Source organism: Gobius niger (genome assembly GCF_951799975.1).
Source record: "Gobius niger genome assembly, chromosome: 6".
NCBI lineage: Eukaryota > Metazoa > Chordata > Actinopteri > Gobiiformes > Gobiidae > Gobius > Gobius niger.
The window spans coordinates 21198392-21270480 of record NC_136857.1 but is presented as its reverse complement, the minus strand read 5'-3'; the positions used below and the strand labels follow the sequence as shown (position 1 = coordinate 21270480).

The 72089-nt window shown below is 42.3% G+C and overlaps 3 protein-coding genes across 4 annotated transcripts in view; 2 read left to right on the top strand and 1 right to left on the bottom strand.

Annotated features, from left to right (window-relative positions):
• Positions 1 to 15237, top strand: part of epha2b (eph receptor A2 b) — a 34266-nt gene extending 19029 nt beyond the window's left edge. The window contains exons 4-17 of one of the 2 annotated variants that reach the window (XM_079557558.1): positions 2814 to 2969; positions 3194 to 3532; positions 3867 to 3997; positions 4081 to 4249; positions 4363 to 4462; positions 5077 to 5132; positions 5390 to 5515; positions 6431 to 6616; positions 6696 to 6757; positions 6849 to 7058; positions 7199 to 7348; positions 7519 to 7712; positions 9503 to 9658; positions 13597 to 15237. In XM_079557558.1, the coding sequence (XP_079413684.1) occupies positions 2814 to 2969; positions 3194 to 3532; positions 3867 to 3997; positions 4081 to 4249; positions 4363 to 4462; positions 5077 to 5132; positions 5390 to 5515; positions 6431 to 6616; positions 6696 to 6757; positions 6849 to 7058; positions 7199 to 7348; positions 7519 to 7712; positions 9503 to 9658; positions 13597 to 13705 (2144 nt within the window). In that variant the 3' untranslated portion in view covers positions 13706 to 15237. Of the gene's footprint in view, positions 1 to 2813; positions 2970 to 3193; positions 3533 to 3866; positions 3998 to 4080; positions 4250 to 4359; positions 4463 to 5076; positions 5133 to 5389; positions 5516 to 6430; positions 6617 to 6695; positions 6758 to 6848; positions 7059 to 7198; positions 7349 to 7518; positions 7713 to 9502; positions 9659 to 13596 lie in introns of both variants that reach the window. The other variant, XM_079557557.1, reaches the window with a different exon arrangement.
• Positions 15238 to 33580: 18343 nt separating this feature from the next.
• fam131c (family with sequence similarity 131 member C) lies at positions 33581 to 49882 on the top strand. The gene is made up of 7 exons (XM_079557647.1): positions 33581 to 33632; positions 33697 to 33916; positions 39095 to 39161; positions 43446 to 43528; positions 46294 to 46521; positions 47440 to 47529; positions 48847 to 49882. The coding sequence occupies exons 2-7, from the start codon at positions 33886 to 33888 to the stop codon at positions 49098 to 49100; spliced, it is 753 nt and encodes a 250-aa protein (XP_079413773.1). The 5' UTR covers positions 33581 to 33632; positions 33697 to 33885; the 3' UTR covers positions 49101 to 49882.
• Positions 49883 to 51851: 1969 nt separating this feature from the next.
• clcnk (chloride channel K) lies at positions 51852 to 70935 on the bottom strand (the record flags this gene model as incomplete). The annotated part of the gene is made up of 19 exons (XM_079558420.1): positions 51852 to 52779; positions 53201 to 53287; positions 53376 to 53456; positions 53837 to 53901; positions 54454 to 54587; positions 60313 to 60529; positions 60767 to 60862; positions 60951 to 61020; positions 61834 to 61989; positions 63338 to 63422; positions 63841 to 63942; positions 64072 to 64156; positions 65236 to 65361; positions 66482 to 66557; positions 67566 to 67628; positions 67719 to 67858; positions 69927 to 70055; positions 70366 to 70497; positions 70776 to 70935. The coding sequence occupies 19 exons, from the start codon at positions 70933 to 70935 to the stop codon at positions 52741 to 52743; spliced, it is 2043 nt and encodes a 680-aa protein (XP_079414546.1). The 3' UTR covers positions 51852 to 52740.
• Positions 70936 to 72089: the final 1154 nt, after the last annotated feature.

The window sequence follows — 72089 nt, the reverse complement described above, 5'->3', positions numbered from 1 at the left end:
GGACCAAGTTTACTTTGCTTGTTTGAGGACATTTCAGACCAGTTCTAGGATAAATCTCGCTTGAAATAAGAAAGTAAAATTGCCAATGAGATAAGACCAATTTTCTTACCCCATTGGCAAACAAAATTACCTGAAATAAGGACGAAATGTATTGAAACGAGTCAGAAACATCTCAGAACAAGTGAAATAATCTAGGACAAATGCCCAAGAACTTCTTAACTAGCCAAAACAACTAAAATTTGGATTATTATGCTCAAATTGAGATGTTTATACTGATTTCAAGCACTCCTACCACAGGCTTTCTTGGTTTCTTGTTGTGGTCTATTTACTTACTGTTTATTGACAAATTCAACGTCCACATAGCTAAGCCCTGACCTAGAAATACACCTTGCATAACGTATTCTTGTTGCCGTTTGTCTTGCCACTGCTTTGCGTTACTTTCCCTGCGCCTGTGCCGAGATCGTCGCCTCTCATTTACACATCTCTCGCCTTGCGCTGGTGTTTGGCTGTTTAGTGCCGAGGGCGATGCCAGTTGTAAGTAGCAGGAAGGAAGCGTGTGTGCTGCTTGTGCGCAGATTGCCTTGGCAGAGAGACACGAACAGGTGACAGGCCGGGCCCTATAATCCCCGCTCTGAAGTGGTCCCGGGACATGTCTGAGTGTGCACACTGAACACAGAGGAGCGCATGTGAGAGTGCGAAGGGCCCCATTTGAGACGAGCCCGGCTCATTTTCACTCTGCGGGCAGGCTCTCACACAGATTTCACACTGCATTAAGTTCATATTTCAGCAAAGCTCTGCGCACAGCTGGACGCGCTACCTGCACCTCTTTATTCTGCGCTGGGGCCCGAGAAGCCGCTTCATCTCAGTGAAGTGATAGAGTTTCAAAAGTCTCCATGTGGGTCCTGAATGGAAAGAATGACCTCAACTTTATTTTAGTCTTGTAGTGCCCTCGCTCTCCATCAAACACTGTGTGTGTGACCCTAGAGATTTGGAAGATTTCAAGCTACATTCACCTTGGGCAATTAACGAAACAAAACTACTTATTGTAAACAACAAGGGTCGGCTATTGCCTGGCCTGCCAAACTACATGCTTTTTCATAGATATTTCAAAGACATATAGTCTGGGAGCAAGCATGATCTCAATGATTTCCCATGGGCGTGATTGACAGACGGCATCAACCAATCAGAGAAACGCTAGATACGTCGCAGCAACAAGCGTCAGGAAGCCTTTCCAAAAACGTCCTTATTTACAAGGAACGCTTCGAACGCTGCTTCTTGCTCCGGTTTTAGGGATTACATTTTTTTTTAATGATTTATAACAGATGAAAGAGCAGAAGAAAACATCGTATCACTCGCCACGTTTTGGTAGAGTGTGGTGACGGCTTCCGCCTCTTCGGGGAATGAAGTCCCGCCTCTCGGTGCGTGATTGGACCGATGTGGGTAAAATCGTGAAATGATAGGCTGCGAGGAGCTGTCCAGACGGTTCTTCTTTTGAACAGAAAGGAGGAGTGTCTGGCAGGCCAGGCAAGGTCGGCTAATGGCAGCTCTAACGTCTCCCCTCCAGAGCAGGGCTTGAATCTAGTTTCCAGATCAGGGATCTTCAGAAATGGGGAAGCCAATCCAGAATTTACATTACTTTTTGAAAATGTTTGCTACAATGGATCATGTCTGGATCACTGAGAGCTTACATTACCAGCTAGTCAAATACTGGAAGACATTTATTTGGCAACCCTTTTACACTCTTAAGCTACTTGGCCCAGTAGCCAATGAGCAATGATGTCAAGCCCTGAACATAACCTGCCCTCTGATTATTAGTCATCATGTTTTTGAAGGGTTTAGTAAAAATACACAATGGATAAATAGATAAAAATGATCACAGTCCTTTGATCATTTATCGTTTTTATTCTTTAAAAAGTAAAACATTAACATGCATTGCCTGTTTAAGACTTTTGATTTCCAGCATGCAAATATAAATCTTTTTTTTCTTCTCTTTTTTTTAAGAGGCTGCGTTGACAAGTGGATTCCATGTATTCATTACTGGTCATAAATCATTTGTTAACTTTAATTCTCTTTTAATTCCCCTTTAGTAATAAGTCTGATCTCTCCCATTCATGTTGTATTGGTTGGGTGTGGAGCTTATAGTAGTTCATTAAACTACTTTTGAATGAACTGTACAAACAACCAAACAGACTACAGGATGCATTATTGATACAGTACGCTGGGAAAAAATGTCTTTTTACATATTCGTTTTGAAAAGCACTGTTGTGATTGTTGTGATTGCTCAATCTGGTGGATACAGGTATGAATGGGAGGGGATCAGACCGTGGCTAAGGTTGAAGGTAAAGGGCAGAGCTTCGGTTAAACATTAGCCTGTGTGTACTATGTAAAGCATTTGTTTTATTGCCACACAACTGTTCAAGGGAAACTGTAGAGTGATTTTGTCTTGTGCCAAACTGTAGAGGAGGAGGTGGGAAGGAGTATATTTTCTTGCCGTGCACCAAGGCCTGACTCTGAGCTGTGGAATGCAGGACGACTAGTTGTGTTTGTTGAGACAGACGGAGAGGAGCAGCACTCAGGGGTTGATAAGTTCTTGAAGGAGTGGCAGCCAGAACTTCTAGGTCTGATGAGAAGAGTCAACAGAGCCATGTTTTCCCCACGTGTGTCAACCCTCCAGAGCCTGTCCCTAAGTTCAGCCTGGTGTCCTCTGCTCAGCCAGGTTCATCAACAGAGCCAGGACAGACCAGGAGTATGTGGGGTGGGGCCTGTTATTGTCAGCGCTCACCTGCTCATGTGAGTGCCCTGTCTGTTTACAGAGTGTCCGCAAGGCTTCTTCAAACCTACTGCATCTGGGGACAAGTGTCAGCCGTGTCCTGCCTATACCCAGATGCAGGGGACAGGCGCGGAGTCCTGCCCCTGCCTAGAGGGCTTCTACAGGGCCCAAACCGACTCAGAGATGGACCCCTGCTCAGGTGAGTGTCTAAAAAGTTACAGTACCATTTACGACACAACTGCTCACTGTCTCATACAGTTTTGTAGATCTTCATAAAAGCAGCGCAGAATTTAAACAAAAAAGGATATCAGTACTATTCTTTAAAAAAGTGAATAGTTAGCAGTTGTAGTTACATTTATAAATTGGCATATTGGCATATTTTATCACATGTTTCTAACTTCCTGCGATCATCTCCCTGCCTAGGCCTCCCGTCAGCCCCGCGGAACCTTGTGGCTAGCACCACACAGCTGTCTGCTGGGAAGCTGCTCCTGTCTTGGAGCCCCCCTGAGGACACTGGGGGGCGCTCTGACATCACCTACAGTGTGGAGTGCCAGCGCTGTGATGGGCTCGTGTGCCAGCCCTGCGGGGAGAAGATCCGCTACAATCCCTCCAGCTCCGGGCTGACTGAAACCCGGGTGTCTGTGAGCGAGCTGGACGCTCATCTCAACTACACCTTCATCGTGGAGGCGCACAGCGGCGTGTCTGTGTACGCACATCAGCTGCCCTCCACCAGCGCCCTCACCACCTCCCTCCACTACACAGGTGGGTGCCATTATGACAGATGCTAACTGAGGAAGTGAGATAAAGTCCACTGCACTGGAAACCACAACAGCTCCCAAACTGTACTATCGTGATACATTCCCCACTTTATTGTGAGATAGTGCTACTGTCAAAAACTCACCACATTCCATCACAAAGTCTGTAACTATGTAAATGGGAAAAGGATTGGTTTTCTCCCAGCACTAGAGCTCAGGTCTAACGTTCAGTGTTACTAATGCCCGTATTTACCTTGCTGAAGGTAACAAATCATATATATGTTTACTGTCATATTTTTCCATCCTCTCACATAGTAAATGTATCAATGTTTTCTTATCAGAGCCTCCAAAGATCACCATGATGAAGCTGCTGGAGAAGACGCCCACCAGCTTGTCCATCTCCTGGGCAGTGTCCCCTAAAGCCCGTGTCCAGCCGCCTGCCTTCCGCTACGAGCTCATGTACCGCAAGAATGTGAGATCCTAGTAATCTGTTTTCTGCAGAAATCTAGCAGCTTAACCAGTTTTAACCTCTTTTATGACGTTGACTATTAACAGGACGCGAACTCGGATGTGACCACATACACAGTCCTTGTCCTGGACAAGAACTCCGTGCAGGTCATTGACCTGGCCCCTGCGACGGCCTACACGTTCCGGGTGCATGCGGTGGGCACAGACGGCAGTCATGGTTCTAGCATGGAGGAGCAGTTCGAGACCTCGTCTGAAGGTACGCATGGGGGCACAAAGAATGAAATATGTTTGAGATAGCGGGAACAAAGTTATTAAAGTAGTTTATTTACAACTTGTGTGAGTGGTCTGACTCTCTGCCCTCCTCAGTAGACTCCCTGACCACCAGTAACACAGCAGTGATCTTCGGCGCAGCGCTGGGTGGGGCAGCCATGTTGGTCATCGTAGTCGTGGTGCTGTTCCTGCGCAGACGGTCAGTTAACCCACCCCCCCCTCCCCACCTCTGATAGGACCCCTCTCACTTTCCCCGTCAGTGTTACCCTGTCCCATCCTGTAACACTTCTTATTATAACTGCTTCCTGTCTCATTCTCCGCTGCTTCCTTTTGTGGAGCCCTCACTCTCACCTCAGCTCCCCTCTCTGCTGCTCTCACCCGGGCTTTATCTGCCTGTGTGCCAGAGCCGCTCAGGAGGGCTCAGCGCTGAATGGGCCCCTGTCATTACTCCGGGTTTATTCTACAGCGCGCGTTGGGGAGGAAATGAGTGGGAGGGGGACATTGTGATGATAAGAGGCTGGCTCTTTCTGAAGCTCTTTGAGAAGATGACCCGGGCTGGTACTGTACAGCCACAACCTCAGCGGCCCACCTTGGCTCTAATTTTTTTCATCTCAAAACACACTCTTATCAAAAAGCTGCTTTCTTTTAGTAAAAAGCGCAGGGGCAGCTGTGGAATTCTATACAACCGCCTGGGTTTTACAAAGGTTTCTATGGGCTATAGACCGCGCTGGTGCAAATGATACAATGGCAAGACCTGCGGCTTGCTTTGATGGAGGAGGGATATGAATGTTTAAATCCTGTCTTTGCCTGCAGAAATAGAGGCTCTCATGTGAGACAAGGACCAGAGGACACATACTTCTCCAGCTCAGGTACAACTTTTATGTATTTTTTAATGAAACCTTTGCTAGAAGAGTTCACATTTCAAATTTAATTAGGGCTGCAATCCAGTAACTACAGTCTATGATAAAAATACTGCATGTATGCTTTTGTATGTCAGGTTTATTGATAGTGTTGGGCAATTATCCGTGATGTTGCCTTTTATTTACGTAACTTTGTACATACAGAACTCACCCAAATAAGAAAATGACTGATATCCCTTTGTAAACATGCCCCTTGTTTTTCACAGAGCAACTGAAGCCGCTCAAGACCTACGTGGACCCGCACACATACGAAGATCCCAACGCGGCCGTCATGAAGTTTGCGGCTGAGATACACCCGAGCCACATCACCAAGCAGAAGGTGATCGGCGCCGGTGAGTGACGTGCGCTGAAAGATCAGCCATGATCCGCCAGCTCTGTGTTTGGATTGTGTGTTCCAGCTTCACGGCTCAGGTGACAGCGCTTACTCTAGAGCCCCCACTCCTTTGTCAGGCCGTTCCCGCGACAACAAGTCGTAACATTTGGTGTGGTAACTCTTGGCATGTAGAGATGGGATCATTTACAAAAGAAAGGTGTTTTGTTTTTTTCCCGGGATGCAGCTAAACCCTCCTCCGCAGCTCTCTCCCTGTAGTGGAGTGTAACCACCTTTAGCCCCTGAACCCACAGGCGCTCAGGACACCCCCTCTCCTCCCTGTTTCCCACGACCACAGACTGTGCTCATGTGACAGCTGATTCCCATGCCCCTTGTGAGGGCCCCCAGTGAGGGCCCCAGTGAAGGGCCGCCACCCGCTCCCTGAACACCTCGCTCTGAGCCCTGGGGCAGACACACACGCGGCCACACACGCCATAGATACGATACGATATGAAGATACGAAGATATGATATAAAGATACGTTATAAAGTTACGATAGATATAAAGATCGATTCTTGAAAAAAGACAAAATAGCAACAAAAATGACACAATAAAAAAGTGACAAAAACTACAGAGTAATGAACAAAAAAGTGACAAAAACACTCAAAAGAGCTATGAAAAAAACTATGAAAACACAACAAAAGAGCCACAAAAAGTGACAAAAATGGACGAAAACACAACAAAAAAAACACAAAAACACCTCAAATATGTGACAAAAAAGTTGCAATCAGTTTCGCAGGTCTTAGCTGTCAAATGAGCCGTTACACCGATTTGGGTAAAGCCGAACGGCAGAAAATGTCCTCGGTGAAAGCGGGGTGTAAGGGGTTGACTTAAATGAGTTTGCTCTTCTCTGACCCTGATGTTCTTTGTCACACAGGTGAGTTTGGAGAGGTGTACCGCGGCATCTTGAAGGCCCCTGGGAGAAAAGAAGTGGCTGTGGCCGTAAAGACCCTGAAACCCGGCTACAGTGAGAAGCAGAGGCAGGACTTCCTGAGTGAGGCCTCCATCATGGGCCAGTTCTCACACCAGAACATCATCCGCCTGGAGGGCGTAGTCACTAAATGTACATGCACACTCCTGCCTCATTTAGTGTTGTGCTGCTGCGTGATTTACACCTGAGTGACACCTGTCTTTTTGTGCAGTCAAACACGCCATGATCATCACCGAGTACATGGAGAACGGAGCTCTGGACCGATTCCTCAGGGTACAGTCATTACAGTCATTAGTCGTCGAGCTATAATAATGGAATTAAGTTTTTAAAGACAAACTAGAAACTACCTTTTTGTGCTGTGCAGGACCACGATGGGGAGTTCCCGTCCTTCCAGCTGGTTGGCATGCTGCGTGGGATTGCTGCTGGGATGAAGTACCTCTCTGACATGAGCTACGTGCACCGGGATCTGGCAGCGCGCAACATCCTGGTCAACAACACTATGGAGTGCAAGGTGTCAGACTTTGGCCTGTCCCGGGTGTTAGAGGATGACCCTGAGGGCACCTACACCACCAGCGTGAGTCTCACTGTGCAATTATATGTGTTTCATCCAGCCGTCTATCTGTTTCTTTTATGTTATCTCATTAGATTTGCAAAAGCAGATGTTTTAATTACCACAGCCAGGTATAAAAACTGTTTACTTTTATTTGCACATAGGGAGGTAAGATTCCCATCCGCTGGACCGCCCCAGAGGCCATTGCCTACAGGAAGTTCACTTCAGCCAGTGATGTGTGGAGCTTTGGAATCGTCATGTGGGAGGTGATGGCGTTTGGAGAGAGGCCGTACTGGGACATGAGCAACCACGAGGTGAGAGACACTTCCAGTCCGATGATCACAGCTTTGTACATTATCACATTTTTATACTGTTTGGACTTGTTTGGCAGCAGTTCAAATAATCTTTCATTCGTATTCATACGTAAGGCAAGTTTTTCAGCTGCTGGGTCACATTGTACTAAGCAAAATGTTGTCCCTTGAAGGTTATGAAGGCAATAAACGAGGCCTTCCGTCTGCCCGCGCCCATGGACTGCCCCTCTGCCGTGTACCAGCTCATGCTGCAGTGCTGGCTGCAGGACCGATCCAAGAGGCCCAAGTTCGGAGACATCGTCCCTCTGCTGGACAAGCTGCTGCGGAGCCCTGACTCCCTTAAGACCATCGCGGACTTCGACCCCCGGTAACATTTATTTACACTCTGCAGTGAGACACCTGAGTGTATATTTGTCCAAGAGAGACTGTACTGCTGCTGCCGCCATCAGACTTCTGTCAGGCTCATATTTAGTCTGAGCTGTTAATTTGATTTCCTGGTGCTCGGGGACTGACTTCATACAGGCCTGGAAGGAGATTATGTCATGGACACTTATTCCATTTTATGAAGTTTAACTCCTAACTCCTTACTAAAAGGTAAACAAAGCTTGGACAGCACCTCAGGACCACACCTCAGCAACATCCCTGACAGTCCTAATAATAAAACCTATACAAACAATTAAATCAATCTGAATCAAATTGTCCTGCAGGATGGCCAAGGAGGTTGGTCGTCGCACACATTTCTGGTCCCAATAATTGGTGAATTTCTCTCTCTTTCTCCATTTTATGCTGCTCGTTGTCCAGTCCAATAAAAGGGCCAAATGTCTATGGTATATAATATCAGAATGTCTGACCTTACTGTCAGTACTATTAGTAGTATAATTCAAAAACAACAGCAAAAATAACTATAATTGTTTCTGGAGCGTTTATTAAAATTATGTGGTTCGCCGCAGTTCTGCTTTGAAACGCTGGACCAGCACTTAGCGGAATGGAGTTTGAACCTTTTTTTCCATTTGGAAAACATAGCTTCCAAGCTATTTTACTTGGTAGAAATCCAGTAGGACCATTTGTCTAGTGGGTGTGGTTATTCCTCTAATTTGTATACTGTAAGTGTATCTGGTTGTAGCAATTTCCATGGAAGACCAGACAAATTATTTTCTTAAAAAAAGGAAGAACTCACAGTAAATGCTTGATAATATGTAAACTACAAAAATAGACATTGTTTATGCATGTTTTAATTGACCCCGAGATGTTTTGCTTAAGGACACTAACTATAAGCCCAGTGCAGCATTTTTGGGGAATTGATTTTGGCCCTTTTCCACTTTAAAACAATTCAAAGTCGAGCCAAGAATGTAAATACAGGCCCACAGCCGAGAGCGCTTTGCTGAAATGGAGCAGTCCTGGGAGCAATCTCACATGCCTCACTTTCGTACATCTGCACTGGAGAGGTTATCTGTGATTTCTACTTTTTACTAACCACAGACGAGCGTATGGCTCAGATGTGCTATATTACACGCTCTGATGAAGATTAAATTTGATATGACATTTTCAAACGGGTGTAATTTGGTCTTCACTGTCTCGGGCGACCTCTGCAGCACTCATGTGTGACTAAGCTCTGCCTGGCCACATGCCTTTAGTTTACCAAGTAATAGCAGCAGCTATTGTGTAAAATGGTTTTAAGGTGGCCGCCTGTTAGGGCACTTAGCCCCAGGAAAATGTGTGCACAGTACTCCAGTAACAGAGTTGAGCCGTGATTAAGGCTTGTATTTAATTTAAAATCACTACCACAACTTTCATAAAAAGTCGTGTTTTACAAAGGTCCTTTTTCTTATCATGACATAACCTGTCAAGATAGTATAAATATAAATATATAATTCACAAAATACTTTATTTTTTATTTTATTGCAGCAACATGTGAAATCATCAGTAGTCATAAGCACAGCCATAAAATTTTCTGTTTCAGGGATTGATTAGTTATGTAAATGGAGAAGAAAGGTAGAAAGCGTGTCTTCATCATGGCCTCCGACCAACTTCACCAACTGTTTTATATTACCACACCGGCTCCCTCTCTGTAATTACAGACCTCAGCGATGCCTTTGTTGTGGAAAAGCTTGTTGATTATTGTCATTTGGAACTACTTTTCTCTCTTTTTCTCCGCAGTGTATCCATCCGCCTCCCCAGCACCAGCGGCTCGGACGGCTCCCCCTTCAGGTCCGTGTCAGAATGGTTGGAGTCCATCAAGATGAGCCAGTACAGCGAGAACTTCAACCGGGCCGGAGTGGTCACCATGGACCAAGTTCTGCAGATGAAAAACGAGTGAGTGCCTTATTTTGTTTAATACAAGTGCTGTTTCACTGGAATTCCCCAACTACGGTATCTGCTTTATGTATTGTCCACCCAAAACATTATCTTGGATCCTTAGTTGGTAGGAGTTTTAACCATGTGATTAACTTCCAATTTGCACTATTACTAATTTCAATAGGGCCTCTATATTCTATCGATGTTCCAAGTAAATGAAGAAATGTGATACACTGGTTTCTTACCTGAGTTCTATGGGGCCCATGTTGTCAGATCAAGCTCAGTAACAGCTGACACTTCCTCCACTCCACTTCCCGTCTGTGTCTGCGGTGTGTGTGGTAGATAGTGTCCATTAGTGTGGCGTGGTAGGGTTGCCATTGCTTTGTTGGTGTGCCCCGGGCCACGTGTAGCTTTAGACGTTGCTCACCATCAACCAGTGGGATGGAGAAGTGAATGAATATACTGTAAAAGTGAATTTGCCATGTAGCACAACATAACAACTACTCAATATCAAGCATGGATTTATTTTTGGCAGCCTAGCATAAACCTATTAACATAGAAAGAATCAACAACTGCCATTGTTTACAAAAAGCTTTAACATATAATACTTACAACCTTGCATTTCTGAAGTCAGGTTACATTAGGCTTTTCAGAGAATTCTGCAATACTGTAATTTGCCACGAGCAATAAGTAACCTACTCTAATGGTGGTGAATAATATGCAACTCTTGGGAGCCAGCACTTTGCATAAGAATGTGCTCCTTTAGCGGTTTATGTTTTCCCAAAAGCGATCTAAAACTTGCAGCCAGCACAAGTATTTCCACACAACATGAGAAATAGTTGATATGGAAAAACTAATGTGGGAGGAAGGCTTGATTTGCGGTCTGCGGTTCGCTCAGTCCCCTCCCCGCTCCGATCTCATCCCTCGCTGGGAGCTCACGCTGGGCCAAGGCTGCAGGACGCTAACCCAGCGCTGCGGCCTGCGGAGGGCACGGGTCTCCGACTTTAAAGTGGAGGAGACCAGCGGAGATTAGTCTGCTGAAGGAGATGGAGGAGAGCTGAAGAAGCCTGGAAGTCGGCGTGTTTGTACTTTCAGTAAGATTGAGGAGGTGAGCTCAGAGCGCACTCTGTGAACCCCACAATGGCATAGTTTGGAGCAATTGGAAGGTCTCAAGTGTAAGGGAGAATTTAATGGGTGAGCTTAACCTTTAGGGGAACGAACGGTTTAGTGGAGCACATAATGGAAGGTTAGGGGAGTTAACAAGAGCCCGGGTCTTTGGAGAGACCACATGAGACATCCTGGGAGCGGGAGGCACGGTCGGCCAGGGGCACACGAGGAGACAGTATAGAGACACATTCAACCAAGAACTGGCATTAGGCACAAATAAACATTTTGTATTAGCCATTGCAACAACCCAAATTCAGACTGGGATCGGAGGGAGTGGCACACCTTTGTGATCGGGCTTACCTTGGAAAACTTAAAGAATTAAGATTACAGTGAAATCTCAAAGAAGTGTATGTTCAAATCCATAGAATTACCTCCCTGCCAATGTATGCCAATCAAACACAATTAGACATGAAATGAGACCAGTTCCATATAATGATCTATAACTGAAGAAGATAAGAGGTCACAATACACTCTCCTATCTGGCCGTTTAAGTCTCTTCTACAGTAAACCTTGACATTATTGCAATGTAAAGATTTTGTTGCTGTTTTTAAGATCACAAATACAAATACATTGTGCAACATGAAATCAGCAAGCGGATGGTTGTCAAAGCCATTTCTTCTGTCGTTTTCGCCTCGGGTCACAGCCACAGTCAAAGGCACATGGCAAAGACTTTGGAAACTCTACTTAATATGTGCTGGTGGAGCAGGTTGGACGTTCCACAATTTGACCATTATTACAGAGCGAAACACATTCCCTTCTTTTGCATGTTTCACGGAATATTTGGATGACAGAAGGGCTTCCCAAAGTGGTGTCTAGAGCCCAAATAGATCAAGGAAATTTTGAGATCATTGAAATGTATATCAATATGGCTTGGGCTGGATACCATCTTTTAACCTCTTAACCCCCGCCTTAAACTAGTGCATTTTATCCTGTTCAGCTTTACCCAAGTTACAGCCTTTAGGTCACTTAAAAAAAAGAAAATCCCCATAACTTTTTTGTTGGATTTTCATTGTGTTTTAGTCACTTTTGTGTGGGTTTCTTTTAATCACTTTTTCATCATTTTTTGGTACATTTTTTATCATATTTTTGTCACTTTTTTTCTGTCTTTTTTGTCACTTTTCATCACTTTTTTGTCACATTTTTCATGATTTTTGGTCACATTTTTATCACTTTTGTGTCGCTTTTTTGTGACTTTTTCATCACACATTTTTTGTCACTTTTTCATAGCTTTTTTGTCACGTTTTTGCTCTTTTTTCAAGAAGCTTTTAGATTCAGGTAAAGTCAAACTGATGAAAATGTGCTCTGTTCAGGCAAGGTTTAAGAGGTGAACATCCATTACCATTCCTGTTATCAGCAATAGTCCATTGATTTTACTTTTGGGGAAGGAAAAACATGAAATCGTCTTGCGAATAGAGTGACTACTGTCACTTCAACTCTCTTTCTGGGGAATGACTGTCAGTAAAGAATCTTTCAGAGCAGCACTTCTCCTCCTTCCTGCACCTGGTCCTGGCAAAAAAAACACTACCTCTGCAGCTGACTCCACTCTGGTGCAGCTCTCCGAATCCCGGGGCTTTCTGTGCTCACACATGATGTCAAAGCTGTGAAGACCTAAACACGGCGGCGAGGAGCAGGGCTGTAATTATCGTCTTAATGACTTAACGAGGATTCTCCCCTGACCATGAAGGGTCTGGTGAGCGGTAAATAGCAGCCCTCGCTCTCAGAATGCTCCCAGATGCAGATGAAACGGAGGCCACAGATCACACCATGCGTAGCTCTTCAAACGGCCAGCGCGGTGTCACACAGAGACAGTAGAGCTTAGCGGGACGGTGCTGGTGTGGACGTGATGGATGACTGCACACAACTCGCTTTCGCACAACTGAAATGTATAGCACCAGGGCTGCTTCTAGATTTGTGAGGCCCCCGAGTGCCGAAACTCTGTGAGACCCCATTTCCATAGCAACAACAAGGGGATTTCTTGGAGAAGGGCATGCTGCGGACGCGGATTTACTGATAAAAATATAACTAAATTACTTGAGTTGTCCTGGCGTACGTCTGGTGTGGCCATTGCTCAGTCCGTAAGACTAATTTAACTAACTCGGAAAACTCTGAGATTAAAGGTGTATTATGCAACTTGTTTGTGGAAAAAAAAGTTGATATTTGCAAAGTTGATCTTGCAGTGACCCTGTGGCTGTATGAGTGGTCAGCATGACGCCTTTATTTTCTATCACCGTGGTCTCTTGGACACTCCAGGATCCAAAGTTTGGAAGGTTTTCACTGCTGATTGACCCTCTCATCAGAAAACCTACAAAACAATTAATCCTGGAGCGTCCTAAAAACCATCGTGGTCAAAAGTAAAGGCGCCATGCTCATACAGGGTCACTACAAGGTCAAATACGCACAAATAGAAACTTTTTTTTTCTTCCTTCTTCCATAAAAGTTGCACAATGCACCTTTAATGTTGTTTCCTGAATATTTAGGAACCCAGTGTATCTTGTATCAAATACATATTTTGTAGGAGAAACATACATTCAGATGAAGTCAGTTTTAACCCCTTTCTTATGCACATCATGCTCCGTACCAGCTGATATCCTCTGCCGTTTGTAAATAAGCTGACACCCTGACATGTCCTTTACTTGCTAGCTATATGAGAGTGTTTATTCTAACAATAATATTTGAGCAGAGCTGGACATACTATCTGCTTGTTTTCAGAAAATAGATTATCTGCATGAGTTGTACTATAGCTATCCAAATACTGTGTCATTAACCTTGATGCCGGCTGTGTGTTCCAGGGACATCAAAAACATTGGTGTGCGCCTGCCGGGACATCTGAAACGAATCGCCTACAGCATCCTGGGCCTTAAGGATCAGACCAGCACCTTGAGTGTGTTCGCTGTGTGACCTCGTTCTTACGCAGGGATCTGATACTCTGACCTATGACCCTCTGAACTCCGAGCTGAGCTGGAGCTAAACGCGAGGAGGGCTTGAACCAGTGGACACTACAGGGAGCAGCGTGTCCACAAGCCGCCTGGGAAAAAAACAGGCATCCAGCAATAATGTCCCACGTAGCCTCACATTTTGTAGATATGATGTTAATACCCACAATCTTTTCATTCATACATACACTGCTATTGTTCCTGCATTTGGCATTCCTGGAGCCGGGAGTGGGAATGACCTAGAGTTGGCGAAAGCTCCAAACAGGCATTTTGGTCCACTTTACTGTCAGCCCAAAAAAACGGACACAGCGAGAGAACAAAGCTACAGCAAGCTAGGGCTGGCCCAGGTGTGAACTCGTGGACTGGAACAGATATTAAGCTATAATCATATAATGATTGTTGTTATATGAAAAAAAAAGACTTTGTGGTACTTTTTAATGTGTATATACTGTACAACCTCTGCTTTAGTTCCCGTTTGAACAGTTTCCAAATATTTCCTAATGTAGCACTTAGCTCCATATTCACTGATGTCAGAAACGACTTTGATATGGCTTTGATTGCATTTTAGCTTGTGTAGCGTGCTGTTCATGGAGGGGAAGATTTTTTAGAATATTCAATTTAAGCCTATATTGATTGACCAGTCTTATGCCACTAAAAATTAAGTGCCATTTTTATTTTGTACTATCATTGAATGCTATTGTTTACCAAACTGCCTTACAACAGTCTATGGCCAATATGACGGATAATAATTCATATAATAGGGCATGACATTACCCATTTTGTAACTGGTTACTAGCAATAAATAAACATCTACCAGCAGTTTTCTAGTTATGTAAAGTTGCCTTAAAGGCTCTATACCAAATTTTGTTTACACACAATAAAAGAGGGGGCGCAATTAGTGGTCCATTTATAACAACCCAGTATTTTAACAGGGACAATGACACAATCAATAAAAACTGCTTTATAATTAGAGTTTTCACAAATGTATGGGTATAGGGCCTGGATCTGAAATCAAAACAATCTTTCTTTAACAGCTGTTTCAAGGCCAAAGAGAGAATACAATCACATTTTAGATTGTTTTAATACTTGGTAAAATCTTAAACCTAGAGAAACGGCTGGTCAGATTTTGTGTGCCTGTTTACCTTTATCCAAGTTGGCCTTGGTTTGAATAATGCTGTTGATGTAATTTCACACTTAATAAGAGTTTGCTTTAATCCTTAATGTAAATTGGGGTTTCAGATTGAATTTGAGTCCAAAGTGCCTGCGCGCGTGTTGTGTTTTATTAAGTGCTCTTATTGATGACTGCAAACCTCTGTGTTACTGATGTACACGCTCTACTTGAATACAACTATCTTCTCATGTACCTGATAGACCCACACTTTGGAAAAGGGACTTTTTTTTTACTCTGTCCTCACAGCTTTTGTACATTTGTCTGATTCTCAAATTATTTTTGTATCTGCTGAAATTGTACTGCCTTTTCTGAATTCTGAAAGCTTCTTCCCTCCTCCTTTCAGTTTTATACCATATTTAATAGTATTTATTTTGTACTTTTTATTTATTTACTCTGTTAAACACTGAGCTGGGATTCAAATTGAAGGTTGTTCTTTTCTTGTTCTTAATAAAAAGCTTTCTAAAATGCCTCATCCTCCTCTTGTGTGCTGCGTGATTGACGGAGGAATTCCATTATGGGGATCGGGATGTTTAGACTTCACCTGGATATCCTTCCGACCCAAATCCAGACTGAGATCCTTTCGTAAACACTGGGGGTCTCCATTACCTGGGTGGGAATTTGAGGACAGGTTCACATCAATTCATTCATTCGAATGACCTTTTGAGGTATTAGCAAGACAAGAAGTGTCTAGACCAGTGCTTCTCAAACCTTTCACACCAAGTACCTCCAAAGAATAAGATAAATGTCTGACTACACCCATAGTTCCCCCATGTCTAGACTTTGACCTAGACATTTCATTTTTCATTGCATGACCTTCTCTTTACTACTAGTTCTTTAAGATTATCTTATATTATAGTAACACTGCACCATGCAATAGTTTGGTTGATGTCCTGGCTGAATCATCTGATCAAATATAACAGAATATAACAGGAAATTACAAGTGGAAACTTCAAAAGTGAACCATTTTATGCTGAAAATAACTCTTTAATTCTGGAGTACAAAGTGAACATTATTCATTCATACTCACATGCGTATATTACTTGCATTTTTGACATTATTGTCCTGATAGTTAGATTTGTCCACTGCTTTGTACGAAGGCTGGGACGATCCACTTATGTCATGATCCAATACGTATCACGATGACGTATTGTGATACAATAAGTGAATATGATAAGTAATGTGTTTATCTTAAAATGTGTATAAAGAAAACAGTAATTTAAGGCAAGTTTATTTATGGAACACAACTCATACACAAGGTAATTCACAGTCCTTCACAGTTGCATAATTTGAAAGATAATAATAAGAAAATGGATCAAATCAATAAAACATCAACATGAAAATTAATTAATTACAGTACAAGGCAAGAGTGCAGATAAAATACTTTCAGTCATACGCATGGGCAAAAATATATGTTTTCAGGATGGAATTTGAACGTTGTCAGAGTTGAGGCCTGTCTCACATCCTCATGAAGACTGATCCAGATTTTAGCTGCAAGAAACTGAAGCACAGCCTCACCATGTTTAGTCCTGACTCTGGGAACCACCAGGAGACCCCTCCCTGAAGTTCTCAGGGCCCGAGATGGTTCATACGGCTGTAACATGTCAGAGATGTACTTTGGTGTGAAACCTTGAAAAGACTTGTAGACAAGCAGAGCTGTTTTAAAGTCTATTCTCTGAGTGACAGGAAGCCAGTGCAGAGACCGGAGCACTGGACTAATATGGTCGTATTTCCTGGTTTATGTCAAAACTCAAGGGCAACGTGTCCAAAGTTTATAAACCAAATGCCGTTTATTGACATGTTAAGATTGAGAAGTGCAGTACCTCAAAATATAGCAAAGTGCTGTAACTGGAAAACAAAGTGTATGAGTGCATGATACAGTTGCTTCCAAACACAAGTATTCATCATTCATCAACCGTTATTGCAGACTCGAGGTCCAGTTAAAAACAAAAACAAACACACATTTAGAGCAGATAACTGTACCAGTGTCGCCACAGCTCAGACTGGTAGCGCGTGACACTGACTTTGATGTTTGTCAAGCTCATAATAATCATATTGGCACAGTTGTTGAGCCGACAAATAAATCTGTACATTACATTTCTCAAAACAGCATGAAAAGTTCTGATGCCAGCAGAACCAAATAGGTGGCTGGCACTCTCCCATCGAGGTCTTTTCAGCAAAATTCTTAGACAGTCGTTATATGCCACGTTGAGTTTTCGTATGCTCGAACGTTTATAGTTTGACCACAGGTGTTGAAGTTTTGAAGGTATTGTGATACTTGATAAAGTATCGATATCAAGAAGCATTGCGATCCCAATCTGATCCGATATTTTGTCCCAACCCTACTTTTTTTACCCCCCTGTCAACCTGCAGTGCCTCAGGACAACCTCTCAAAGGCAGTGGACGACCTCCCCAGCAGGTAGATTATCTCAGCATATGTTTTGATACAGGGGACCAGAGTGTGCGTGGAAACACACCCAGATACAATCACTAAACTCTACAAAGAAAAGTCCTCTCCATCCATGGAAACGCCAGATTTCTTGTCATGCAGTCACCAGACGGCCATACTGTTAATAGGAAATCTGAGACGCTCATATTACGACAAGTGTAAACACAACATACTGTATCTGTGATGGTTGGGCAGATAAACTGGATAATGAGTTTTGTATCTTTGTTATTCTTGGCCTTTGGGGAAGACCCTGTGTCACAGCTGTTCTCCTCCCATGATCTACACTACTGCAACTGCATGCTGTATGAAAACACGACACGGCTGTGGAGTGTTATGGCTTTGCAGGGATTGTGCTATGTTTAGTAATGTGAGCCGTTTTGTAAAATGTGTTGAATAAAACAACTGACCAATAATTCTTCACGTATCCATTTACAGAACCATGTTGCCCACTGCAGTAGCTCGGTGTGTGTTTGGCTGTGGTACAACTCGGTGTCTCGAATATGTGAAAGTTTCTGATTTACAGTTGTGGTTTCTGACACAAATTAAGCTAACAGTCTTATGTAAACTTTATGATTCCGCTGATTTGAGTGACGTTTCTCGGCAGACGAGCGGTTTAGGAGCCAGCTCTGTTTTCTCTCCATGTTCTCAAAGTTGGTTTGACTTAGTTTATATTTATGAGATTGTGTTTAGCGAGAATGATCCCATAACTCACTTTGGGAGTAAATATTTGAATGTCAACATTACAAATGGGCTGTTAGATGTCACACGTTCAGAGTGCACAGTAAACATTGTGATTTGGTTGTGTAACGGGGACCTACGTTTTCATACAGTCATTTAATTTGAGGTTGTGTGTGGTGCTAACTGGAACTGAGCATGTTTCATGTCAAATAGCTTCATAATCGACTTAGGCTAAACATGCCCAAAGGTGATATAATCTTGAAAATTACTTAGATTCCAACTAGATGATTCATTTAGCCTTTTACCCAACCCATCATAATAATCATAATCATAGTAAGATTATGTCTTCAAAAGTGCTTTGGCAAGTATGAAAGTCAATTATCCATCCAAACTCACATTTTTCAACATGATTTCCCTTAGATATGTTGCTACATTTCACCTCACTGACTTTATACAGTAGGAAAAAGATGTACAGTAGCTTAAAGCTCTGAGCCCATTGACACTTGATGCGTAAAAACAGACCCATTCACCAATAACAAAGAGTGGAGTCCAATCAAACTATGACACAAAGGACACAGTGATGTGTTTACACTGAAAAATAATGATACTTATAAAAAGTCTGCTCAGTTTAAATCAGGAACAGCCTAGAGATCAGCCATTGCTCCTAAACATCAGTTTATTTATTGATCCACATGTCCCCAAATTGACAAGTAAACCAAAAGTTGAGGCATTTAGGTAATAAACAAAACCCATGGATATCACACATTTATATGTTTTGCTTCATACTTATGTCCAATACAAATGATCATTGCCTATATTAAAGGCGCATTATGCAACTTTTTATACGTAAAAAAAAAAGTTGATGTTTGTGCGTATTTGACCTTATAGTGACACAGTGGATGCATGAGTGGTCAGCATGACGTCTTTACTCTGCATCACAGTGGTCTCTACAATGCTCAAGGATCAATTGTTTTGTAGGTTTTCCGTCAGCAGTGAAAACCTTCCAAACAATTGATCCCGGAGGGTCCTAGAGACCACAGTGATCAAAACTAAAGGCGCCATGCTGACCACCCATACAGCTGGGTCACTACAAGGTCAAATAGGCACAAATATCTACTTTTTTTCCACATAAAAAGTTGCATAATGCACCTTTAAAGGGACAGTAAATTTATAGTAATTTAAATAGTATAGCCAGCATTACCTTGAGTAACCTTTGCATACAGTTTGACTACGTATGTATTAGGTGAATCAGCTCCTCATGGTATCAGACTTGGCCCACTTTTAAAAACTGAACCATAAACGAGCAACTCTTATATTTCCTATACCTGTGTGTAACTCTGTGAAGAGCGATTTAAGTACTTGGCAAAATTAAGATGGTCAATTTCTTGCGGGTGCGGTTTGAGGTGGAAGGGCCTGGCATCTTAAGTCAAGTGTGGACAATTACAGAAGCGGCATGTCAACACTTGCCCCGAAAATGCTAATAAAAACACCCTAAAGGGGGGGTGGCAGGGGGGCATGTCGCAACAGGAACAACATGCTTCATCAGCTGCTTCACTGAGTCCCAGGACCCTCCCACAGCCGTGCCAGGTGAGTAAGACCTGAAGACATTCCACAGATTACCGCAGAAGGGCAGGCTGGATTTATGGATCACACATTTTTTTGGCATATTGTATTGCGTTATAAAAGGCGTGAGTGTGAAGTAACGGTTAAAATAGTATTCATTCCAAAGAAAGCATATGACAAGTCAAAATGAACAAAACGCTGACACATATTTATTATTTCAACTGTACTGGGATAAAGTTGTGCATAGTTACAAACATCAAATAATAGGTATAAATGCTAAACGTATGGCCATGCTGAGTAAGTCAAAGATAATAATAGTTTATATACTATTGTAAGCTACCCTGGGTTTGCTACATTTTGCAGGGAGAAATTTATTCCTGATTTAGCAAGACTCAGAGAAGAGTAGCACTGTCTTACTTCCGGCTTGGTTGTTAAGTGTGACATCACACATGAGTCAACCAAGCGATCAGATGGATAAAGCAGTACTAAGCAACTTGTTTTTCGTAGTCCCTCTGAGGGTAGCAAGTGTTAATGGGATGAATGGGGTTCTTTCATTTCCCCTGGTGTCTCTGGCCAGAAAACCACACTTGCAGCTTTCCTTGCGCCGACCCCAATACACTCTAATGGAATCACAAAGAAGAAGCTAACAGGCTAATGGGCAAAGCTAACTAGTGCCACTTAAACAGTTTTTACAGCCGAGTTTGAGTGAAAAAAAAAAGATTTCCATTGTATAATTGGATGTACAATATCCCTCTCTCCCTTTTTTTCTTTTCTGTCAGCGTAGTATTTACTCTCACAGACAATGAGTAAAAAACCGTAACATGCTACGACACGTGCAGTGGCACGTATGTCCTCTAGGAGTATGAGCTACTTGGTACTGCGTTAAAAAGAACATTGTAAAGCTCCGGGGCAGGTTATGATCAGTAAATTCCATTACAGTGAATAGGACTTCCATTGCACATCGTGACTTACAGGAGGCCCTCTCTCCTTTCATCACCTTGCTCGAACTTTATCCATTCAACTAACTGTCCATCAGCTAAATTTTAAGCCCTCCCTCCTCCTGGAATTGGAGTTGCAGAACTAAACAAAGAAATTGTTCGTGGACATGTTATTTCGGAGTGCACAGCTGCTCCAGGCCTGTGTGGTGATGGTTGCTGTGCAGTAATTGGTCCAGCTGTTATAGGTTTTGCTTTAAACTTTTCTTCTCTTTCCTTGTGGCCAGTTGGATGTCTTTGTTCTTTGTTGTTGAAGGTCATTTTGAGACAGAGAAGAGAGGGCGCTGGTTTGGGAGCAGTGGGGTGTGACCTCTGCTGTGGACGCTCCTCTGGCAGCTCTCTCTGTCACATGTGGATACGCAGAGCATACAGGAATTTACATCCTGCTCAAATTTAGCACAAGTTCCTGACCAGAAAACACATCCTCGTCGCTCGATCTAAATCTGTCCCCGCTGCGTCTTTCCGCTGTTTCGGTTCTGCAGGGATCAGTATGAGTCCTATCTGATCCTTATCTAGCACTACAGCTTCCCCAGAGCAAAAATAAACTGGGCACCTGCCGGTCGAGTCCACATGAATGTCCAGGATTGGCTTTTCTTTTAAACAAGTGGGGGACAGCAGTTATTCTTTCCATGCAGGGCAGTTTTCAGTGGATCCAACGCTACATGTTTTTATGTCCCTCCATCACAGCAGAGAGTATTTTGCCCTTTTGTCCTTTTGGGGAAGTATTTTCAAGAGGAGTCACAATCAAATCAAAAGTTGTAACTTGAATGGTTTCAATCATTATTTACAACCAATGAGCTACAGTTATGGCAGTATAATGTCCTTAACCACAAAATATCCAGCCTTTGTGGTCTGTTTATTATTATGTACAAATGACCCTGCAGTTTGTACTTGCTGTTGTATTTGATGTTGTGTTAATTAGGGCTGCACACATTTTGGGGTAAAAATAAAGTTGTACTCCGCACACAGACACACAAAAACTTTTACGAGTCAAATGAGCTATTGGCAATGTAAAATCTCCACATCCTCTCAAATTATGCACTCTCTCTTGAATTGTGAAGAAACGTTGTGCCTTCGAAGTATTTCAGCCTTGGCGGTTTTTGCTAAATGCAACCATTAAAATAGTGATTTCGATTCGACTGCAATTAATTAAGCCTAGTGTTGATAATGAATGTATGCTGTGATGTGAATCTTGGTGGAAAAAGAGAAAAAAGCAAATCCTATAGGTTCATATGTGCTGAAAGAGAAGACAAGGTTAATAAAGTTGAAAATTCAGCATTTCGACTGTTACCATAGTTACCACAATAGAATTCTTAACTTCTCACCAACTCGGTTTCAAATTATAGGTTGTTCGGAATGTTGCAATGTCATGCGAACGCAACCAATTGTACTATATTTGTCTTAACCATCTCAAGTAGAGCTTTAACAAAATTGCTTCAGCTTAATGTTCAATCCCAGTTTCTCTGCCTACTCAACTGTCTTTCCAAACTCGTGGTTTGTCTAAATTATGGTAGATTTTCATATAAAATGAAATGACAACACACACACACACACACACACACACACACACGCACACACACACACACACACACACACACACACACACACACACACTCACAAACACCGCACACACTCTACCCATCTACACTAAAAATCTGACCACTGTTTGATTGTGGATTAGGAGCCTAAACATGAAAAATGTTTGTTTACAATATTTAGAGTGTGGTTGATAAGAAGATAGAAAAGATGAAGCATTCACTTACAGCTGGAAAAAGGGTCTGTTTGATGTCTGTATGATAGGACCGGGACCCGTGGGGCAGGTTGGGGGTAAAGGGGGTACAGCGGTGCGTGTGTGTGTGTGTATGGGACGGGGTCTGTGGGGCAGAAACACTAGCTCCTGTTGACATAAGCTGCGTCTTTCCGCAGTTCCCCTGTATATTTTTAAAACGCGGGCCTAATTCGAACCACATTGCGGTAATGGCGGCGCTGATGTCACTCGTCACATGAAGTTCAGAGCGATGGGTCGGTGTGAGAGTAAACAACATGCTCCACTGACGGCACCGGTCCACTGTTTAAACAAGAGAGAGACAGTAGCAGGATCCTGGCTGCGCTCAGCAGGGTGGTCCCATGAACATCATATACAGTCTGTTAACACATGCATTTTGGAAAATCAACATAATTAAGCCTGATCAATCAACTCATTATTTTACAAATCAACGAGAGAAGTTGACATTTACATACAGTCAGTGTAATAATTAGACAATCATTGTTTGGTGTACACACAAATACACTAACGGCCTGTGACTACAGCACAGTAAACGTCCAACACAGGACTATTATTGACATTAGCACAGGTGCTCGTGATGGCGGGTCAGTTTTATTTCCAAGTCTAAAGCTTAAGAGCAGAGACAACCCACAGTGGCCCAAACTCAAACACCATAGACTTAGTGAGTAATTGGGGGTCATGGGCTCCTTCCCAAGGATAAAAAAAAGAAAAAACCTGGCCATATTTTTAGTCATTTTGGAGTATATTAACAGGTGTTAGGTCTCTATTGTGTGCAATCATATATTTCTAAATCAGAGGTTCTCAAGCTTTTCACACAGGTATAACCTCATACATTAAATGATATTCAAAAATATATATAGTAGGTAGCTCCGTCCGTGATGACCAGTTTAAAAAACATTATTATAAAATGGCCTTCAAATTAAAATAAGCAACAGCATGTTTAGTTTCAGCAAACGTGGCCTTAATCAGGATACAGAGACAAAATCACATCATAATATGGCCTACCAAGTGCCACCAAGCTCAGATCAATATCAAAACAGATCTAAGCCTGGTCTTACAAGGGGGCTAGGGGCTAAAACAGATCTATATTGAACTAAATTGTGCTTAAACCGGGGGTAAACCAGAGCTACACGAGTACTCCACTTGAGTACCACCAGTGGGACACGTGTCCATGGAGGAGGATTGTTTTACCTTTTAATATATCTTGCTTGACATAACAGCAACAAACTGATTTTTTGCATACATTTTATAGGTACATGTTTTGTCTATAGATCTTTTCAATGTAGCACAAGGGGTTATAAATGGTTCTGAATCCGAGCAGTCAAGCAGTTGACTTCAGACAGTATCTGCATGTCTGTCTGTAAACGTGGTATAGAGTGTGGCCTATTTTTTCAGCAGCTCATTGTACAGCCGCCTGTCTCTCTAAGAATAGTTGTGTTTATGCCTCTTTTGTTTGCTCCTCTGTATTTGACCCTTGCTGCAGTAACGTCTGCTGCACCTTCTCACGTGTTCTCAGTGAGACAGTCAGCTGGGCAGGACGACGCCGGCCCGACCCAGTTTGAACCAGCTCTCTGCTCTTCCTGCTCTTTAATCACTTGTGGAAATACTGGCTCCACTTATTCACAACAATGGCACTGAGTGGTGACAGCTAAGTGCGGCGTAATCCTGCAGCTATACTTTCAGAGGGCGCGGCCTGAGGTCTGCAAACAAGAAGGTGACATTTTTAACATCACTGCAGAGCGTAAATCAATGAATATTTTATTTCTACTGCAATTACTGCAAAAGAACACTACAGCAGGCATTCAGCGCGGTTAAATACTTTGAACACAATGCAGCTATTGTTAGTTAGAAGAACACAGGGCCAGGAATACTTTCAGCCAATAAGTTCAGGGAGGGGAGGGGAGCAAGAGAAAATGCCAAGGAGGAGTAAGACAGAAAGGGAAAATGATTCATGATTCATGATTTTTGCCCAACAATTAACTGATTCCCTTTTCATAAAACAGCACCATGCAAGGATCACTTCTCGAAATGTATTAGATTGTATGTTGATTTCTTAAACACACTTTTTGAAATAAGAACATTCTTGGTGTTAAAGGTGCATTATGCAACTTTTTATGTGGAAAAAAAAAGTTGACATTTGCGCATATTTGATCTTATAGTGACCCAGCGCCTAGTGGTCAGCATGGCGCCTTTACTTTCCATCACAGTGGTCTCTAAGACGCTCCAGGATCAATTATTTGGAAGGTTTTCAATGCAGACAGAGCCTCTCACCAGAAAACCTACAAAACAATTGATCCTGGAGTATCTTAGAGACTGTGATGGAGAGTAAAGGCGGCCATGCTGACCACTCATACAGCCACTGGGTCACTGCAAGGTCAAATATGCAGAAATATCAACCTTTTTTTCCCACATAAAAAGTTGCATAATGCGCCTTTAACTATCTAGCGTCCACAGAATATCAGACACACATCCGCTGATAAACAGTATGTCCCTCTTATATCATGGGAGATCCTTGCAAACATCATTAGCCAAAAAATAATGTGCGCCAGTACGTTTCAAGACAAAGTATACTGTACGTGGAAAGAGGGAATAAAAATGTCTGCTTCATCCATTAAATCTGTTTAACAACAGCCCCTTATGTGTCACAAAGAACAAGTCTGTAAAACTGTTGGCAATGGTTGAGAGCAGGTAGTAGCACCAGTAAAGTTATAAATAAATGCTAATCGTGCTAATAAAAGTCAATTTTCAGTAAAGGACAGTGACGGAGCCAGGTTTCCACAGCAGCTGCAATCTAGCAACAAAGAACATGTCTGCTCCACACCCCAATATATATATTTACATTCTCCACTGTGCCAATAAGTTACACTCAATACAGGTAAAATACAGCTGACTCTCAGGGAAGTGGAAAAAACTCTCAAAAGGCACGTTAAAATGCTGGTTATTATGTACTTTTCTCATCAAAAAAGTAAAGCTGGAGTTGTGTTTTGTTCCATTCATGCATATTTGAGTTATCCTGCATAGTTTATCTCAGTACAGATGAATTTCTTTAACTAGTTGTTCAGCCATGTGCATTATGTTAAGTTAAAACTTCAAACCATTGGCCTTGCGCCTTGAAACAAGAGCAGTATTATTTGCTGTGTGGACTCAGTGGAGTTAAAGTTTAAAAGGACGTCTGTTCTCCTTCAGTGTTTTGATTAGACTGTTGATTTTTTTTCCACTGTTTTGATAAAGGAACAGTTGACTTTTTGTCAGCAAATAGCGGTAAGTTTTGGAACATGGGCGACGCAATAAGAGAAAACATTTGGTTCGCTCTGAAGATAGACATTTGAGTCTTGATCAGGGTAAAATGAGCTTTACCTCACATGTTGCTCTTCACTCAAACATGCTGGTGTTGTCAGAAGGGAGTGCTGGTGATTAGATTCAGACAATGTTTCTTCTTGATGAACTTTGTCAAGTGCAACAGCTGTGAAGGTTTTAGACTGCGGCCCTGAGTTTGAGCAAAAGCCAACTTTTCTTTTCAGCTCAACCTTTGAACAGCAAGGACGGAGTCTGGATGTAATCTCAAGAGTTACAATGGTATGTTCTTTCCAGGTAAACTCTGGCTTCCTCCCACCGTCCGAAGATCCGCGTATACTTTGTGGTCAGTTGGTGATTCTGACTCAAATGCCAATTGTGAATGATTATAATGATTTATGTTTTGAAGATACTATAGCCTACACACCACTTGTAGACAACAGTATTATAAGGCAGACTTGGCCCTCTCTCCCGGCAGGACTCTCCTCCTCTTGTCCGTGTTTTGGAGCCTGTTAATCGTCCCCAGCTCTGTATGCTCCCAGCACATAATGAGGGCCATTAAGTCAATTACAGCACACACAGGGATAAAACTTTGAGTCAGACCCTGGGACTCGCAGAACAACGCCAGCTCTATTCACAGCATCATTACATTGCACATATCAAAGCAGTGTTCTGAACGAGAGCTAGTCATCAAAAAGTGGATATAGTAGCAATAATAGTTGTAGCGGTGGTCGCAGTGGAAACAGTAGTTATTTCCCACAATCTTTATGGTGCGATGTACAAAGTGCACACAGAAACTTCAGCTTGCTTGTTTGTGTCAGATATATTTGCAACACACCTACGGTTCCACTATGATCGATCTGTTTGGGCACACCAAGGAAAACAACAGGCAGCTTCTGAACTTCTACTGGAAAACGTATGCAATTCATGACCTATACAAATGTTACGCGCTTAAATCTGGGCTTTGTATGTACTTATGAGACAGCATTTAAACTTGATTAATGATGTGTCTTTATTCAGTCCAGATTTTGGCTGCTGCGATCATAGTCTATCCCATACGGATCGCAGTCTCACTCGGGTCTCCACTGCACAGTCACCCACAGTTAAGTGTTGTTTTTGGCTGGACTAGCTCTGCTCTTTCTTGAGCTATTTATTTTTTGTCATTCTCTTGTGTTTCTCCTCTGTGGGGATTCTATGCAGGAAAACACTAGTGGTTGCAAAACTTGAATTTACCGAAAAAGCCTCTAAGTCACAGCTGCTTTTGGATGAATGCCTTTTCAGAAGAATAGGGTTTGCTATTAACTGTTTGCAGTCAAGATGAAGGAAGTTGTTCTGGATCTTCTTGAAAGGTCTAAGCGTAAACAGTCGGCATCCCTATTCACAACCTTTTTCACAACTGAACCCTAACCCCAACCCTAACAAACTCACTAATATGTAAACAATGTGTGCTCAAAATTCACATTTTCTGATCCTTCAGCTTCAGACTTGAGAGAATCAGGGCTAAACTGTGTGTGCAGAGGGACTGACCTAAACCGAGTATTAAAATATAAAGTTCTCAACCTCCTCTGATGATTTAAACATGGGGAATTCCCACAAGCAGAGAGGCTTAAAGGTTTTAGTTCCACAGAAGATTGTGAGAACCATTGCTTGCCATTATTTCAAAGCGGAACAATGAAGCCTATCTGCAAACAAATGCAATTGAATGAGACAATTATAACACATTAAGTTTTCTACTTTTCCTGCTCATCCTCTGATGTGTACGGACCTACTTCCAATCTAATACAATATGTCCAATGGGTCATTAAGGCTCCACATGAGAGCCCTGCACTTGCTTTATATTTCATATGATCAAAGGCAAGTTGGATGTTGCACTTACAGGTCTTATTAGAATCCAAGGGTCAACCTTGAACATGGACATTATGCCAATCCTCCGGGTAGGTAGTACACAGTTGCGTATCTGGAATTGGAGATGGATACCAAACTGTTGTCTCGCCCACTGCTCCTTTCAAGTGACCCCAGCTGCGGAAACCTTCCAACAGGGACAACCTTTGCACAAAATATGTAAATGTAAAATTAATCATGCATGGACACTTTGGACAGATGTTGTATTTCTGGTTTACTGCCACCAGAGGTCAGACCAGTCTCCCTGTATGGAGCTGAAAGCCAGAATCAGCCACTGCTCTGAAACGAGGTCTTATCTAACGAGTGCATTTTGTTCACTTCTAGCTGCAAAAGGCCAGTGGCCCTTTATTTTTCATACAATAAAACCATTGTCACTCAATTACTGATGTTTATCATATTTGAGTCATCATACATTCCATGCTTTCTTTTCACAGATCTTGTATAAATGCACGAAGTAACATTTTGGGCATGTTCTACTCCCGTGTCTGCTCCCTCCTGCGCTTGCTCATGTTGATCCCGCTCTCTCGGAAACGGATTGCTCTGATTAAAGCAAGTTTAGAATGCGCTCTAGTGCAGGCTCCTGCTCACTGTCACATCTGTAGTCTGATGCTTTCCCACCTCTGACGTCCCCGGGGCCGGGTTGATGGATGGAGCGGCTTTCTTCAGCTCTGAGGAGTGCCTTTGGTGTCACCGGGTGCAGCAGCACTTTGTCATATGTCACGTGCGCTCTTGTTCCTCCAGGGGGCGGCACTCAGCCTAGCTGTTGGGGGAAAGAGTTGGATGTAAGGATCATAAAAAAAACAAATAACAAAACAGGCCTAAAGGTGAAAAGCAGGTAGGAAAGCCTTTAAACTGCCACATTGTAGTCAAAAGCTGATAACATGGCGTGAATGCAATAGTGTATGACTCACATATTTGATATATTATTTTATTATTTTTCTTTTTTTTTTTCATTTACAATGTTGATCTTTTAAATGCAGACTCACACAGAAAATCAGTGAGAGTGAAAAATGGTCTGTCTTACTTGACCAACCCTGCACTAGTGGTTTTGTTGCATAGGCTGCTCATTTCATGCTGTGTGTGATTGATATCAGCTTGTTGAACTGACCAGTCCTCCTCTCAGTGTTGTTAAATAGCCACTACTTAAGGGGTTGCATTTGTCTATTTTTTCTGTGCAGAGATATCTCCAGAGAGGCCCCAGGCAGGAGGGACATGGCCCCCGATAGACAGGCTTATTAATCACACTAGCAGGTACCATGTATAATCTACTGTATTTTGTTAAAAAAGTAAAATAGTTTTCCTTGCGGCAGTGAGATGAAAGGTTTGACAAATGACTGTGTAACTTATGTAAACATTCAAATATAAATACCTTGTTAGCAATGCCCCAAAGTAACTCACTTGGGACATTCGCAGCCTGGGGTATTATATTTGACAGACTGGGAACTTCACTTTGCTGCTTTATTGGGAAACTTTATAAATATGGAAACTCACACAGTATTTTTACTTAATTAGTTGCTACAGGACAGAACATTTTTTTACTCAAAATAAGACAAACTAATCATTGCCTGCTTTTGGTTGACTGTGGCTTTTCCTTAAGGCATAAATAATCTCTAAATAAAATAAGTACTGCAAACTGAAAATGTTTATGACAAATAAGCTCCGTGCAAACTTTGTTTGGCCACAATCACTGTTGTGTTATTGTAAAGTTTCTGTAAAAAGAAAGACAAATGTTTGGTGTTGGCTATGCCTTTGAGGTGAGTTTGATATCAGAAGGAAAGAGACTAAACCTACATTAACAACTACAATACTGGACAAGCAGGGGAAAAAAAGATTGTTGAAAATATAAGCATGCAGTTTAAGAATTGTATATAATATTAATTAATTATAATTAATTATTATTAATATTAATTATTATATTATTAATAATACGGTATCACTTTATTTTACACTACCTTGATACATTGTACCTCACTAAATTTAGTACAATGTAATGTGCTCTGTAACAATGTGTAATAACTTGTACCTATGTAATAGGTACACAATGGAATAACTTGTATTAGTACTTTGTAAGTACATAATGTAATAGGACACGAGACCCTTTGGGTTAGAGCTTAAGGTTAGGGTTAGAGTTAGAATTATGTCTTATTACATTATGTACCTACAAACTACAAACACATAGTTTTCCATTGTGTATCTAACCCATAGGTACAACTTATTACATGTTGTTACAAAGCCCATACATTGTACCAAATTTAGTTATGTACATGTATCAGGGTAGTGTAAAATAAAGTGTTATCAAATTAACAAAGGCGGGGGGGTTATTTAAGATCATTTAAAGTATAAAAGAGTTCCAGAAGAGTTCCAAATGTTACCTCGTCTCTGTGGGACTCTTCTAATACTCAGAATAGCCAGAATGCTTTGTGCAGCAAGTCCAATAAGGACTTCTAACTTCTGACCTTTAACACCAATTTGTCTGAACAACATGATGTCCATCTTCAGTTTGCTCTCAGCTTTTGTCCTGAATACATTCATCTTTTCTCTCAAATCTCCAGCCAATGAATGCGGGCCCCGACTTTGTTCAGAGGTCGAAAGTTGCCTGGTCCTGAGCGCCTGCAAGTCAGATAAAGGGATTGAGGAAAAGAATAGACCTTGCTGCTGTTCACCGAGGTCCACAGCAGCTGAGCCGGTTTTATCTCCTCACCACTCCTCTTGTCCATCACATCATGTTTCTTTGATTCTCTTTTTGTGCCAATTATTTCAGGAGAAAGCATCAATAGTGGAGGGTCCGGGTTTCCATGGCAACCAGATCCTCCCTGATAGCGGAGGGATGGAGCAGCTGATGTTTGCAAATCCCCTCCTCGCACAGTGCAGGGAGTGCAGAGGGAACGTGGACCCAATGCCCTCGGTGTGTAAGTAAAGCTGAAGCTGCGTCATTTTATCAGAACAAACAGACAGCTGGGGTTGTCGAGGGTCTTCAGGGAAAAAATACAAATTCACTAATTAAAAAAACTAAAAACTAAAAAACAGCATTAGTCACCCAAAGCAATGGCCCCCTCTCTTACATTTGGTTAAACCTCTAAACTCCTCAAAACGTCACATTGATTGGGAGAGTTCAGGTCCCTGGTCCCAAAACGTATGAGAACTCTCTGCTTTACTTTGCATTACTTATGTATTTTTGTCTTTGAGGTTTTGTGAAGCAAGTCATTTTCCCCCACACATTCACATGGGTAGATATGGGTGGAAGCTTGGCCTAGTTGCTAAAATGATCTGACAAAACCCTGGAGGATCAGCTGCAATAAATGGTAAGTTTATATTTAGATTCTGCATGAATGTCATATGCAATCATCCTTTATGGTGCCGGGATTATGCCAATGCTGAACTGTGCCCTCTGAAACACAACTGTGCTTTCTGAGCAGTTGCATCAAGTATCCAGTAGATGGTGACATTTTAGTCCTAATATTAGTTTTCACAGCCTTTGTTGTAAGCTGTCAGCAAGAATATCCAAATAAAATGCACTGACATTTTTATATTTATGTATTTAAATAAGTTAGTTAGGCAGTGACAACAGTTTGAATCTGGGCTTCGACCTGTGCATATACTAGTGTTGCCCATGTATGAATGCCATGAGAGAGTGATTGGTGCTGGTCAGAGTCTCGCTTCTGTCAGTCTGCCTCAGAACTCATGGCTTTGTAAAACAAATGAGCATCTGGAATGCATTATTATTAAAGGGACTAGATGCAAGTTGGTCATTTTATACTCACTACTGCCACCTCAGGTCTTACGCGGAAGTGCACTCTCTATATTAAGCTCATGCATCACGGCGCTTCAGACCCAAATTAACAACTTTTTGAGTGACAGTGCAGGATTTTAGAGTCAGTTGTGGTGAACAGGTCTGGGCTCATTCTACACATTAGGACATGGCTGGAACATGTAGGGGGAGGAAATACATAATTTTAACATTTTTAAACTCTGTATAGTCCCTTTAAGTAAAAAGAATTCTAAAATACAGTCCGTCAGAGAAAATCCACTTGATTTATAATTTAATCACTCCATTCTTGCTGTTGGCAGTTGTTATTTCAGCGTGTGCCTTCCTGAAACCCGGCCACTCTATCTGAGTCAGGTCACACACCTGTTCTCTCTGTGGACGCTGTTATATTGCACTTCATAAAAACAATCACATGGAGTGGGTGGAAGAGCAAAATTAAAAAGGGCCTGAGCTGTGGAAAACATCCACGATTCTCTGGAAATCCTCCTGCTCCACGTTCAAACTGCTTTTAGAAAATCGCTTCACAGTCAAGCATAACTCCATATTTTAGAACCTTACATGAGTATCATAATGATCACATTGTTTTTAAGGGATAAATTAATGAATTGAATGAACTGAACTTTATTGTCCCTCATGGGGAAATCTGTTCTGGGCACATCTAGTGCAGAAGTTCTGGAAGAGAAGGCGAGGGAAGGACAGGTGATCCACATCTGTCGGCTTCTCTTCTTCTTTGCTCAACAAGTCATTCGGGCAGGAGCTGGACCTAAGCCAGGGATCTTTTAGTTCATGGGTAAATGCTTTGAAGTGTATTTCATCGAGCTATGGTAAACAATCTGCCCTTATTTAACTTTAATACTCTACTGACCCCTTGTGGCTGGCCATATTTCTATGTATATAATGTTCATTTGAGATTTTTGTCTTGGATCAATGTTTTCTGGATTCAGGGTTTTTTTTCTTCATATTTTTATGAAGCAAAAAAACTGAGAAGAAACAAAACACAATCTAAATGCTGAACTTCAGTCATTGACATTGTTAAATAACATTTGCACTTTGATTAATGCTCTCTACCCTGATGTGAACAAGTCACCAGGCAAAGACAGCAGACTCAGCACCGGATAATAAAGAATGCAGTGCGCAAAACATATTGTCTTTTTTACAAATCCAGATTGTAAGGACACTATTCAATTATTTAAAAAAAAGACAAGAGTTGATCAATAACAGTATCAGTATCAGCATCAGCATCAGTATCAGTAACAAGCTAAAAAAAAAAGTCACAGTCCTGTTACAGACAATTACAGACCTGTAGAATCTTGTTAAACCATTTAAAACCCTGCAATACATTGAGACTTAATTAGCATTTTCCAAATATATTCAGCACGACGTGTCAAAATAAAGTCCCCGTTTTAGTCCCCAGAGACGCGGAAAGAGGGAGGAGGAGCGAGGGAGGGAAGTCACCACAGCGTCAGCAAACACACATTCTGATTCCCCCGTCCCCTTGTCTCAGCCTCTCTCCCCTCACTGTCTGTGCCTCCTCTGCTCCACTCAGCGTTCAGCCTGCTCCGCTCCAGACCACTCTTTGCACAATGGAAAAAACAGCCTAGAGCAACTGCCTTTGGACTTCTGCCTTTGGACAGCCTGCCAACTGCGGAGTACAGACTATCGCAGAACAACACAGACTTCAGTCCAGGTTCAACAGGTGACAAACTGGAGCATCCTGTATGATGAAGAGCACATGCTTATGCCTGCACAACCTACAGCGTGGGTTGTACTGCCTTCCACCTACTGCCTTGAGCCAATAAACTTCAGGATGTAGCCTTTGGACTCCATCACTTACGGATCTCCGCCAGAAGGTTGACGTCTCACTGCTTGTATCCAAATGAGGACATACCAGTGCCTGAAGACAAACATCCGCCGACAGCAACAGAGAACTTGCATTTTAAAACCTGCTGGATTTTTCAGCTCAGCAAACACTCAGTCTCTACTTATTTATTTAAAATTTAACCTTCAAAAATGCTTCAAAGGACATCCTACAGCATAGGAATGTGTAATTACACTGCTCTGCTCTGTATGTCCTAAATGTAAGAACTTCTGCTTCCTAAAGCCTTTAACCAACAGCCTACATTGACCTCGTCACTTTGTCTTTGAGTATTGCGTTTGACTGGTATGAGCATTTTTGTAATCTGTTGAGTAATTGTTTTATTCTATCACAATTTCTGACATTCTGCCACCTTGTTTAAGGAGCCCAGCCTACACTGTAGGTCTCTCTACAACTGAAACCTACAATATTGAAGGCTGAAAGTCTCTAGATTAAGGTCAATTTCTGACCTTTTGCTTCAAGTCTTCTTTATCTTTCAGATTCCAAATATTTCATAAACCTTACCTCTTGACTGCTTTTGCTTCTTGCTGCTCCTCCTATAGGAGGACCACATCTTGAGCCTTCATTCTACACCCCAGACCCCTGACCCCATCACCCCTGCTCCCTCAGCCTGCCCTGGTAGAGCAGGATGGTGAACAGATAACCGCGCTGCTGGACGTCCTCACGCCATGGGTGCCTGCTTCTGCAGAGGTCACAAAGGTCAGTCCAGCTGTTGTGGGGCACTTGTGTTTGGCCACCTGTTGGATGCACAAAAAGTGAGTGAGCAATTCAATTGTTGATAAACTACAAAGGGAATATCAGTGGCAATAATTTGCATTTATTCATCTGGATATTCGTAGGTTGGGCGGCAGGATGGCACAGTGGTTAGTGCCCCTGCCTCACAGCTAGCAGGTTCCAGGTTTGATTCTCGGCTGGACGGGGTCTTTCTGTGTGGCATGTGTGGTCGGAGGGGACGATGGCGCAGATTTGCAGCCCTAATTCTGTCAGTCTGCCCCAGGGCAGCTATGGCTGCTAAGGTAGCCACCAAGTATGGATTGAAATTGTCTCATGTCTGTGAAAGGCCATTGGTGTGAGTCCTTTCCTTCCTTTTGTAGTTTCCACTGTAGGTTAGAACCGTTACTAGATGTAGAATCTGTTGTTTCCTGACATTTTAAATGAGTGTAAATGGGCCGACAGTGGCTCAAGTAGTAGTTAGGTTGTCTTTTAACAGGAAGGTTGGCAGTTCAATCCCAGCTCTCACCTAAACTGTTGTTTTGTCCTTGAGCGAGAAACTTGTGAACTTTTATCCATCCTTCTCATACTCCGATGTGAGAATGCCTGGGGGTCCCTCAGCCCCCAAGCTCCCCTGTCTGATGATGGAAACAATGAAACCAATCAAAAAACTTGCTCATTTGAATTGTCATTGTTTTTGTCATTGTTACAGAACGTTTAGGGGTCCTTGGGGACCCGTCCCCAAAACAGTTGGGGAAATTGAAAAAAATAAATAAATTATTTAACAATTATTAGCTTGAAATAGGAAGTATTGTATTGAAAGAAATGTTTAATACCTCAGAACAAGTCTAAATATAGGTTATTCGTGGAAAAAAATCTGCAGGATTCAATACTGCTCAAATAAAGATTATTCTTTCTGAACTCTACTAATTTGAACTAATCCAGATCATCTTTTTGCAGTGTACAGAAAGCCAGGGATGCCACTTTGTAGTTGAGAGGGAACAGAGTAGTGTGTCGTGAGTGAAGCGTCAGCAGCACAGATGAAGTGCAAAGCTATTTTCACGATAACACAAGCGAGAGCTAAAGCCAAAGTTGATTTAAGCCGACTTGAGTCTTTGCCTTTGAGGGAGCGATGTTTTTTAAGGAGCAATCCATGCGGATAATGTCTGAGGAGCATCACTGCCCCATCCCTGCCTGTGCTCCTGCTTATGTCGTGACTTGGGTCATGAAGAAACCCCTCCTCGGTATTTGCCCTCCACGCGGCGCTGGTCAGATCTGACAGGAAACTCTGCATCTCGGCGGGAAGAGCTATTCACCAGGGGAGGAGGGCACTAGTGCTAATTTGTGCTGTCAAAACCATCTCTGATCCGTATCACTGAGGAGACAGAGCCTTGAAGCGACAGCGTGCAGGTTGGGAGGCACAGTAGAGTGGAGCAGGGAGATTTGATTGGTCGACTGTACAAAGACAGGAATTGATTTATTGACAAGGTTTGACTTTGACCTTTTTGGCTTAACCTTCTTTAACCACAGAACACATGAGACAAACAATAGAAGGTCCAGGAGGTACCTTGATATCGTTACCTTTAGTGTGTTTGCAACTACATGTTATCAGCAGCAGTTCTGCACATCTGGGACTACAGCACAGCAAGCATTATTAGAGTCAACCGAATGCATGAGGCTCCTGTTTTTAACTGCAGGTTTTTGAAGAACCGTCAATTGGTGACACAAAAGCCTGCACTACGGCGTTGCGTCCCAAACTGAACAGTTGGACTTAAGCTTGGTAATTGAGTTACAAAACCATCACAGCCGCAGGAGATGAGGTCAGAGAATTAGCTTTAATACAATATACCTTTTCATAGCTTTGTGTTTGATCAATAACTGAATTGAGCTGGGTCAAGCCTCATATGGAAGCATATTGTCATTATCTCTCAAGGACAACCTGAGACACCTGCAATATATACAATGTCTACTTATGTCACCTGGCCCCTAATTTACCAGGTATTTTAGGGCTTGAATGATATTATTGGCAAATGTATTGGGTTGGAGCTTTGTCTGGAGAGAGGATCAGGTCTTATTATCAGGAGATATTTAAACTACAAAGAAAATATCACATATGGAGAAAGGGCACATGTTTTGTTTGAAATAAATGCTTTGTGGTCATTATTTTACGTTTTGAACCATTTGAGGGGGACACATTTGTTGATTGGGGCATTTGCCTGTCTCTCTAGCACATGTAGGTTGGTCTTTAAGAATTTTAGGGTTGGGAATCACCCTTTTGAAAGTTTAGAATATGTCCAATTCAGTGGTTTACATTAATCCAGTAAACATGTCTGCCTTGTATCCGGCATTGCAAATTTGCTCTTTGAGTTGTATTAATGTAAAAAATATGGAGGTGTTTGTGCTTGAAGTAGGGAGGACTTTCAGGGGAAACAGCTGGAGCTTTCATTTATTTATCAGATGTGCCCAAAGCAGCTTTTAGCCAGTGTAATTTCAAGAACATTCGCGCTAAACCAACAACAAATATTAAAGGCTGATGATTGTAAATGTGTGCGCACTGGTCCGTGGCATTTCACTCCACTGCAGGCTGGATTCATGACCTTCACTGTCGGCTGCCTGGGAACATTTTCCAAAACAATCTAAGCTTTTGTTCACAAAGGTCTTGTTTTTACAAAGAGGCAGATCGAACACTAAGCACAGAGCTCTGTGCTCCGGTAGAAAGATAAGAGAACAAGGGGTGAGGTTTAGACACCACAGGAGGGGCCAGAGGGGATAGGAGAGGATGGGAAATGTTGTGCATGTTCTAAAGTTCGATAATGTCAGAATTCAAATAACGGAGTGTGCAGGGGAATGCAGTATATGTTTCTCTGTGAAATTCACCCTGGGGTTTGAAATGCTGTCTGAGGTTTACTATCATGCCCATGGGAATAATGACAGGATTTGGACAGAGTGGCCAATAATTAACATCATTTTAAGACAATTGTTTTCAAGAAAAAAGAACTTAAGTAAAAGTTTTAAAAAACACTTGCTGAAAATACTTCTTGAGCACTGACTGTAACAAAATAATGTGAGAATTCACATTATACCAAAAGACATACAAGCAACTAAATACATTCTTGAATAATTCTTACAATACAAACTTTATAAACAAACTACAAACTACATTTATTTTACATGTTAACACAATGTTGTTGTATTGTTTTTCAATTATAGATTTACTCAAAGACCATGTACTCAAGTGCATTTGACTAAGTACTACCCGCCTCTGGCTGAAGTGAAAAGTGGCAGGACATTGTGTTATGTCTCCATTGTGCAGATAGAGAATTCTCCATCTGAATTTTGATTCAAACTATATCAGTATTTTAGGGTCTGTGCTCCAGTCAAATGAAGACACAATGAGGGAACAAAGAAGAGTGGAGGGGAAGGCTTGAGGGGACAGATCAAGTTGAAGGCTTGTACAGAACAGGATATGGCACATGTGAAAATAGAGGAGCAAACATGTTTTTAGATCTGATTGACTCTACCTGTCAGCCCCTTAGCCCCTCACGCTGAAAATTGTAATACAGAACAAAAATAACAATGCATGACTCACAAGGTCAAATTTGTTTACTCCTAACACTTCAAGTATGCTGCTCGATTGGATTTAATAAGACATCGTCTGACCCCAGTGTGTGGGGTTTCCATGGTGATATCTGATTGTCTTGAGCGAGCGCCTCAGGGGAAATCCCTGTTTGTGAGATTGTTGACCTTTCTAATACCTGCATTGTGCTAAGCTTCTCATCATCTGGCCCTGTCATTTATGTAAATCCTTCAGCGTTTGTTAACAGAGGGGAAGCGCACTCTGTCTGTTTATTTGCCACTCGGTCTCCAGGGATCACCCTCAACACTCTGCACTGCAAAACCCGCCGTGCTGCAAATCTATCGTCATCTCAACAGGGCATTTACAAACACTTGCCCATTATTTTATCTCATTTTAGCAATTACCTTTTCTTTCTCTCTTGGAACATAGATAGACAGATTTTCTTTTTATTGGGAGTGGAGTGCCCCAAGGCTCGGTTTTGAGTCCACTTATCTTCAATCTGTTTTCAAGGGTTTATGTAAACAGACTTCCTAGACTTGGCTGCTCTGTTAGAGAGGCCATACAGTGGTCGTGGCGTAGCACAGAGGCCATTTTTGGGCTTTTTCCTCTTCTATACTCAAGAGTACCCCGGCCTAGTTGCCTGGCCAGCCATTCACTCCTGCTTTTTCTGTTCAAGAGCAGGACAGTCTTTGCAAAAAATTGGAAACAGCATGTATTTGTGCTGGCCAGACTACCCACCTAATGCATGCCCCCAATTATTTAGAAAGTGTTTTTTTCTCAAATTTAGACAAATTATTGATACATTATTTTACAACAAACTGCTACAAATGACTGCAAACTTAATAAAAATGTTGGCACAGGCATTGGAAATAATAGCAAGTAGACCCTGACACGAACCTCCTGGGGTCCCCATATCCCTCATTGGCAAACACTGGTGGAGCACATAAGTTTGCTCATGTATTTGGGTGTAAATTCTGTTTTACGTTTACGTTTAATCCCACAGGAGATGCTACTGTTGAGACACTCGGCCCTTTAACCAAATCGAGTGAGTAATTTTTCTTGAAATAGATTACAACAAAGAGTTTGCTTTCTGCTGTGATAAAAGAATTGAAGGAATGCTATAATGAAGCCTCACCCAAGGGAACACCATTCTCATACATCTATATTGCCCGTCTATTTACTCTCAGAGTGATGTGTGGATGATGAAGTATGAACGACGTGAACTTTGGAAAAGGCCTATTACTTCTGTTTACGGCTGGAGCTCTGAATCTTGCATTCTAACAATCTAATAGTCTGTGAACAGTTTGGTGCAATGGATTCTGTATACTAGATTTCAATAAGACTTTGCCTTCACTGTGAGCCCACCTCAAATTGTTTATCTAAAAACTGTCAGCCTCAATAATCCACCTGCTCTATTTCACTGGCTTTGCACTTGCTTTTTGTTTGCTGGAGACTGAAACTTGAGAGGGCGTATGGAATTTTGATGATGTTTGGAGAATGTTTAATATTCTGCTCCTCGTTAGCGTCATAGATGACCCCTGACACTGACCCTCTTCTCTCTCTATCACTCTCTTGTGGTGTATCCACAGATCTGCAGCAGCCCATGACTGTACTGTGGGCCCAGACAGAGGAGGGACAGTCTTCATCTGACAAGGAGGTGAGCGATAAAACTGACCCTATGGATCAGGGGTGTCAAAACTTTTTTTCACTGAGGGCCACATACAGAAAAATATACAAACAGCTGGGCCGCACTCAGTAGAGATCAGATATATAACTTCACCTCTATTGTATTAACGTTAGCAAATTCAATAAAATGTTAACTATGCTTTTTAATTAAATATGCTTAAAAGGGCCAAGGCAGAGTTTAAAAATGTTAAAATTAAGTATTTTCCTCCCGCTACATGTTTCAGCAATGTCCTAATGTGTAGATTGAGCTCAGACCTGTTCACCACAGCTGCCTCTAAAATCCTGCACTGTCACTCAAAAAGTTGTTACTTCGGGTCTGGAGTGCCATCATGCACGAGCTTAATATATAACCTGCAGTTACAGGTAAGACCTGAGGTGGCAGAAGTGAGTATAAAAATGAACAACACTCATCTAGTTCCTTTAAAGTTAAAAAACAACCTCCATCAATAATATTTTTAGAATTTGCAGTGGGCCTATTAAGAGTGGGCTGTGGGCCGCAGTTGGCCCGCGGGCCGTAGTTTGGACACCCCTGCTATAGATCATGTGTTCAGTAATCGATCACTGTTCATCAAGAAATCAATTAACTTCTCATGGCAAAATGGGAGTACTTTTGGACTCTGTGTCAAGCTTCGCTACATGTTACTGGGCAGAACTGCAGAATATTTATCTGAGTTACCATACTTTTTTTTTTACTCAAGTACAATATGGAAGGGTAAGAATATTGTTATGTTTTTTTTTACATGTGATGGTGATGATGAGGATGATGGTGATGATGGTGATGATGGTGATGATGAGGATGAGGATGATGAGGATGATGATGATGATGAGGATGAAATGTAATAAGAGACTGAGTGATCTGTTATGGATGATGAATGACCCCTGACTGCACTGTATATTTATGACACTTTCCCAAGGACTACAGATGGAAATTAGCTTGAGAAGCTACAGTCTGGTACAGTCATCTTTGCTCTCGAGCATAATGTAACTGTACACTGTCCTGATAAATAAATAAACAAACAATAAACAAACAAGTGGAAGTAGAGCTGTTTTAGTGAGGATGTAGTATGAGGATATTTGACTGCTTCAACATAATATAAAACTAGAATGAATGCAGCTACAACATAACATATTCCCTTCTCTATTCTCCTCTTGAGCTTGTAGCATTTGCAGTGTCGGGAATAAAACGTCTGTACACAACCATTTGCATCAGCGATTCTCAGCTGGCCTGGCTTTGGGACCCACCTCCCGAAGAGATTCAACTTTGTTTTCCTCTCACATCAAAATTCACTTGGGGTGTTGGATGAGTCAGAGTCATCCATAAACACAATCTGCTGTTTGCTGTGTGAAAAAATCCCTCTGAAGTTTGCACCAAGCATTTTACGAAGAATCATGAGCTGAATCAGCAATTTTCATTCAGCCAAATCAATGCGAGTTTTTCAACCATTTCTCCAGTTCATTTCAACTGCAGGACATCATTTGCTTCTCTGAGCAATGTTAGAATAATTAAGATCTGCTTTGGCTATAGCTTGTTATCTCGCCCTTGTACACGCTGGAGACAGTGGGGACATCGGGGCAGAGTCCGTGTTTGTCGAGCAGTTCCTTCACACTTTTGTGTTTGTGCGAGTGTCCTCCTGCTGCTCGCATTCACTCTACTCCATACAAAACAGGCTTTGTAGAGGTGCTGGTTACCTGTAAAAATAGATGGCTGTGCTTATACTGGGATTGCTTTGACAGAGCTTTCTGACCCAGTTTGAAAACCAACAACTGGAAATATGTTTTGGTCCAGCCTTTTGGCATTTTGCATCTTCATGCTAAACATCAACTGATAGCATTTACAAACGTAGGGTCACATGAAAGTTGATATGCATAAAAACACAATAATGTCCAAATAGGCCATTTCTGGACAGTTCATATTAAATCATTTTGATAAGTTCATTCACAGACTGTGTACTGTAATTTTAGACTTGAACTAGAACATGTAGCATCAAATTGACATGGGCGGTAAGGAAAATAGATTTTTTCCCACGTCAATTTCATGGTTTGGTTGGATAAACAAAACATTATTTCCACATTTTATTTTCCCTAGAGCACTTGGGCTGAAAATGTTCACGCCCACAGTAAAACCACCAAAATAAATGGTATTATCAGGTACGTGACATTTATAACAGGGCCATAAAACATGAGCCCACTCAGGTCTGAAATAGGACTACAATTTTTGTAAAACAATCAAAATAGGACAAATCTGTCCATTACAACTACTTGAGCATCATCAACTAAAGCAGACTGATACACCAATAGTACTTGTACCACAGCTTGAGAACCCCTGCCCTGCCCAACAGGACATATGTATTGACCATCAGTTCAGTTCAGTTTTGTTTCAGGCACATAAATAATAATTTTTCAAGTTACCGAGAAACAATCCATGCAGGACCAAAACAGGCAGAAGCAAAGGCTTGTTTGCCTAATTTAACTTTTAACTCAAAATAAGTTACCTTACATTATATAATAAGAACAAATAGAGAATAAACAATATATGACCTTCATGTATTGTTGAAGGTCATATAAAAGATGACGGGAGATCCTCTTTTTAAATGTAAATAAAGGATAACTCGCTTTTGCAGAGCAAACTGGCATCATCTCTTAAATCATATTTAGTTTGTTGAAGTATTTGTGCACAGTTTCTTGAAGATTTTTTTGTTTAGCTTTAAGCATAATTTGAATTGCTTTATAGTAAAATGTATCATGAAATTTTATAAGGTTTGATTTAATAAATAATAATAAATAATACCCAGCATTATTGATCATGCTTCTGTAATACAACTAAATCATTAAGTGTGGTCTTGAAGTACCACCCCATAGCGCTACGCAATAGGTCATGTATGGGAGTATTAAGGTACAGTAAATTATAGACATGGCTTTACTACTCAGGAAATCTTTTGTTTTGCACAAAATACCAGGTGTTTTTGATATTTTTGCCTTACAGTGCATGACGCTTCCACGTTGATTTGAAGTCAATTACAACCCCTAGAAATTTAACATCAATGCTTCTATCCTACATCGACTGTGGCTATTCGGTGAGCACGAGTTCCTTCTATTGCTTGGCTCAAACAATGACTGTGATGCTAAGCTCATTGTGCTCAGCCCCTCCTTTGCATAACAGCTAAGGTGTGATCCCCTCCTCCTCTGTCAGCAGGGTGTGCCAACTCCAAATATGCCCGCGACTTCCCTGCTCCTATTGTTGTGAGAGTGAGGGGGCGGCCATCACACCTGCTGCTCCACAAACATTTCAATTACGCCTCATTATTTTAGGCTTTAAATGCATGTAGGAAGGAGATTTCAAAATAATTCAAGAGTGCAGCAGATTTGTTAAGATACAGAAATGTCATCAATTTCTCATATTATTAATTATCTTTCAATATTAAGAAAACTAAAGCAATGTTGTTCGGTTGTCTAAAAATGAATTCTAAACTGCAAATAACTATCGAAGGCATCTCAATTGAAAACGCAAGTGAGAAAACATTTTTGGGTGTTGCAGTTGATAACAAATTGACATTGAAACCCCACGTCAGACATAAAACATGACACAAAAACAAACATCTCCAAAAGCAAAACCATACCTTGATGAGAGGTGGTTCTCCCATTGCCGTGTGTTGAAGTGTGGGGAAATACTTACCAGAGCACTTTTTATCCATTAGTCACGTTACTAAAACGATCATTCACATGGTTGGTTTTATAAATCACACTCATAACTTGTTTATTCAGTCAAAGTTGCTCAGATTTAAGGATCTCGTAAATTACAATATGTCAATATTCCTACACTAAGCCTACAACAAATTATTACGGATTGTTTTATTACATATTATTATACAGTGTTTGAAATTTTTGAGAGAGCTCATAATTTGAGAGGATTTCAAGATTTCACATGGCCGATAGCTCAATCCACTCGGAAAAGTTTTTGTGTGTCTTTGTGTAAACGTAAACAAACTGGATGCACAACTCAAGCAATGCCACCAATTTAAACTGGTCTGGCCACAATATAGAGCGTGGGTCTTGAATTTTACATTAATATTTTGTCTATTAGAGCTGTGCAATATTGATGACAAATGGGATTAAATGTGTTTCTTTCTTCCCACTCCCTTTCAGGCAAAATTGAATCTTGCTTCTTTTTGTTTTTAATGTATTTTGATATTGAGTCTATCCATTGTGGAATGCCTTGCCTAAAATAAATAAATATTGATTATTTGTTGTGTAGGAAGGACAAAATCCATCCAATGGCAGTGTGACAGACAAAAGCAGCCGCTACGACATCGGAGAGTTGGCCACTTCATCACTCATAGGTAAAGTTTTATTTCTCTCATGAACTAAACCTATTCACAACAGTCAATTAAGCATGTTAACATTTTACAGAGTTGGCATTTGTTGGCAATGCTAATCTATGCTGTCTTCACTCTTTGTACTCTGTATGTAACACACATTTAGCACCCACTGTGCTTCATTACTGAACCGCCATGGGAGGTTGTCTGGTCCTTTCCCTGCTCCCTCTGTGGCCTACATTTACACACCTTGATGTTCCGACTCCCAAACATCAGTCTGAGCCTTGCCCCTCTATATGTGGGGGCTAACTATCTCACATAATGTGTTCTGGCTTTCTGAACTCTTCCAGTCCAACTGCCTCTATTACGTGGACGGGGTAATTATGGGCGACGGAGACACCTACATCAGCCTCAGACACCTGCTCCCAAATCAATGCACCAGCAAAGCATTAGTTCGACTCCATCTCTCGTCAATCAGCGACCCATTAGTAAGACTCCAGGAGGCAGACAGGCGCAGTTAAAACCAATGTGACTTCCGCTGTGCACATTCCTATACATACTCACATTAATTCTCGTTTCACATCGGACAATTATATGCAAATCTCCCCAAACATGGAGTTTACTCTACTTTAACACACTCCTGATGTACAGTATCTCCAACTCAGCTGGAAAAAAGTGAAGAAAATATGAAATTGTATTGGTCTTTTATAGTCACAAACAGAGAAAGGTAGTTTATTCCATTCGCTGTCAGGAAGAGAGCCGTGAGCTGTGCATTGGTGAAACTAACCAGCCGCTACAGAAGAGGATGTACCAGCACCTCAGGCAGACCATAACTCTCACTTTCACCCAAGGCCTATTTTAGTTAGAGAAAACATTTTAGAGTAAACAAGAAATAAGTGAGGCAGTCCTGACCCTTTTTAAGAGACCACCAGCTTGTGATTATGAAACATCCTCAGATCAATCAGAAGAACAGTATAAACTAATTAAATTCTAGCTACGTCATCTCTTTGCTACAGGAATATTTATTCATTTATTTATTTCCTTTACTCCCTCAGGCACGAACACATTCTTATTTACAATGTTGGCCTGAAAGTGCTTAAAGTGCTTGAAGTGTACTTAAAGGGACAGGGAAACAAAACAAACAATTACTACAAATACAAATATCATGAAGACATAACCAGCTTATCAAACATACAATTCAATAGCTTCAATGTTTTTGTGCATATTTTATCTGCACAGCCAGAACTTGGACCTGTGGGATAACATTTTGAATATAGTCTAATTACGCTGGAGAAATGTAATTTGGGGAATATTGGCACATTTTTCTTCCTGCGTAAAATGTAACTGCTGTGGGCTGGGTTGATTTTATTTGAAATGGCCTGGGGCTCAGCACAGCAGCAGCAGCAGCAGCTCTTCGAGACGCAGTGGATACAAGTGAGAGAGCGAGGGGATGTTTACAAGTTGATTACAAAATTCAACCCTAAAACAATCATATACAGCCTATTCCCTTTGGGCTGCAGTTTTGTTTGTTTATTTGCATCCTCCAGTTTCATGAGCTTGGCAACATTTACCTGTGATACTTTTTTCGAAACAAGTTTTGACGCCTTTGCACTCAAGTCAACACATCCTCTTGCCATGTTGTTTGCTTTAGTAGTCTTGTCATTGAAATAATGGGCATCCATATGGGCTGGTTGTCAGTGATTTGTCTGGCTATAGACAAAGAGACGCCCACAGAACTGAAGTCACTTTCCTTAACTATTCCACTCAGGGCTGTGTATGACCTCTCAGACTGCATTGAAACTACTGTGGTGTTTAGTGTGCCACTCTAAGACAACTAACTCCCGCGGCAGGTGTCTGTAGTTGTTCTTCAGATCCGTTACCAGTCCCGACGTAATGAGAGTTGAGAGGCATTGCTATTCTGCGAGCACACTAATGAACGCTGCAGCACTTTTAAAACCATAACCCGCCCCCGTGCTCCTGTCCCGCGGTGAGCATGTGTTCAAACGATGCCAGCGTCTTTAGACACAACCACCGGGGCACAGACAGACAGTGGGCGTCATGCCTCTCTGAGGAGAATATTCAAGTTCACGACTGATAAAGGAAATGCATTGTACTTTCCCTGCTAGCACTGGCTGCTAACATTCCAGCTCACCTTTCAGTCTCACAGTGACTCCTCCGTTTGACATTTGTAACCTTCTCAAGATCGTTGCTCTTGACATTTTTGACAGTGATATGCATACAACCTTTTCTTTACGCTAGACCTTGGCTTTTCCGCTGTTCTTTTTAGTTTCTATTGCCTCGCAGGATTTGTAGTAGTCTATTCACGTTTGACCTGCTTTCTTTATCACACTGAACCATAGTATTCAAAGTATTCAACAATACTTACATAGTAAAAAGCTTGCCTCTACAGAGGGCTTTTTTGTGCACATTATAAAGAGAGCATTAACATATAAGATGCCAAATGAACACATGAATCAGATGCATGTCAGAACAGGTTTGTAGAGGTCTAAATATACAGTGATTGGCTACATAACCCCATGGAGACAGGACTTTCACAAGGAGCTAATCCAATCTGCTGGAGAACAGTCTGCATTTATTATGTGCGAGTGATCGGTCATAATATAATATTAGCTGCCCTGTTAAATAAGCTGAATATCCTCAAGTTCAGTGTACCAATAATTATTCCATTATTGAGTGTTTTAACATTGATTCCTTGACTGTTGAAATAATTGTCTTATTGTAAAGTAGGAGATTTTGGTGCGATGTTTTCCACGTGCTGTGCTTGACAGGTCTGGTGGCTACGATCAAGGAGCACATCACCAAACCCACAGCCATGGCCCAGGGCAGGGTGGCCCACCTGATCGAGTGGAAGGGCTGGGGTGGGGGTGAGGCGGGGTCCAGAGGCTGGAGCGGGGCCTGGGGCAGAGGCGGGGCCGGCATGGAGGCAGAGCTTCAGGAAGACGCTCACTACTACTCTCAGATGACCGATGAGATAAAAGAGGCACGCTTCGCAGCAGGTAAAAAGACAGGATCGATTACATTTCTTACATATACAAGCTTTGATCATGAGGATAAAAACGTCATGGTGGTTATAAAAACTGGAAAGCACCCAAGCATTCGAAAGCACACGTTGTAGAGTTAAAGCTTTATTGTTCCTGTAGAGAAATCTGTCTTGCATTTCACCCATCCTTCAATGCTACTGAAGAAACCTATCAAGAGCATTGGGCAACACCAGTGTAGGGGCATCCATCTTCAAATCTTAAGCAAATTTGAGCATGTTTTAGGATGATGAGCGAAACTAGAAAGTACCTGGAGGAAACTCGGCATACAAAGTAGACAAGGCTACTTCGTCAAGACATATTTCATAAAACAAAAATATTTTAACACCTAGGGGGAAAAGTCTCTTGTTTCGCTCTGTATCCATAATCATCATTCTAGTTGTAACTTTGTGTAAGCAGCTGTGCACACAAAACACTAACAATGGCAGTCTCCCAAGATGTGCACATCAGGGACTGATTATGTCTCTACAACATACAATAGCCAGCTCATATGCCATGTTCTTGTGTTGCTAGCTGCTCTCTAACAACCCCATGGCCTTGTTATCTACATTCATTTATCACTTCTTACTTCACTCCAGCTGCTTTGACATCGACTGTAAAAAAAATAATCCCTGGAATATTGACAGCGAGGGCTCCGACGGGCTGGCTCCAGTGTTTGTCATGTCGAGATTTTTTGAATGGCACAATCATCAGGTGCCTTCAAAGACGGCACTCCCATGGACAGAACAGTTGATGGTCCTTATGGAGCAGAGCAGCTAAATCGATATGCCTCAGAACAGTCTCACTATAGAGAGGCCCAGCTCCTATTGGATTAGTTAAAAGGGAAGGTGACTTTTGCAGATACAGCAGGCTGTGACATGTTTGTATGTGTTTCAGGTGTGGCGGAGCAGTTTGCACTCGCTGAGGCCGCCATGAACATGTGGTCCATGGCTGACAGCCTGGAGCAGCCCTCCACCAGTTTACAAGGTGAGGCCAGACACCTCACCCAAATATTTGCTCGTCTTTCATTGCACCACTTACATGGAGACCTAATGAGCAAAATGTAATCATTGAACTTCACTTTCATGGACAGTAGGTGCAGTCAAAGTACCCACCCACAAGATCCACAATAAATGACCCGGCGACTGTTAAACCATTCAGTTCAGAGGTTTAACCGGCAGTTGGTAGAGCGGACAGTCTCATGATCGGAAGGTCGGGTGTTTGAATCCCAGCTCCTGAAGAGGCAGGCTGTTGTTGTGTCCTTGGACAAGACACTTCACCTTGCCTCCAGTGTCTGCGTACATTGGTGTATGAATGAGAGAGTGAATGGGTGACTGGGTCCTTGCTATAAAGTACTTTGGGCCTATTGAAGGTAGAAAAGCTATTTCCATTTACCATTCAGTGGACATGTGCTGAATGTCGATGTGATAGTTAAATCCTCTGCAGCTGGAGGTTGCTCACTTGTTTCTTGTTTGTGTGTAATGCTCTCTGCACACGAACACTGAGATGTTTTAATTGTTTTATTGTTTTTTTAATCTGTGTCGGGCCCATGGAGGATAATGATCAGACTATGCTGCAGCTGGTGAAGAGCCACCTGTAATGAGTGAAGAGTCTTCAAGTATTTCATAAAGAGGCTGCAAATGCACACAGGATATCTTATGGAGAGTAATATATATAATGTAGTGCTTGTACTACAAAAGAGCAAAAATGTGTTTGTATACATTTGAAGGATGTCCCTAATTGAAACCAATTCAGCTGGTGAAGAACCCCACCGCACAGAGAGTAGAGCGGGTCGTCTTGTGATCAGAGGATCGGTGGTTCAAATTCCGCAGATGCACACTGTCGTTGTGTCCTTGGGCAAGACACTTCACCCACCTTTCCTCCAGTGTCTGCGTACACTGGTGTATGAATGAGAGAGTGAATGGGTGACTGGTTCCTTGATGTAAAGTGCTTTGAGTGCCTAAAGGAGGTAGAAAGGCACTATAAAAATGTGACAATTTTTTATGTCCTCGGTGTAAATTGACATTGTGGATATGCATGAATCGATTTGTAATCTCCTGTGAGAAAAGGTGTCAGGCCTTATTGGTCAAAGCTGTGTTGGACAGGAGATGAGAACACTTTATATAAATTGCATTGAAACTCTGCTAGATCAACATTCAGACATGGCTGAGAGTTAAAATGTACTTAACTTCAGTCGAAATCTGAGGGAGAATGTAAATCATATTAGAAGTCACAATCATGTTATGTACTGTAATGTAAGTCTCTGGAGGACTTAAGTTTGTTCATATCCTTCTGTCTTTGCAGTGCCACACAACCACCTGTTGTCCCAGTTCCTGTTGGACGGGGGGAGTATGGGTGTCCCTCAGCACCTCTACAGCCTGCACATGTACGGAGAGCCTAATGTAGCCCCCCTGCATGAGGACTCTGTGTTACCCACTACCAGCACCCAGCCACAGACAGAAGTGCAGCTGGAGCCCCGGGGCCCCCTCACCGCAGAGGCCAGTGTCCGGCACGTGGACAGCAGCTCTCTCTCAGAGGATGACGTCTTTTATAACTGACCTCAAACTCACGGCTGCAGCACGATCACAGAATGTACAATGACTTGATTAAGCTCATAAATCTTTGTTACTCATTGTGGAATAATGAGAGCGTGTGAACGGCTGATCAGGAACTGGCTCAAAGCAGAGATGGCCTGAACAAAGTCATCACACTGGGCTCTTGTGTGGTGAGGATAGTGAGGGTCTCAATGCTTTTTCCCTTTGAGGGCAGTCATTGAGCTGTGTTTTGTCATAAATGTGACTCAGTCTTGATTACATTATGATTGTTACTTCCATCCAAGTTACGTGTTGTGATGCCAATTATAATGATTTATCTGGAAACAACAAGGGACAGGTTTACATCCATGTGTTTGTAACGTATGACATTATTAAGTTTGGTTGGCATGACCAGAGCATTACTCAAAACACTTTTGGATGTTCATTAGTTGATTCATTGACTTAAATTATAATTGATTATGTACAGATGCAGAACACATTCATGGTATGGCCTAGCAAATTGTGACTTGGACTCAATTGAGATTTGACTTGAAATAATGAACAAAACTCAGGATTTGACTTGGAACCGGAGCACCTATGACTCAGGACTGGGGCTAGACCATGAGACTTAAGAAGACTCCTTTAAAATCAATCTTTATAAATCAACGATTTCTATGACTAATTTTCACATGATCAAGGCCTTCCTGCACTGCTGAGACATGTTACCTGCACAAACCAATCAATCTATGGCATAATCAACGCAGTAAAAGAGAACTATATATATATGTATATCACTGATTGCATTTGCTGATATGGAGTATAAAACTTCTAGAACACTGATTGCAAGTCTGAGGCCATTCAAGTGTTGACAATGGACACTCTGGTGTTTTCTGTAAGCTAACCTTCGAAGATTTCTAAAGCCTTTCATATTGGGTGATGTTGTTCAGTCACAAATAAAAGGAGAAATTATTCATCCAAAGAGGCTCACCAGTTTGACACACTTTCTGTTTTCACTTTCACACTTTACGTTCTTTCTGCCAAAGGAAATGCATGTGATTCAGAGAGTTTACAAAGATAGAAGTGTCCAAAACTGCAACAACACCTTCTGCTGTCTTATGTTCCAGACATCTTTCTCTTTCAGTGTCTGAGGAGACCATCTTTTTTTTCTCTCCCACAAGCAAATAGAGCAAGATAGCATCCATCTAATTAGCGTCTCTAGTCAGTTTTCTCTTAAGCGAAAGAAAGACAGGGCCAGAGGAGACGTAGAGAAGAGGTGCACGTACAACAGCACTGTGTTTGTGTAGAGTTGAATGGCCTTTAGAACAAGCTGTGAAATAGAGTTCTATTTCCTCACTATTTAATGTCCCATTATACACAATAACATAAATGGCAGAGCTGAAGAGAGACAGCTTGGTTCATAGAAGGTTGATAGAATAAAGCTGTTCTTCAAATAACAAATCTCATAGACAATCCATCTTGGTAGACATTTCGGCTCTCATCCAAGGAGCTTCATTAGCAGCACTAATGATCATAGACTTACATGCAGGCTGAATATAAACCTCTAGTAGGAAGGGCTCAACTCGTACTAGTACCACCCATCTTTATCTCTAAAAACTACTCTCAACTTGCTCAAAAACAAATCTTTATTGTCTAGTGAGCTTCATTATCAATGGCCCTGTTTACCCTGATCACTGCTTGTTACCGGTCTATTGATCTGCCCTGGGCTGTGTCTCTGGCTTATTAGCTGACAGTGCCCTGACAGTGACCACCATTTCTGTTTATCTTAGGGTTCTGTTTCTTCACAAAAAGAGTTTTTTTTCTCACCCCGCTCTTGAACGATCTTCTTTCGTTGGCAAATATTTTCACCTCAGTGCCATCAAAGGAGTAGTTGGTAGCTCTTACATGGATGGATGAGTGGATGGAAAACTCCAGTACAAGAACGTACAAATCAAACAATTGCATCCATCCATCAATTTTTTTTTCAGCCTCATTTTATATCTGTTCATGTATTTACAATGACAATGTGCATGCACGGCCTGCATAAGTATAGAGCACATACACTTTGCTATTGTAGAAAAGGCAACATCTGTGACGCTGTTTTACGACCAAAGTCAGGTGTGCAGTTTAGTATTACTTCTTTTAAAGGAATAGGCCACCGTTTTTCCATAATGAGATATGTTCTCACCTGAGCTTAGACGAGTTGATGCGTACCTGTCTGGTCTTTGTGCGTGCCCTCAGTCACGCAAAAAGACCAAAGATGTTGTTAGCATTTAGCGTCTCCTCCTCTCTTCAATGGGGCCAAACGGGGGGAAGTTAAAAGCGACCAAGCTCTTCCACGTTTTCCCTATTCAAATACAGTTACGAGAGCAGTAACACGATCCAAGTATAGTTACGCAAACATACATTTTGTGTCAAAGTGCTCCTAAGGTAACTAGACTTGGATCATGTAACTACTCACGCAACGGTACTTATTCCTTTGAGTTTGAATAAAGAAATATTAGTCAGCTCATCATATCCCCCGTTACTGATTATGGAAAGTTCACCAGTTAAAAATGAACCAGGAGCAAACCTTTTCTGATAAATAAGGGCCTTGTATGTATGTTATTACTTCAGTTTTACAACAAAATACAACACACATGGTGTAACACAACTGAATGTGTACAGGACTGTATTTTTTTCATAGTTTTATCATAAAAATGAGACATATCACAAAACAGCATGAGAATATAGTCCATTTCTCATCGGTTTAATCACATTGAATAGAAATAATTTGCAACTACCATGTATAATCAGTGTAAATCAGTTTCCCAGAGCTCAGTGTTACATGTGAATGACGAGTCCTTGGCGCTCAGACAGTGAACAGATTTTGGGCCCTTATCCACAAGTGTCTCACCAGTCACCATCCATATGTTTATTTCAATTTACTGTCACAGCTGAGCTCAAACACCCACACGTCAACCAAACCTCCAGGGAGGACCGACACACTGAGCTGAGTCCAGAAGGCAGTTTGACAGAATTGCAGTTTCATAGCTGCTCTTTTAGCTCTCCTTGTACAGTACTTTGTAAGTATCAGCTCTGCCAAAACGCAGATGAAAGATCAGACTAGTGATTTCCTATAGAACAGAGTTAACTAAACATTACTAAACATTTTGCCTAGTAATAACATGAGACTATAATGGTGCACAAGTCCAATAATATTTGTAACACCACCACTTGGGGGCACCAGAGCTGACACAGTCTCTGCAGTACTTTGTATTCATAACTCAGAAAGGCTCACTGCTTTGTGATTCAATTCCAATGCATTACTGATCACTGAAAACATATCAATCATTATAAAAAAGCCCTCTTCTTCTTTCCAACATGAGCGTCAGTGGTGTGTCTGTGGAGCAGCATGGCGTGTCCGGTCGATTGTTTACATTTGCCTACCTCATATTCATTATTACATGTGAGTACACTTTGTTAAGATGACAGAGGCAGTGGGCTTTCTCTGTAGCGCTCATCTCCAGCGAAACAAGGATCTGATAATTACAACAGCAGCAACACACAATGGGGTCGTGATGAAGAGGAACAAGGGGTTTGTTTGTTTTGCTCACAGGGACGTGCCGCTGGTGCTACGAGCTAATTACCCACGTTTGATCTCAAAGAATATCTTAATTAGCAGCCTTCAGATGTTTCGGGCCAAGTCTTCAAGAATCCTCTTCATCTGTAGATAGCATCAAGATATTACTGCACTAAATTTACATAACGCTAAATCTAAAACCCACGCAATAATATACATGGAGGACATACAAATCAAACTGAAAAAATACAATAAAATGCAGTGTTAGTATCTTTGGATAAGCTGTAGCCCAAAGCAGCTTACCCTCTATGTGTAATTGCAGCACACATACATACAGGCAAAATGGCAGAAAGATTTATCCCGATAACACAGCAGCAGTTTGGAAAGAAGTTTGTGGGTAGTGGTTTATGAAAACGTCTCGACCACAGGAACCACTTTCTGTATGCATGACTTACAAGCTGACGTATTGAGGGAATAAATGAAATCCCCAAATAAATAAAAGCCTCCCTTGTTTCCCGCAATACACAACAAATCACTAATCTAATGTGTTGGTAATTATGATCACCTCGGGCCACGTAACAACTCCTCTCAGTTTTCCGCCATCAGTCACAAACAAGGTCTGCTCCGCGCACACACTCAGCATCCTGTAGGTCTGCAGCAACACAAACAATGTGTGACACAAACTGAATGCCAACATCTTCATGTGAATCAATAGTTTATAAAGAAGGTGAAATGGGTACCTCGCCGACAGTGACCTGGGCTGACAAGAGGACAGAGGGGCAGTGAATGCAGCACACTTCATCCAGACGTGTCCCCACATTCTGAGAAGCACATTAATAAAAGAAAGGGTTTCTTGTGCTGTTTTGAAAAAGGCAGCACAATTTCAACTCAACCTGGGCTGCCTTAATCTCACTGTGTGTGCTCTTCCTCATTTGAAATCTCAACATTTATGTCTTATAAAACGTGTAATTATCAATAAACAATCATAGTTATCAGTAAACCCAATATTCCCCTTGAATATGTTTGCCCAATAACTGTGATTCAACATGTTTATGAAATAATACAGACAATTATGCTGTAATGCTTTCCACTTTTTGTGGTATGCCTCAATCTAATTCTCCAATTTGTTCATTCACAGTCACTGCGTATAATCTGTCTGTTTTCTGAATACATTTTATTCCAGTATCTGACAGACATTTACCTGGTCGTCCCTTAGGAACTGCAGCAGATCAGAGCGGAGCACATAGCCCAGTAAAACCTGTGACTCTTCAACACAACACAGACACAAGTCAGTTTTCAGTCTGATGGCGCAAACACATTCAGCCCATGATTGGCTCAGCTGGCTCATCCACTCGTCTGCTCCTTCCACTCTGCACAATTGCCGATTTTTCCCCCCCAAACGGTCATCATTTCTCCCATCAATTTTCTCTGAGGCAATGTAATAGTCTGCACAGGCTGGGCGTCTCTGTTAGGTCCATCAGCTGTCAAACAGGACCATATAGGACCCTGTCAGTGCCCCATTAGCCTGTTATTCTTTAGTGGGGAAAGAATAATGATGAGACGAAAGACGGTGTTTTTAAAGAGTCTTACCGTCATGTAATCTTCAGGGCCAATATCGACATGAATTTGATGATATGATTACTTATTTTTGGTTATGTTCCTTTTTGCTTCACATTTCTGACTTGTGCGTGACACTGCTTTATGCCGTATTGTGCTGTTGACAGATGACCTGGTCCGTTCCACTAAATTGCATTCAAACCTCTGTCGCTCAGCACTGTGGCATGTCTAATAGCATGAATGCGCAGTGATTGCCCTCACCGTCAGAGTGCACCACAGGGAGGTGAGCCTGAAAGCTGGCGCTGACAGTAGTCTGGACCTCCGCCTGTCCTGCCGACTTCTGGAGCGGCACTGACGGAGCCCTCAACAGCTGTCCGAGAGGGGTGAGCGCCAAACTGACACATGAAAACACAAGACAGAGCAGGCTGTGGAACAAGTGAGTGACAAGTGAGAGAAAGGTGTTTGTGTGGGGAAGGTGACAATAACAATAATCTCTTTACCTTTAGCTTTACCACAGCTGCCCAGGAGTTGACAAAAGCAAGTTAGCTGGGCAGCCAATCTGCGGCATCAGCACATGTAGCAGCTAACGCACTCACACACCACACTCATACTTGAGCAAGGTGGGAGAATAACATGTTATACTGTACTTTATTTATCTAAATTAAAGATCATTTAAAGGAACAGGCCACCGTTTTTCCATACTGAGATATGTTCTCACCTGAGCTTAGCTGAGTTGATGCGTATCTGTCTTTGTGCTTACGCTCAGTCACGCAAAACGACCAAAGATGTTGCTAGCATTTGGCCTCTCCCAGTATATTCCTATAGCTCCAAACGGGGTGAAGTTAGAAGCGACCACGCTCTTCCACAGGTACGCACAAAGACCAGACAGGTGCGTATTAATTCGTCTAAGCTCAGGTAAGAACATATCTCAGTATGGAGAAACGGTGGCCTGTTCCTTTAATGTATGATTCTGAAATGATTTTAAATGTTGTGTTTTTCCACCCAGTTTAGAGTCCAATATACAGAAGGTCAAGGTCTTAATCTTGATTTGGTGGTACTTGGTACTATTCCATGAGGTGAAACCTTGTTTGAGACTGATTTAATCCATAATAAGGATAATACATAACATTGAATGCAATAAAGTATTTCTAAATTGCAATTCATTCTACAATATCGAACATACAGCTTTGTGCATATAAGTTGTAGTAGAGTTTCGATGTACTGAACGGAAGAACGGCTCGACATCTGCCCATGAATGCTCTGTGTTTGCTGCTATTTATTTCCACTGCGATTTCCCCCACCCTCATTCAGAGCGGAGACGTGGCCTTTCACATAAAATAACTCTCTGTCCTTATTCTAAAGACGAACCCAGAGGGATTTCTGTATAAAGAGGATGAAATCCAATATGTGTCAGTGCAGTTCACTTGTAAAATGTCCCTATCCCCCTGTTCTTATAAAGAGCATGAGTGATGTTAGAGCTCCACCACAGCCCCACCAGAGCCCTCTGGGGAGGGGTCCACCTCTGCCCCGCATACAGCCTCATCACGCAGTGTGTCCAGCCTTTTAGGATCGTTTCATGCTGGCTTGTCCCCACTGGTGACAGCTGTGAGAAATGGTTTTACTGCCTCTGGACGATAAAAACCCATTCACACATGTGCACACACACATAGATGTTACTCACTGGACCACCATGGGAAGAAGAACAGAGCTGAGGGACGATCGATACAAGCTTTTATGGAGTATGGAGTGATAAAAGCTGCACGTCAAATATATTATAGACGGACAGCCAACATTCTCTCAAGGAGAGAAGTGCAGTTCATTGAAACAACAAAACAACAATCTAGTAATATATAAAATATATAAAAAAAGTATTTGGCCAAAATCCAATAGAATGTCTATGTGAAACTAACCAAATAGTTTTTTTCCCCACTGTATGTATATATATATATATATATATATATATAAAAAAAAAAAAAAAAGTGCAGCCATGATGAGTGCCTCTGTGCTGTCCTTTAGTCCGGCTCTGTCTAGCCATTGGTAGGATTTCTGTATATCCGCCACTTCAGTTATGTTTCGGTGGTACATGCCGTGTAGGGGCTTGTCCTCCCATGACGGGACCTCCAGCACCTCATCTTCTGTTCCCCATTGTCTGAGACATTCACTGAGCACGTCATCTGTCGGAGCCTTGTCCTTGATGTACTTATGGATCTTGGATGTTTCGTCCTGGATAATGGCTCTCACACTCACTAGTCCTCGGCCTCCTTCCTTACGGCTAGCGTACAGTCTCAGGGTGCTGGATTTGGGGTGGAACCCTCCGTGCATGGTTAGGAGCTTTCGCGTCTTAACATCTGTGGTCTGTATCTCATCCTTTGGCCAGCTTATTATTCCTGCAGGGTATCTGATTACTGGTAGGGCGTAGCTGTTTATTGCCCGGGACTTGTTCTTGCCATTGAGCTGGCTTCTTAGGACCTGCCTTACTCGTTGGAGGTATTTGGCCGTAGCCGCTTTCCTTGTCACCTCTTCGAGGTTGCCATTTGCTTGTGGGATTCCGAGGTACTTGTAACTGTCCTCAATGTCTGCTATTGTTCCTTCTGAGAGTGAGACCCCTTCTGTGTGGACTACCTTCCCTCTCTTAGTCACCATCCGACCACACTTCTCTAGTCCGAATGACATCCCAATGTCTGCACTGTATATCTGGGTGGTATGGATCAGTGAGTCGATGTCTCGCTCATTCTTAGCATACAGCTTGATGTCATCCATGTAGAGGAGGTGACTGATGGTGGCCCCGTTCCTGAGTCGGTATCCATAGCCAGTCTTGTTGATTATTTGGCTGAGGGGGTTCAGACCTATGCAGAACAGCAGTGGGGACAGGGCGTCTCCTTGGAATATGCCACATTTGATGGAGACTTGTGCAAGTGGCTTGCCATTGGCTTCAAGGGTGGTTTTCCACAACCTCATCGAGTTTGCAATGAAGGCTCTTAGAGTCCTGTTGATGTTGTATAGCTCCAGGCATTCAATGATCCAAGTATGTGGCATTGAGTCGTAGGCTTTCTTGTAATCAATCCAGGCAGTGCTCAGGTTAGTGTGTCGGGTTCTGCAGTCTCGAGCGACTGTTCTGTCTACCAGGAGCTGGTGTTTGGCACCTCTGGTATCTTTACCGATTCCCTTCTGAGCTGTGCTCATGTATTGATCCATGTGCTTACTTATCTTAGCCGCTATGGTGCCGGACATGAGCTTCCACGTTGTGGAGAGGCAGGTTATTGGCCGATAGTTGGATGGGACTGTACCCTTTGAGGGATCCTTCAGGATCAGGATTGTGCGCCCTTCGGTTAACCATTCAGGGTGATTCCCATCCCTCAGCAGCTGGTTCATTTGTGCTGCCAAGCGCTCATGGAGAGCCGTGAGTTTCTTAAGCCAGTAGGCGTGTATCATGTCAGGGCCTGGTGCTGTCCAATTTTTCATACCTGAGGCTCTTTCTTGGATGTCTGCCACTGTGATGGTAACTGGATTCTGTTCAGGGAGGTTGCTGTGGTCCTCTCTCAGAGCCACCAGCCACTGTGCATCACTGTTGTGTGCTGCCTCCTTCTCCCATATGCCTTTCCAGTACTGTTCAGTTTCCAGCCTTGGTGGGTCTGCTCTGTTATTGTTACCCTGCCACTGAGCGTACACTTTCGCTGGTTGAGTTGCGAAAGTGTACGCTCTTCGTTGTCTCTCGTGTACCTCTTTAGGCGGCTGGCCAAGGCTTGGAGCCTTTGTTTGGCAGTTTCCAATGCTTCAGGTATGGGCATCTGGCTGTACCTTTTGGGTACTTGCTTTTTCATTGCACCTTTCAAGTCAATTGACTCACTTCCCTCCGTGCTGCCTTGATGTTATCCTCCAGCCTTCTTTTCCATGGTGGGTATTTCATCTCATGGTTGCTCTTCCAAGTGTCTCTAGGATCACTGCTGCTGTGGAGTATATCAGCTCATTGGTTTCAGTGATGGTTGATGTAGGAATTGCTCTCAGAGCTGCATTCACATCTTCTAGGAGACTTTCTGACAGTACTTCTCTTAGCCTCTGTAATTGGCTTCGGGGTTGCCTGCCATGATCTTATTTTTCAGGTCAGTCGCTGCCTCGTTCAGCGTGATTGCGCTTATTGGGGCTTCGTACCCAATCTCCATTGGGAGGGCTGGTGTTAACTCCCCTCTGACCTGGTGTCCTGGCTCCCCGTTGCCGGAGCATTGGTGTTGTACCTCGTCAATCTCAAGTTGTGATAGCAGTTGCCGTTTGTGGATGTTGGAACACTGAGCTACTAGTTGTTTCGCCGTGAGTTTGGACTGTGGGTTTCGAAGTAACCATTTCTCCCACATCCTCTGCATGTAGCCCCTCTGGCTAGTGTTACTGGAGTAGTAGCATTCCATCAGGGCCCTGTTCTCGCATCTCTCCCATTTCCGCCTTGTTCCAGTAGCCCATTTTACATACAGGTGCTCTGGTTCCCCAGCACCTGACGCAGACCTTGTTTGGCCGGGCGACGTCTGAGCCGGCATGTCATTCATTTCATTGTCTCTCATCATTGTATGAGGTAGGCAGTAGCGTGAAGGGTCTTGCCTAAGGACCCACACTGGCAGCCCATTTCCCCAACGGGGATTCGAACCGGGGTCTACTGTGTGCAAGTCGGGTGACTTACCACTTGAGCTAGCCAGCCGCCCATATATATATATATATATATATATATATATGGGCGGCTGGCTAGCTCAGCTTTCATATATATATATGAAAGCTCCTATATGAAAGCTCCTAACCATGCACGGAGGGTTCCACCCCAAATCCAGCACTCTGAGACTGTACGCTAGCCGTAAGGAAGGAGGCCAAGGACTAGTGAGTGTGAGAGCCACTATCCAGGATGAAACATCCAAGATCCATAAGTACATCAAGGACAAGGCTCCGACAGATGACGTGCTCAGTGAATGTCTCAGACAATGGGGAACAGAAGATGAGGTGCTGGAGGTCCCGTCATGGGAGGACAAGCCCCTACACGGCATGTACCACCGAAACATAACTGAAGTGGCGGATATCAAGAAATCCAACCAATGGCTAGACAGAGCCGGACTAAAGGTCAGCACAGAGGCACTCATCATGGCTACACAGGAGCAGGCCTTGAGCACCAGAGCAATAGAGGCCCAGATCTATCACACCAGACAAGACCCCAGGTGTAGACTGTGCAAAGAGGCCAATGAGACAATCCAGCACATAACTGCAGGGTGTAAGATGCTGGCAGGGAAAGCTTACATGGAACACCAAAACCAAGTGGCTGGTATAGTGTACAGGAACATCTGTGCAGAGTATGGGCTGGAAACCCCAAGGTCAAAGTGGGAAACACCTCCAAAGGTGGTCGAGAATGACCGAGCCAAGATCCTGTGGGACTTCCAGATACAGACGGACAGATGGTAATGAACCAACCGGACATTGTGGTGGTGGACAAAAAGCAGAGGAAAGCCGTTGTGGTCGACATAGCAATACCAAGCGACTTCAACGTCAGGAAAAAGGAACACGAGAAACTAGAGAAATACCAGGGGCTCAGAGAAGAGCTTGAGAAAACCTGGAGGGTGAAGGCATCAGTGGTGCCCGTGGTCATTGGGGCACTCGGGGCAGTGACCCCCAAACTGGAGGAGTGGCTCCAGCAGATACCAGGAAATACATCTCGGTCCAGAAAAGTAGAACCCTCAAGCTTCCAGGCCTCTGGTAGAGGACCCGAGCTTGGAGGAAAAAGAGACCGCCCACGGAGGGTGAGTAAGAGTTTTTTTAGTTTGTTTTTTTATAAACAGTGCTTAATTTGATTCCCCGTTTGGGGGAACGCATTTGGGGGAACGCATTCCCTCAATTTTCAGTTTTTCAGGATAAAGGATCCGGGAAATATTTAGGAAGATCCGGCAAAGATTTGATCTGATATAATGTTGTTTAATGGGAGTGTTCCAGCAAATGTTTTGGCCTGTTCCCGGAATCCATCACATCATACCAAAAGTGTTCCTGAAACTGCTAATTTACAAATAAAAAAAGTGTAATCATAATCACCAGTCACAGCTTGACATTGGCTGAAGTGCAATCTACATATAGCTGTCAAACTAATCGCTGTGCCAATACCGTGGAGAGGCCTTCTTCAGTGAGGGCAGGTGGGGCAGTCTCTTGCTTATGGACAGGTTGTCATAAAAAGACGGCCGCAGTCTTGCCCGAGCTAAAACATTGGCTATCAGAGTAGAGACGAAGATGGGCCCAGCGTGAGAGAACTGTCCAGTCAGCTCCAGGGCCAGGAGGGCGGGCGACAGGCTGTGAGTGCATGCTCCTGAGAGGGCTGCAGCACCTGCATGACACAACACAATCTGTGGCATTCCTCTGGCATCATTACTCAACATATTTCATAGTTTAACAAATTACTTTTTAAAAGCTGCTATTGGTTCAAACTTGTTTTGCTGTGCTTATAACATATAGAAACATGTGGAATTCATCAGAGATAAGAATACATGGTTAAAATTATAATGAATATATTCCATGCAGGTGTTGTGAATGAATGGAGACCAAACTAAAGGCTTGTGAGTACCTGCCAGAGCGTAGCCTCCTGGGTTTACTGCCAACTGGTTTTGGCCGGATGTCACGTAGGCCAAAACCTCCCCAAGCAGACGTCCCATTGCTGCCCCTGTAACAACAACACAGAACACATTACAACCACCGTCTGAAACCCCCCTAGAACCCCCTCATATCTCAAATCTACTGCGTCTGCTCACCATAGATAAAGACGGGCATGAAGTAACCAGCGGGCACAGGCAGGGTACAGGCCAGCAGCAGCATCCACGTCTGCACAGACAGAGCAACATGCACAATCACCACCGAGCATATGTAGGCCTCAATGTCACTCATGGAAAGCCCTATATTTGTGTATTGCATTTACATTTATTTTTGAAGAAATTATACTTTATGAAGAAGTTGTAACACACGGTACTTTATACCTCTACTTGAGAAAAGTCAATACTTTACAATTCAGCCTTTTAACAAGCTATAATCCCCACCTTGTAACCAGAGAGATAGACAAAACTGAGGAAGTGCTTTCTAAAACACCCAGTAGAGATGACGATTTAGAAAAATACTATTAAAAACACGTCACCGTTCTCCCTTTCAAAATAAGTGTGTGTTTATGGTATCTTATCTGATGATTTCCTCTATCTGATTTTTACAGTCTATTAACACGGCACAAGCGCTGCTCATTTGCCTTTCTTATCAGCACCCCGCCATGGGAAACTGGCTCAACCCTATCAAACAGTCCGCGTTGTTGCAGGGAGGTATTATGCATGTAGATGGCATTATCTGTGCTCATGCATTAGGGACACGGGCCGCTATCTAGTGCAAAATGGGGAATAATAGGAGAGGTGGATTTTGCTTCGGATCAATAGCAGAAAGGAGCCCATTAGGCAGTGAAAGCTTTGGGGCAGCCCACATACGTACGTGCCATTTCAGCTCCAAAGGTTAAGCAGGTTTTAGCTGGCCCTTGCTATTGTTAAAAATGTCAATTATTTCAGGAATTTTTGCCAGTGTCTTGGTGCAGTGAGGCCATATGCAGAGTTTTTATGTGCTGTCAGAATGAAGGTAGGGGTGATGAAATGATGCCGGTACTTTGAGGAGAAGGAAGATGAGCAGTGCTACTGGGACATCCAGATCTGAAGAGGTCCACCCCATACAAGGTCCCGTCTCCAGCGCTGATGCATTCTGGGATGCAGACAGCCAAGACTCAAAGTGCAGGAGGGAGGTGAGTAGCTGCTTCATAGTGCACTGAAAAGCAGGACAGGTTATTGATTAAAACTTTGATACAGAAAAACAGGAAAACTAAACAGGTTTGCAGTGTGAGACCACAAGGGATGGCTATAGCTGTGTTGGTACAGTGGTCACCTGTTGATCTAAAGGGCGGTAGATCGATGCCAGTGCATACTGCCATTGGGCAAGACAATTCAGCCACCTATGGCTCAAGGGTATGTGTACACTGGTGTATGAATGAGTGCAAAATGAAGATAAGAGATAACATAACACTTTATTGATCTCACAATGGAGAAATAAAGCAGCTTTTAAGAACACTAGTTAGTCACTGTTTAGAATGGAGGACATGGCATCCATCCTCTGGGACAATCCAGACAAACAAGCATATATAAGAAGGTGCATATCTATTTGCATTCATGTGAGCTGTGTGGATATCTCTCCTATATAACTGTCGGTATGCTTTTTGAGTATACCATATGCTGCGGCTCAGATAGGAGGACTCTGCAGACAGATGCAAATGTAATTTCATGGCAAAACGAGCAGCAAAATTGTACCTTCAGTGAAGAAGTTCTGCGGGTGCTCAAGGAAATGACCTTCCGGCAGGAAGCATAAACAAAATAAATGAGTATTTATCTCATAGGATAGGCTACCTTATGCAGCTAAAAAGGCTGGTAGTGTAGCAAATCATAATAGTCATAGTCATAATAGTCTGAAAAAAGAGAGAGTGATACTGACCCCACGCAAAGGGAAATGATTAGGCTGAGTCAGTGAAATCAGATTAGTATTAAAATCTAAAGCCTAACTGTCTGTCCAATGTCAAGAGTGCACATCAAGGCACATACGCAGTTACTAATGCAGTCACTTGCAACAAGCAATAAGCCAGATTTTCATGTCAGTATTGGTGCATCGTCACTCAACAAATTACCACAGAGTGTGACTGGAAATGGCAATGACGGTGAAAAGCTGCATTTCCCAGGGACACAGCAGAATGCTTCTTCAGCTGTGATTTGTGGAACATTGGTGAAAATGAGAGTTCAGACGGAGGTCTGTATTTGGCATCAACTGTCAGACGTCGACAACTACAGGAGTCTAATAAGAGTTTAGTCAACTGTGACCACAGGACTAATTGGTCGACTCAACTCCAAATATACCAGCAGTCATGAATGTTACATTATTCTGCACAGTCTATTCAGACAAAAAAGTACTTTTGCAGTTATTATGCACAAGTATATATGTACATTAAAAAAAAAAATATTATAACATAAACATGATATTATAGTATGAATATATAATGAGTGATATAATAAATGATGTGATGTAAAGAAGTCTTTCAGCCAATGCCATGTCCAAACGTGCAGACGTTTACCTCGGAGGCCATGTACTGTCCTGCAGAATGAGGGAAAGTCACACAGGCCAGGAGGAATCCCACAGCAGCAGAGTACAGAGCCTTCCTACATGCACATCACACACAAGCAGAGACAATTTATTAATGAAAATAAAATTAAAATGCAGCTAACAGTTGTGTTATAGTCTGTGGTAAATTCCATTTATTGTCAATGAAACAAAAATGAAATAAATCAAATATAACTCTCGGTGTAGATGAAAGAGCAAAATAGATGTATAGCAAATAAATGAATACACAATAGGTACATAAATATTAATACAGAATAATCTAAATGGAGATGATTAAATACTTCCTGACCCACTGTAAATGAGTATACGTCTTACTCAATAATCACAGACCCCATTATATAGTTTTTATTCACTTAGCTGTCCTCACATACCCCTTTACCCCCCATTATGTGTCTCTGCAGCTTGTCAGCGTGTGACTCATCCCGGAGCTGTGTGTGTAGAGACAGGAGCGCTCACTCCGTCGTCAGCATCCTGACCCAGACAGGCTGAGTTCTGGCGCAGTGCAGGAGCCGGCGGTGGCAGCAGAGGAAGAGGCAGCTCACCCCTCCACACAGCAGTCTAACACAAAGCCACAGGAAGCCATTTACAATTCAACAACATGAAGGAAATACAGTGCCAAACCTCATTATCACTTAGCGCATTTTTTTTTCTTCATTGATTATGCAAATTGTGTAGAGGTAACCTCACCCGAGGACGGCGAAGAACAGAATCTCCAGTGGGTCGAAAGGTAACGTTGTGGGGAAGTTGGTTTTAAACAGAGTCTGCAGAGTCTCTGAGGACACACAAAAAAGATGGCAGTGGTCAAAACATAGCTGTCAACTTAAGCAAAAAGTCAGACTGAAAATATGAATTGGGTTGGACACTGTTTCAGAGGAATACATAGTGCCTGGGGTGTGCAATAGATGACTCATCCTCCATTTTTTTCTTATTAGCATGAGCCATACTCGCAGGCTAGTTAATCTAAATTGTGAAACAAGCAAACTCATCCCTGATTCCTGTGAAGAAATGTGAAGAAAAAAGAAACGCATTAGGACGGTTGTTTGGACCAGAAATAACAAATACAAATGCACAAGCTTTCATTGTTACAGAAGCCTCAGAAGTAGAGTATTTCAACAATAAAAGCTGCCATTGCCAGTAGAGTCCGGCTGTACTAAATGAAGCATCAGTGCAAATTCAGCCTGGAAGATCTACCTGCAGCCTTCATTATCCCATCATCCAATCACGGCCCCCTCTCGAGCCGCCCCTTTGAGTCAGCCAATCACTGCAGCTGCTCAACCTGCTTCAGCCATTCACTGGACAGGCTCCCCTTTTTAAGTTCCCCAGTCAATCACTCGGCCATTTCCAGCTGTTCTGCGACCCTCCTCCACCCCTCCTCCACCTGGCCTCTCCTCAGCTCTGCGCGTCGTGTCAACTAACCGTCCCGGGTCCTAAACCACCAGTGTCCGGGCTCCGGGGGAAGATTCTGGCCATCATCCATCATCGCCATGTATTCTGAGCCCCAATCATGATCCACGTTCAATAAAGCTTCATAACACATTCTGTCTCTGAGTCTTGACAGGTTGAACTATATTTAGCTAAGGCTTGTAAATATAAGGCGAAATAAACAACCAAATGAGGGAATATAATATGTCCGCCTACATGAGTTTTACTAATCTGAAACTGGAAATCTGTAGTGTATTTGCACATGGAGATAAAGCTAAATAATGGGCCAATTATTTACTCTGCTATTGTGACAGGGTGGGATTATAGGTGGTATAGCAACATTGACACAAACCCGAGACTCAGGCTCGAACTTAAAAATTTACAATGTTTGTTTCTGACTATGTCTCATTATCAGTAGTGCAGAGTTACCTTCCTCTCCACTCCACACCGCAAACAGCCGGAAGGTCAGAGCCCCACAGGCTGCAGCCACGAAACAGGGCAGGTAATGTTTGAGAGGAAAGAGAGAACATGCCACCTCGATGCTGAACAACACACCTGCACAAACAACACAGCAGGAGGCACATTATTCGGTTTAATTTATTCTCCATGGTCGAATAACATCTCATGGTATGATGACAATTTACTGAATAGTGTTTTTCTTTATCTCTTAATTTTACAATCAATCCTGAGTGTGACTGGGGACAAGTCTGGTCATTTATATGACTGACTATAGATGACTGAGAATAATAGAACCCCCATTTGCAACATTTTATCTTCAAAGTGTGCACTCAGATCAAGCGCAGCAAGCACAGCACACAGAACCCAAACCAAAACTGAATGTCCCTTTTCTAGTTAAAACAGAAGGGTTGATTTGATTTGCAAATTCCTTATAATATTGCTCAAACTGAAAGTAACAATATAGTTGTTCCATAAAAATCCTAAGTCAGTTAATTTTCTCCAGATTTACAAAAAAGCCACAGAAAAGTGTTGAAAAAGCAATGAATAAGCAAATACAAAAACTGAACAAAAAAGATACAAAAGGCAAAGAAAACAGTGAAGAAAAAAGTGAAGAAAACATGGCAAGAACACTTAAAAAATGTGACTAAAATGTTACAAAATGCAATGTAAGTTTGTAGATCTTCAAATGAGGCTGGCCTGGCCTATAGGCTGTAAGCTACCGTCAAGAAGCTTCTAGATTTGGGTAAAACTGAACTGGAGAAAATGCAATCGGTTAAGGCGCATGGATTAAAGATGTTAAAGCTTCAAATCACTAAAAAGTGAAAAGTGTCTTGCCCAAGGACAGCAGTATGCAGTGATGCGAGTGGGACATGAACTGACAAAGATGGTTGAATATAAGACTCCATCTGTTGTACATGAAGATCAATATAATCGTGTAATGTTGTTCGATAAAGGCTGCTCTGAGGCAGACAATGAAAGCAGCGCTCAATCTTTTTTTTTTTCATGTGGCCGACATCTAATAGAGAACACAGACTTTCTCAAAGAACTCCACACATCCCAATCCGAAAAGCCCAGATGCAGAAAGAGAAAGTTCCAAGTCCTGGAGTTTGAGAAGAAGAAAGTGCTCTGAAGTTCAAGGATCTGAGTGCACGATCAAAGAGGAGCAGAGAGGAGCGCTGAGGTTACGTATGCACCGACACTTAGAGGGGGACTGTACCACTGACAGGAGCTCCAAAACAACTGGCCACGCCCACCGCAGCCGACACCACCAGCATCTGATCACCGACATCAGTCTGGAAAACACATAAACCATGACATTTTCAAGCCAGATAATAAAACTGGTGCTTATTTTATCCAAACACTAGTAGTATGAGCTCCTGGCCAAGTACTGTTGAGTATGTGTGGAGAAATCAGCAAAGAATATAAAATCACTTAAATGTGGCTCTTTTGCACAAGATTAAGTTTAAAAATTAATTTTCAAAAAGTGAGAAGTCAAAATGTCACCAAATGTGGCAGGTGAATGATCCTCTGTAGCACTCTAAGCTTGTCAAACTTGTAAAGCACAATACATCCCCAAGCTAAACACATTTTGCACCTAATTATTTTTATTGATCATGTTTTCGATATTCTGGACACAAACATCACTTCCTCCTCTGTCTTCAAGGATTCTTACACTTGACTCCCTCAGACGCAGAAGTAAAATTGCTAAAATATATTTTCATACCATGATCCATATTCTCAGGTTGTCCCTCTGAGGTTCAAAAAGTGACAAAAAGTTGGGTGACTTCTGAAACTAACCTACAGCTGACAGGCCTTGCCGTCCTTCTGGCATATGAAGGCAAGCGTCATTTCAGCTCAAAGTGAGGGGCACTTCAAATCCCGAGGCCTCTTTCATTACTCAGTCTGTATGAGGGGATATGAAGAATGAAATATAAAAGAGGGATTTTTCTTTCTCTTAAGTCATCAATAGTGAAATATTTCCATCATATTGTTCTCTTTCCTGGCAGCGTTGAACACGGCCATTTGTCTGCTTGGCAGTTTGATCAACTGTGAGACGGCTGTCGTTGTGATTTCAAGCTATAACGAAAGTTGCTTCCACAGAAAACAATGACATAATAACACATAACGGCTCTGCAAGATGATAAACTATTTCTCTAATGGCGTTTTTTTCTCTCTCTCACACAAATAGCAAGCATTTGTTTTCAACCATCTGTTTTCTTACTATAAAACTAATTCTAATCATCCATGTTTTCTGGAATTGATCTTCCAAAACCCCACAGCTCCCCCCTTAGTTTGGTTACCTTGCTTTGGCACAGGCGGCTCAGATACGCTCCCATCATGGTGGACAGATGTACAAAGGGGCCCTGCGGTTTAGAGAGTAGTTACGTTATACACAGCGGTCTCCAACTCAGGGTGAATACAGAACACTGGTGGAGCAGGGGGGGTGCACACACCACTTTGCCCAGGAACACAGTGCTGCCCGCGGACAGTGTGCAGACCAGGCCCAGGCTCTTGGTGAACATGTTGGTGACGGACAAGTACTGTGGCAGTTCAAAGCCCGCCAGCAGAGTGCGCACTTCTGGGATTCCCGAGCCTGTGTGGGGCAGAGACAGATTAAACAAGGTCATTTCAAAGAAATCGAGGTCATATGGATATAAATATTAGCTACTATAAAATATAAGGACATTTGAAGCTTATCTCAATCTGACTGGATCTTTCTGTCAAATACTGCTCTTTCTGACGCAAAACAATTTCTCCGGCGAGGAAGATCTTAAGGTTTCTTGAAAGATTTTCTTTAAATGTCACAACAAAACTGTCTCACATGAGACCAAGGGTATTTCATATCTAAAGGATTAGGAATAGAGACTTGATGTGAACATTTCAGAGTTTTATTGATATTTAAGTAACATTTATATGAAAAGTGACATGACAGATCTTCAAAAATAGCATCTATGATCAAGAATGTTAAAGCAGATGAGGGACAAAGATAATCTATCAATATCTAGAATCAAAAGTGTTTCAAAAAACGTACGGCTGTAGCAGACAATAAAACATAAACTTGACAAATGTATGTCTGTATAGGTCAGTCTCACTTTACTATTGCCCTCGAGGTTTCGGATTTGACCTTAACACTGAGGTCAACCGAGGTCAGGCAGGTGGATATTTACAGCAGGTCAGGGCGAAACAATTTGATCTTTTCCTCAACAAGGCTCAACAAGCCAAAAAAAAAAAAAAAACAGCTGTGTAATCTAAAAATGATTGGAGTACACATTGTATCAGAAATGGAGCATGATTATTTTCCAAGTGTAAAATTGAATACAGGTACATGATATTAAAATTTAGTACCTAAAGTTTTTTAATGTATTGTTATTCCTTATATTTCTAGACTATTTACATTGTAGATTCTCGCCAAAGTCATTCCTTTATGAATACCACATATGGAATTATGTTTTAACTAAACAACAAAAAAGAAAAATATTCTTCAAAAGAGCCGCCTTACGATGTAGTCACCAGAAACTGTTTCAGGACTGTTGAAAATCTTTTTAGGGACAACTTTATGAAGCTCACTGAGTTTGTTCATATGCGCTCGAGTAACCTGGTTATTCGCCATATCCTGGTTATGACAATATTCCGGATATGATGTTTATATGCCTTGTCTGGCCTGCCAAACTACATACTTTTTCATAGATATTTCAAAGACATAGTCTGGGAGTAAGCATGATCTTGACGATTTCCTGGTGATTTTCCCGATTTTCCAAATGATTTAAAACAGACGAAAGAGCAGAAGAAAACAGTGTATCGGTCGCCGCGCCGCCATCTTCAATGTTTTGGAAGAGTGAGTGGTGGTGAGAGGTGACGGCTTCCGTCTCTTAGTGCGTGATTGGACCGATGTGGGTTAAATCGTGAAATGATTGGCTGCGAGCCGCCCCACGGTTCTTCTTTTGAACACAAAGGAGAAGTGTCTGGCAGGCCAGGCAATGAGAAACCAGGACACTCTTATCCCTGTTTACATGAGCAACTGCCATATCCTGGATATTTAGGCTCCAGAGAGGGGCGGAGCTAAAGAGAAATATGGTAAGCAGCTAAATACTTTAGCAATGTTGCTAACGCATGGCTTTTTCTGACATTTCTATACCACAGGGAAAAGAACTATCCAAAGAAGCACTTAAAACAGTAGAGCTCTTTCCCAGCTTCAGAGACAGACAGAGGTTACTTCAATGTTTTGTTGAAGATACAAAGATTTAAAAGCCCAGGTACCAGATAAAATGGCTGTAGGAAAGTTTTTGCTCCTGCCATATCTGTTTCAAAAATTTGCACATGCTCAGTACGTCAGCAATGGTGAAAAACCACAATACTGTGATTGATGGTACGGTATCCAAGAAAATGTGGGAATATCCCAGTGAGAATATCCGGGATACTTGAGTGCATGTAAACACACTCATCGAGAAAATACCAACAATAAAGGGTGAAAATTTTGAAAAATGTAAAACATATTTTGAGTTATTTCACCCTTTTTTGTTTCCGACATAACCCCATGTGTTTATTCATAGTTTAATGCCTTCAAGGAGGATCACACAATGTAAAGAGTGTTGAAAATAAGTGTTTCCAAACTTTTGACCGATACTGTACACTTAGATGTGCAGAACCTGAGTGTGACCCACCAGCAGAGAAGGGGCAGATGTGATGGGATAGCCAGGAGGCCACAGCACAGAGGCATGCTGGGTAAAGAGTCCAGCACAGGAACTGGAGGAGAACGCTGCCTTCAAGATTCAGGTATAGCAGTTGATGTGCTGCGTGAAACATGTCATAAATTTTATGTAATGATGGCCGTAACACGGGTTCTCATTTGTGAAGATGATTTCTTTGTTTTGTAGTATTTATTGTATTTACTTAGCATTTATTTCAATTTCTTAGAATGGGATCTTAGTAGCACATAGGTTGCTTTGTTACTGGCCCTTGTGACTGAATATTAAAATACACTGTATGAAAATACAGTAGAATCCATGTACATGAAAATACTCGCTCACATTCAAACATCTAACTGACGGTTCGTTGGTCAAACGTGAGGCAAATCCGTCTTTGAAATGACAGTGTTGGTACCTTTGATGATTTTGGCCACAGTCAGGTCCATGAGGACGCTGAGCAGAGCCGTCAAGGCGCCCAGGGCAGCATAGCAGTACCACTCCAGTCCACACGGGGTCTCCAAACACCTCTTCAGCTTTAACAAACATACTGCACAAACGCATAAGTTAAACATATATCTGCATGTATTAAAACAGTGTGTTTGATCCTCAACACATTCTTTCTACACCCTCTGGTAAAATGAAACCTGCTTAACCTTATGTGCCATTGTTACCCCTTGGTTGAGATCCATGTACAAATACAGTGTAAAGTTATTTTTAGCCCCTTGACTCATCCTTGACGTCCATTGAGAGAAATCGAGTGAAGGTCAGACTGCCTCTCGTTCTTGTATCCCCCACTGTGCCCCCTCTAGACGGGGGTCTACTGACTGAGAGGATCGATGGTCAAACCTTTGACTGTGGCTCTTGGGCCCCTACAGGACCTCGACATGTGAGAGAGCAGTGGGATATAAGCTGTCTCCACATCAGCTCCTCTGTGTGGGCAGGTGCTCTTCTCCACTGGGCAATGCTCCATCCTGTCGTCAGGCATCGAGAAGTCGTTCTACAGGTCGCACAAGAGGGAAAACAATGGTAAATGGTCACAAAGGTACAAAGGGTATAAGCGCTGTTTTCATTTTTAATGAAACTTTCATCTTTCTGGACTGTGAGTGTCAAAATCAAATAATAAAAATGTCATAGCCTATAAATATTAAACCACATAATAAGCAAATTGTACATGAGAGAGTAATCAAGCACAAAAGGGATCATACTGTGATGAACAGACTCTCCAACTATCATGACAGTTCTTCAGAGGAAAAGTACATTTGGAGATGAACAGGGAACATGGTGATAGAAGTGGAAGTAATGGAAGATGACGTGGAGCTCGAGGCAGAAGAGTGGTTCAGATGGAGGCAGGTGATTTTCTGCAGTGACAGAATAAAGCCAAAGAGGGGAACGAAAATTATCTTGTCGGAATATGATAATCATGTTGTTCCTAACAAGTGTTTTGACACAGCTGAAATTATTCCACACTCCTGGCATTTGCTTCGGTATTTTTTCATATTGCAGTCGACTAGTTTACCATCTTATCATTTTTGTCACCTTCATTTATGAAATGGTGGCGCAAATGGAAAGGATAACCACAGTCAACAGACTTGTTCTCAGTGAAGAGTTCAGATGTAGCAGTGGACTTACCCTGCAGGTGCGTGTGCTGCTGTTGTCAGAAGTCAGTCCTAATGGTCTGGTCTGTGTGATGTTAGTAGTGGAGCAGTCATGGTCCGGTGGTGACCTACATTAACTTTTAGGACAGAATGCCCTTCACGTGTCGTGTGCTACGGCAGGTGCCCTCTGGGAACTTGGTAAATGCTTCAGTGAACAGTGCCCCGAAAAATCTCAGTGGAGGAGATCATAAGCACAAGATGAACTGGGACAGGAAACAGATGAGAAGGATTAAAAAAACCAAAAAAAACGATATCTAGTATCTCTTCCCTGCTGACATTTCGCACTCTCTCTCCCCTCTGCAACAAAAGCATCAGCCTTAGCCTCCTCCTCACATAGAGGCAGGGGAGGTTCCAGAACAAAACTACCATACTCTGCTTCATTAAGCAATGTTTCATCAAGCAGTGTTTCTAAAACCTTCACTTATTTACATGAAACCCTTTCTAGCATGAATTCAAAGGACTTGACCGTTTTTCATATGTTTCT

Coding starts and splice junctions, on each gene's coding strand:
- fam131c (XM_079557647.1), top strand. CDS start 33,886: ATGGGTGCCTGCTTCTGCAGAGGTCACAAAG. Junction 33,917..39,094: donor CTTCTGCAGAGGTCACAAAG/GTCAGTCCAGCT, acceptor GTGTATCCACAG/ATCTGCAGCAGCCCATGACT. Junction 43,529..46,293: donor GGCCACTTCATCACTCATAG/GTAAAGTTTTAT, acceptor TGTGCTTGACAG/GTCTGGTGGCTACGATCAAG.